The sequence below is a fragment of the Elaeis guineensis genome, chromosome 2 (assembly GCF_000442705.2).
Source record: "Elaeis guineensis isolate ETL-2024a chromosome 2, EG11, whole genome shotgun sequence".
Lineage (NCBI taxonomy): Eukaryota > Viridiplantae > Streptophyta > Magnoliopsida > Arecales > Arecaceae > Elaeis > Elaeis guineensis.
The window spans coordinates 100611069-100683157 of NC_025994.2; the positions used below are offsets into that span (position 1 = coordinate 100611069).

Genomic DNA, 72089 nt, shown 5'->3' on the forward strand with positions numbered 1-72089 from the left:
ATTCGAAGCTTTCTGAGAATGGCAGGATATTACAGATGATTTGTAGAAGGATTCTCCCGCATTGCTGCACCTTTGACTCGTCTTACTCAAAAAGGAGTTAAATTTGAGTGGATCGAAGATTATGAACAGAGTTTTCAAGAATTAAAAAACGATTAGTTTCAGCCCTATCCTTACTATACCAACAGGAGATGAAGGATTCACAATATATAGTGATGCATCTAAAAAGGGACTCGGCTGTGTATTGATGCAACATGGTAAGGTAGTGGCCTATGCCTCAAAATAATTGAAACCATATGAACAGAATTATCCAACACATGATTTGGAATTAGCTGCAGTGATTTTTGTCCTAAAAATTTGGAGACATCACTTATACGATGCACAGTGTGAAGTGTTTACTGATCATAAGAGTTTGAAGTATATTTTTTACATAGAAAGAATTAAAATGAGATAGAGAAGGTGGTTAGAACTATTAAGGATTATGATTTAACAATCCATTATCATCTGAGAAAAGCTAATGTTGTTGCTGATGCCCTTAGTAGAAATCTGTGGAAAATTTGACGGTTTTAATTACACATCAAAGCCAATTATTGAAGGATATAAGAAAACTAGAATTAGACATCCGAATATATGACTCAAAGTACGGTTAGCCAACATGAGGGTTCAGCCAACACTCATTGAAAGAATTTCAGTTGCCCAGAATGATGATCCACAACTAATGAAAATAAGAAATTCAGTGGAAGCTGGTGTTCAATCTGAATTCAAGATACATGAAGATGGTTCGTTGAGGTTCGAAAATAGGATTTGCGTACCCAATGATTCAGCACTCAAGCATGAAATACTTCAGGAGGCACATCAGACCGGTTATACAGTTCATCCGGAAGGTACTAAGATGTATAGAGACTTAAAGGAAATGTACTGATGGAATAATATGAAGAGAGAGATCGCTCAATTCGTGGCTCAATGTTTGGTGTGTCAACAAGTTAAAGCTGAACATCAGAGACCTGCGGGACTACTTCAACCTCTTGATATTCCAGTATGAAGTGGGAACATATCACTACGGATTTTGTAACTGGACTACCGAAGACTCCAAGTAAAAATGATGCAGCCTGGGTGATTGTGGATCGATTGACAAAGTCTGCACACTTTCTACCAATTAGAGTTGGATTTACTTTGGAAAGACTAGCAAAGTTGTATATGAAAGAAATTGTAAGGCTACATGAAATTTCAGTGACCATCGTATCGGATCGAGACACCAGATTTGTATCACAATTTTGGAAGAGCTTACACAAGGCATTAGGAAAAAATTGAACTTCAGTACAGCTTTTCATCCACAGACTGATGGTCAGTCAGAGAGAACTATTCAGATCTTAGAAGATATGTTGAGAACCTGTATTTTGGATATGAAAAGTTCATGGAATGAGCATCCACCTTTGATTGAGTTTGCTTACAATAACAGTTATCAGGCTAGCATTGGTATGGCACCTTATGAAGCTTTATATGGTAGAAGATGTCGATCACCGATTCACTGGGATAATGTTGGTGAGCTGAGAATATTGGGTCCCGAACTTGTTCAACAAGCAGTCGAGAAGATTCAATTAATTAAAGAATAACTTCGGACAGCACAAAGCAGACAGAAAAGTTATGCAGACAATAGGAGATGAAAATTAGAATTTCAAGTTGGAGACTATGTATTTCTCAAAGTATCTCCTTCAAAGGAATCTCAAGATTTGGCATTCATGGCAAATTGAATCCTAGATATGTGGGTCCGTTTGAGATTTTAGAAAGAATTAGTGAGGTGGCTTATCGACTTGTCTTACCCCCTTCACTTGCAGGAGTACATAATGTTTTTCATGTTTCTATGTTAAAGAAATATTTACCAGACCCAAGTCACATCGTGAAACTTGAACCAGTACAAGCCAGAAAAGATCTAACATATGAAGAATATCCAATACGGATCGTGGACCGTAAAGAACAGGTGCTGAGACGTCGCAACATTCCTTATGTCAAGGTACAGTGGAGTCAACATTTAGAAAGAGAAGCTACTTGGGAGCTAGAGGAAGAAATGAAGCAAAAATATCCCCAGCTCTTCGAGACTACAGGTATGAAAAATTTCAAGGACGAAATTTATTTTTAGGGGTGAAGAATGTCATAGCCCAAGCCTAAGCCCATAACGTCAAGACCCAAGCCCAAAAAAAAATAGAGGAAAATCGGGAAGAAGACTCCCGAAAGGAGTCTTCTTCTCCGACAAAACCCGAGCAATTTGGGAGTCCTAGGACCTCTCGAAGTCCTAGGACCCTCTATAAGAAGACCCCCCTTTCCCTAGAAACCGAACATCGACCTCCTCCCTCTCTCTTTCTCCCTATTTTTCCCGATCGGAGCCACGGACACCGTTTGGTTTCTCGTCGTGATTGCTCGCCAGTGGGGTCACCGGAGGCCGAGGTAAGTCTTCCTCCCCTTCCTCTTTTCCTTCCCTTTCCTCCCATACCCTTGAGCGTGACGGCTGGCGACAAGTGTCGTCGATTTTCGGTCAGGAAAGAGACCCCAGTTTTGAGCCTCTTTTTCCTTGGATTTTTTGGTGCCGACGATCGCAATCGACCGCCGGCCATGCTCCTCCGTAACCGGGGAAGCAGCCTCCCTCTGCCGCCGGCCTCCGCTGCGGCGTCCGCGGCCTGAAGGGCCCGACAAAAGGAGGGGACGCCGGTCCCCTGTTTCGGCATGGAAAGAGCCGAGAAGAAAAAGAAGAAAAAGAAAAGAAAAAGAAAAGAAAAAGAAGAAAAAGAAAAGAAAAAGAAGAAGAAAAAAGGGGAAGAAAGGAGAGAGAGAAACTTTCTCTCTCTGCTCTCTCTCTCTCTCTTTTAGATTTTTAAGATTTATGGAATAAATAATAATAATAATAATAATAATAATAATAATAAATAAATATAATTAGGGTGTCCATGGATTAGTCTGAAAATCCTGGATGCTGTTGTCAAGTTGATCCTAGTGGGGACATTAGATTTTAATAATTTTAATTATTTTTAATTCGATAAATTTTGATTAAAAATATGATATTTGACGTATCAGATTCAGAGAAAGATTTTCGAGATTTCTAGAATTCCTAGTTTGGATTTGCTTTTGAGGTAAGTAGTGTTTACTTTTACTGAATTTATCTGGTAAATTATGAATTCTGAATTAAATAAATTTATACATGCTTGTGATTGAAATTATTTATTGAAATTATTTATGATTAAAGTTAATTATTGAAATTATTTATGATTAAAGTTAATTGTAGAAATTATTTATGATTGAAGTTATTTGTTGAACAACTATTATGATGATATGTGATCACAAAGAATGACATGATTGATTTGACTTGAATATCATTTATTTATATTATTTCTAAAAATAATATATGAATTGGAAGACAATATGAAATTGACAACCTGACTGTGTTGAGGACCCGCCAATGGGGGCATATACGTTAGCAATTGACTGTCCTGAGGATTTATGTCGCCAGCGAGACCAGCGACATATCGCCAGAGAGACCAGCGACAAACCGTCAGCGAGACCAGCGGTTCCAAAGGACTTAGCTGCCAGATGATTCGTAGCCCACCGCAAGCAGATACGCGGTATTATGACCCTGCCACAGGGATAATGTGGTCATAGTCATGGTTGGTAAGAAGAACTTAAGAAATTGATGAATTTAAGATGAAAAGCATAAATTGAAATTATGATGAATTGAATTTTGTATATGATTGATAGTATGATTATGATTTCATGAAATTACATATTGATTTTGTTATTTTCAGTAAATCGATATGTATAGTATTATTTGCCTGGTTTATTCAGTTAAAGGTATACACTGCTTACTGGACTGTTTAGCTCATGATGAGTTTTATGTTTTTCTTACAGATCTAGAAAATTAGCTTGCTGCGGGATTTCGGTTGGGAGAGCGATTAGAGATGGAGTTAGCTCATTAATTTAGGATTTTCTCGAAATTGATTCAAGACTTTTAATTTTTTTAGTGTTGACTTTGTCAGACAGTTAATTTCTTTTGAACGCTGAGTTTTAATTTGTTATTTGAACTAAGGTTTGATTTATTAAAAGTTGAAAAAAAAATTATTTAACTTTGTGTGAAGATATCATGATGAGATGCCTTGCATGCTTATGGAAAAAATATTCTATGAGTATGCGGCGGTTGTCATGACCCTCGATTCAAATCTCGGGTCGGGGGCGTGACACTTAAGATCACACAGAAACTTCCAACCCTGTCTCTCATTTTTCTCCCCAAAAGAAAAACCTTCATCTCTCAGAAAATTGAAATCATGTTCCTTCCTTTAGCAACAACACGATGAGAGAAAGGTACCTTGGAAGAAGAAATTGAAGATAGAGGAGCTGAGTCTTGGGAAACCATCTTTCTTCTTTCTTCTTGGCCTTCATCATCTCCACGGCTTGCACGCCTCCTTTGAGGCAGCTTCAGTTTCGGAAGCATTGGAGCAAATCCAAGAAAACAGGATTCTAGGAACCTAAGAGAGGGTTACCAATATTGCCCCACATGGAAAAGGAGTACAAAGTTTTATGAAGAACAGAGGAGACCGAGGTTGTCCTTTTCAAGACGATCCTTCAGTTCCTCTCGTGTCAAATGAGTGGCATGAGTAACTAATTCCCATCTTGCACGTTGTTTTATCTCCTCCATGTAGGCGAAAGTGAGGTCAAGTTTGGAGGCACACTACTGAGCATTCAAGCCTCCTATGCAATTTAAGAAGACTAGCGGACATCATAGAGGACTGAAGTTTTTACCTCTGATCTACTCTGGCCATCTTGCTTGGTGGCCCTTCAATGAGGAGTGATGTTGACGTGAAGCTGGCATGTTGCCAATCTCTGCTCCAATTTGTGTCATCCATTTTCTTTTGTGCCAGCAGAATTGTGTCACTGCTTCGGAGGGCTTTCCTTGCTTTTGGGTTTTGTTTCATCTCTGTAATCTTCTAGTTAAAGTTTTGAGGATTAGATAAAATCCTTCTCTCATTGATTTTACCAGTTGTAATCCACAGTCCCTTTGGACTTCTAGAAATTCTGCCTCTCAATAAATTGGTAGGTGGCTGCTTTTCTAGCCTATGAATTCATCAAAAAAAAAAAACAGTTTGGGGGCGCACCTCTGAAGCTCTAGCACGAATAGAGAGGAGTCTGTGGTGCTCGAGCAAACGGACATCTAGCAGTCTTGGAACGGGAACCAAACTAGGGGCGTACAGCACTCACCCTCCACCCTTTCCATGCTAGGACTTCTCCTACATGTAACTTATTTTTGATGGCTACCCACGATATTCTGACCTTCTCGGACACTGCAGACTTCCAAATTGCGTTATAAACCCGGCAACGGATACCACCACTATTAGCGAACTTTTAGTATTAGTTTATACAGTACATCCCATATCAGCAAGTTTTCCATGCCAGTACAGCAGCTGCCTCACCAGAACATAATATGGCTATGCTATCGCAAGGTACCGTCTATGATAACAAGAAACTAACAATGGTAATCTTGTGCTAATAAGGAAAGAATAGGCCGTGGATAATCGAGCACATCTCGATCCACACAGTACATAAGTATAGTGAAAACAAGATCGTTTTGTAGAGGAAAGAAAACTAGAACAAATGTAGAATGCAAAATAGAGGAGATAATTAAGCAATAAAAATAAAATTAAAAAAAAGAGTATACCAGATTTACATGGTTCAGTCTGATTGTTGGCCTACGTCCATGGGCAAACCTCTTCAACATTCTTCTATTAATAATTCACGAAACAACGAAGTACAAAATTGAAGAAAAAAGAAGAAGAAGAAGAAAAATAAAAGGCTCACACAGACTCTTTTTATAAAGAAAAATACTCTTATTTTTCTCTCAAAAAAGGAATCTCACGTCTCTTATTTTTTTTCTTTCTTGAACCCTCCCTTTTGATTGCTGTTTTCACTACTCTTAGGCTGTTAAACCTTCTCCCGAGTCCTCCCTTTAAATAGAGCTCGTCATCAGGTGAAACCAGATCTAAACTGTGTCAAAATCAGACTTCTATTCGCTATAGAATTGAAGAAAGAAGATCAGCTGTCGGATCAGCATCGCACGGCCCAAAATCACCCAAAAAACAAACAGGATCAGGCCTAAATCAAGTAGAAAATGTTATCAGTCGTCCGATCATCACTGGAAGAAAGGAGAACCGTTCAATCGCACGTCTGATCCACCAAAATTTGCATGGACCGCATGAAATACAGGTGAAACAGGAGTCGGTCCATCGTGGACCACGAGAAATGCCCTGAAAATGGGCACTCGATCCACGTGCCCCACCATAGACCATGAGACCATGATAGATCATGTACACCATGCCCGCGGTGTTTTCGCATGCGCGCTCTGCACGTGGGCCTAGGCTACCATTCTGGGTCTAGGCTGGTCGGACAGGGCTTCATCTTAATAATTCTCCTACTTGAAGACGTATGCCGAACTCATAAGAATGTCATCCCTGAAGGCCTTGCCAACCTCCCACTCCTCATGTAGCTCCAAGATCGAGAGAAGCTTTGCTCCAATTGAACTTCTCCCGAGCCATCGGCTTTGTCAACACATTTGCTGGATTTATATCTGTATGAATTTTCAGTAATGAGACTAGACCACCATCAATCACATCTCTCACAAAGTGATAGCAAATGTCAATATGCTTCGTCCGAGAGTGAAACGTCAAATTTTTCACTAAGTGTAACATATTTTGACTATCATAATTCACCCTCATCATATGTTGCTTCATCTTGAAGTCTTCAATAAGCTTCTTGAGCCAGATAGGTTCTTTGCATGCATGTGCCACTATAATATACTCTGTCTCTATCATTGATAATGCCACCACTGACTAAAGCTTAGACTCTCAGCTAATAGCATCGCCGCCTATGAAGAACACATAGTCTGTGGTAGATCTCCTCTTGTCTCGATCACTTGTAAAATCAAAATCAACATACCCAATGCACTCCAAACCTGCTGAACCATAACAGAGTGAATGATCAATAGTCCCCCTCAGATACTGGAGGATCCACTTTACTGCTGTCCAATGGTCGCTACCTAGATTTGCCATATACCGGCTCACAACTCCTACCGCTTGTGCAATATCAAATTTTGTGCAAACCATGGCAAACATAAGGCTCCCTACTGCTGATGAATATGGTACTCGGGCCATGTCAGCCTTTTTTGCTTCTATATTGGGTGATTGATCTACTGACAATTTTAACTAAATAGAAAATGGGGTAGACACTGGCTTTGCATTCTGCATATTCAAGCACCGTAGAACTTTCTTCACATATCCCTTCTATGAAAGTCAAATCTTCCTATCCTTTCTCTCCCGTAGCACCTTCATCTCGAGTATTTGGTTTATAACTTCTAAGTCTTTCATCTCGAACTCCCCAACCAATTGAGCCTTCAGATCTGATATCTGACTCTTGCTTTCCCTGTGACCATCATATCATCGATATATAACAATAAGATACAGAAGCTTCCATCGTCATAATTGCAAAAATATGCATAATAATCTGTCTCCAGTTGATCAAAACTCAAACTCATAATGAAGAAATTAAATTACTTGTACCAACACCTCGACGTCTGTTTGAGACCGTACAATGATTTGTTCAGCCAACAGATCAACTCCTCTTTGCTTTTTTCAACAAAAACTTTAGGTTGCGCCATATAAATCTCCTCCTCCAAGTCACCATGCAAGAAAGCCATCTTTACATCCATCTACTCGAGTTTCAAATCTATGATTGCTGCGATCGCCAAGACAACCCGAATAGTAATAAGATGAACCACTGGTGAAAAGATTTTATTAAAATCAATTCCTGACTTTTGAGCATAACCCTTCACCATCAAATGTGCTTGGAACCTCTTCACATTTTCATCTGTATCCTTCTTCACTTTATAGACCCACCGACATCCGATCGGACTCCTCTCGTTCAGTAGAACTACAAGCTCCCATATCTTATTCTTTCGAAGTGGCTCCATCTTCTCCTCCATAACACAATGCCACTTTTCGGCATTGGACTCATATGCCTCTCTATATGAAGTTGTCTCATCCTCCTTTGTCAAAGCAACATAAGCACAAATATGGTTAGTAGAAGGAATGAAATAAGCAACATAGTCATCATACCTAGTAGAAGGTTTAATAACCCTCCTAGGCCACCCAAACTCCATTGGTGGCTCTTCCAGTGAGATAGCATCCTCAGAGGATTGCGGAGACTCTGCACCTGGTTCATCATCAACTACCTAATCGTTCTCCTATATTTGCTCTGCTTGCACCTCGTCACCTGCATCAAAGAACTCAACAGAAGTAATGACTTCATCATCTTGCTTTTTCTTGATGCCTTGAAAAGATTCTTCATTGAAAATAACATCTCGACTAACAATGATCTTGTAGGTAGTAGGATCCCACAATCGATATCCCTTTACTCCTCTAGCATAGCCAAGAAAGATGCACCTTCGAAGGTTCCTATCCAATTTTATCCTCTTTTCTTTTGGAATCCACATATATATATTACATCCGAAGACACAGAGATAGAAATAATTTACTAACTTGCCACTCCAAAGTTCTTCTAAAATTTTCAACCTAAGAGATTTTGTCGGTGCTCTATTGATCAAGTAACAAGCCATGCATGCAGCCTCTATCCAAAATCTCTTGTCAAGTTTTGCAGTGCTCATCATACTATGGATCCTTTCCAGAAGTATTCTATTAAATTTTTTTGCCACATCATTTTACTATGGTGTCCCAAGAACCGTAAACTATCATCAAATTTTATGCTCACTACAAAACTCATCAAACTCTTTGGAGTAATATTCTCCTCTATTATCATAACATAGGCATTTAATTTTTAAATCTTTTTTCATTTTTCACCAAAGCCTTGAATTTCTTGAAGGTTTCAAAAATATCGAATTTTCACTTCAGAATATATATCCAAACTTTTTGAGAAAAGTCATCAAAAGAGATAAAGTAGGAATATCCACCCAATGATCTATCAGACGACTCTCAAGTATCTGAGTGGATTAGCTCAAAAAATTTCTTACTCCGCTACTATGATAAAGAGAGAGATCTTTCTTTGTTTACCATAGATGCAGTCTTTACAAAATTTCAGTGACGCTGACTTGAATCCTGGAAGAAGCTCCTTATTTGATAATAATTGTAGTCCATGCTTGCTCATATGTCCCAAATATCGATGCCAAATCATTGAAGATACCAACTTGGAACTTGCTACTGCCGCCTCTCTCACCTGAGTCTCATCCATCAATTTATAAAAATCACCTATTTGTACTCTCTTTATCACCACCAAATATTCTTTGGATACCTTCAATTGATCTTTCTCTCAAATAAACTTTAAGCCTTGCTTACAAAACTTTTAAGTGACAGTAGACTCTTGTGTAGTGTAGGAACATACATACATTAGAAATCGTCCAAACTATACCATCAAACATTATGATCCAAACATATCCCACTCCAATCATAGGATAAGTGGTATTGTTATCCAAATAGATAACTCCTCCATCCAATGATTTGTATGTATGAAATTACTCCCTGAAAGGAGTCATGTGAAAAGATGTCTCCGAATCCAAAATTTAATAACATGCGAGATCAGATCCTTTCAATACCGTCAATGCATCTCCATCATCTGAAGTAGTCGAATCAGTTTCACTTTCTACTATATTGTCTTGAAAGTTTTTTGATTCAGATTTTGTATCAACTCTTTTAGCCCGATAATCTTTCTTTATATGCCCTATTTTTCATAATTTTAATATTATATCTTCTTCTTGCCCTTGGATTTAGAGCTTGTCTTCTTTCGATCACCATGTTCTCTTTCGAAGGATCTACGCCATGCTACTATGGCCTCTCCCGAAGAGCTTTTTTGACTAGATTTTCACCTCATCTTTTCTGTAAACAATGATACAACAACTGACTCTATCTTAAGGAATTCAACGTGACTCAAGTTCATGATAAGATTATCTCAAGACTCTAACATAGAACAAAGTATAATACTGGCCTTCTCTTCATCATCAATTCTTACATCTAGAGCCGCAAGCTTGCTCACAATGGAATTGAATATACCCAAGTGCTCTTGAACTGATGCCCCATCCTTCATCTTCAGATTATATAATTACCATCTTAAATAGATTTTATTTATCAAAGACTTACCTTTATAGAGGTTCTTCAATTTTTTTCAAACCCCTTTCGCAGTAGTCTCGATCTCTATATTGAACAATACCAAATCATCCAATGCCAAATAGAGATTTGTCATTGCCAGCTTGTCTTTCTCTTCATATTGTGCATCCATCATCTCTTGCGGTTTGCGTTCTTTTTTTTGCAAAGTAATTTCACAACCATCCTTGATTAATACTGCCTGCATCTTCATCTTTCAAAGTGCAAAGTTTGATCCATCAAATCTCGGTATCTCGTATTTTGTTATTGTCATCTTGCCTGCCATTGTCTCATATCAAACCAACTACAAAAGAATCTCTTGTGCTCTAACACCAAAGTTAAAGAACAAGTTGTGGATAATCGAGCACACCTCGATCTATACAGCACACAAGTACAGTGAAAACAAGATCATTTTATAGAAAAAAGATAACTAGAATAAACATAAAATGTAAAATAGGAGAGATAATTAAGCAATAAAAATAAGAGAAAAGAAAGCACACCAGATTTACGTGGTTCGATCTGATTGTTGGCCTACATCCACGGGCAAGACCTCCTCAACGTTCTTTTATTAAAAATCTACAGCACAACGAAGTATAAAATTGGAGAAAAAGAAAGAAGAAGAAAAATAAAAAGGTTCACACATACTCTCTTTTACAAAGAAAAACACTCTTATTTTTCCCTCAAAAAAGGAATCTCAAGTGTCTCTTATTTTTTCTCTCTTGAACCCCTTCTTTTGATTACTATTTTCACTGTTCTCAGGCTGCAAAATCTTCTCCTAAGTCCTCCCTTTAAATAGAGCTCGTCACCAGGTGAAATCAGATTCAAACCGTGTCAAAATCGGACTCCTATTCGCTGTAGAATCGAAGAAAGAAGATCAGCCCTTGGATCTGCATTGCACAGTCCAAAATCATCCAAAAAATGATCAGGATTAGGCCTAAATCAATCGAAAAATGTTATCAGCCATTTGATCATCACCAAGAGAAAGGACAACTATTCGATCGCGCGTCCGGTCCATCAAAATTTGCATGGATTGCGAGAAATGCATGTGAAACAGGTGTCGGTCCATTGTGGATCACGAGAAACGCCCTGAAAACTAGCCCTCGGTCCACGCACCCCATCGTGGACCGTGAGACTGCGGTAGACCATGTACACCGCGCCTGTGAGAGGGAACTGGGCCTGGGCCGGTGTTTTTGCACGCATGCTGCCCGCATGGGCCTGGGCTGCCGTTTTGGGTCTGGGCTGGTCGGACATAGCTTCATCCTAATAAATAATAATAATAATCCTGTATACATATCCATCTCGAATATAATATAACAAAAGGGGTCCCAAATCTATCATCCATTAATAAATAATTATTGTATAGAGCATCTAAATCCTAATGCTGCTGCACCATGTCCTTTATGTGGGGAAGGCAATGAGAATGTGGATCACCTAAGAACACAATGTAGATACACTGAAGATTTCTACTCTTGGGAAAGCTCAGCTGGTCGAAGGCCACAGCACTCCTGGACAACTATCTTCAACAAATTTGGAAAGACGCTGAGCTGGTTTGCTGATTGCAACGGCATGTTGGAGCATGCATTTGGAACGAGCAGAATAGTCGAGTCTTCATATTTGAAGCCCTCTCCATGGCGGAAACAAAAAAGACAGTTTTGTTTCTTCTGGCTAATTAGACATCGGCTGCAAGAGGGAAAATATTCTGAAATTCTGGAACCGTATGATACATTAATTCAATGTAGAATACCCAAGCTCAAAGATAGTTTGTTTTAAATCGCTTCTATATTTCTACTAATCTAGCTTACCGCTCACTCTTCAGAGTAACATCCTTCACCACATCTCCTATCTCATGTAAACCACTCCGAGACACCCCAGTACATAAACAATGTTTTTAATTAATATAATATCTGGGGGAAATCCTTTTCCCCGCTTACAACAATCTCTACTAACTAGGTCAATCAGCCTTTGTTTTGTTTCTTAATATAATCATTTGTTGACCTTACTTATTTAGTGAGGAGCTAATAGTACAAGTCTAATTAGTTGAAAACTTTCCTATGCCTCCAGGAGGATCAAAAAGCTTTTAGTTTGGGAGACCGGCCATTAAGATTAAGACAACAGGCAATAGATGCTCAGGGAAATTCTTTGTGCATGGCAGGCGGTGCAGAAAATCAGATGTCGAGCGCACTATTTTATCCGATTGATCCAGATAGTCATTGCTTTCCAATGCATATTTAATGTCTACAGTTTTACTTTTTTATTTAAAATTTTGAATGACGACCTATATCCATATTATGATATTTTGCATCGAAAAAGTCATAATTTTTGTCCATAGGATGTCATAATATAACGTAAGATATCATCATATATACATGATATGTCATAATTTTTTTCAAAGAATAGGAGCATTTTTTTTTCATTCAAAATTTTTAAATAAAAAAGTAAAGCTGCAGCACTAAATACTTGCTGGAAAGTGATTGGATAAAAATACCACTTCCATATTATGATATCCTGAGCCATATTATGATATTGTGGGCTATATTATGACATTCTGTATATAAAAAATTATAATTTTATATAAGATGTCATAATATATATAAAATATAATAATTTTTTAGGTCATATTATGACATCTTGCATATAGAAAATCATAATATGCCGCAGGATATCAAAATTTTTTTCCAAAGACAAGAATATTTTTATCATGTAAATTTTTTTTTAAAAAAAGTGACACTATAGGTATTAAATATATATTGGAAAGCGGCAGCTATGTAGACCAATTATATAAAGTAGTATGCTCTACATTGAATTTTCTACATCGCCGGTGGTGCACAAAGAATTTCTTTATATTTCTTGGGTATGTCATGCCCAAAATCTGGTACTTAATACCAGTATGCTATCGAGAGAAACCATCTACAATAACATAAAGCCAACATTCATAGGATGTAAACAAATAAAATATAATATAAGGATCCAAATCTAACATTTTTTTAAATAATTAAATGAATACCGATTCAAAGTAATTTAAATATCAAAACCTATAATCTTAAATTAAGAAAGTTGTTAACAATAAATTCATACTCAATTTAAGAACTAAAATTTCTCTGCTACAGAATCTCCAAGTTTGTTAGTATAAAATCTAAGTCTGAATCATCATTCATTGACCTTATTTATCTGGAAAGAAAAAAAATAAAAAGGTATGAGCTACACTGCTCGATAAGTAAAGCTTACAATTTATTACTAGATCAAACATAAGTTATTCTTCTGAATACTACATCATTTAAAAAATAATAAATATTACAAAATTAAGCATCTCATAATATAATATAAAAAGACAAGTCATGAAGCCAATTATGTATTCATAAATCATAAATATTTCATAAAATAGATTGATAAAAAAATAAATATAAATTATTCTTGCCCATGCATTCTTATTATAGTTTAAAATATTACTCATAAATATCTATGATATGATCGCTTTATACTCATGATAAGGCCCATGTTCTTAATCAATAGACTTCATATTTTGTATGTCAAATTTATATCTACTGGCAGGACCTGTTTTTATATGGATACTAGCTTCGGATATCGATCTTATGTAAGAGCCTTTAAAATATTTATAATTTTTTGAAAACATACATATAAATAGATAAAAAATATTAAGTCGCATGATAAAATTCATACTTCATAAATATGCTATTTTTGTTGAAAATTATTTATGAAACTATATTTTATAATAAAATATAATTTTTTATATCACATGTATTGATCTTTTATTTCAAGAAGAGTAAGATATCATCAATTATAAATCATATATATAAAAAATATGATAATTTAAAAATCAATAAAGATTGTAAGATCTACTTCATGTCCATCTTAGACTTTCAAACTTCACTAGGTGAATCTACTAATCTTATTTAAGACATTAAAAGCATAATTAATTTCTATTTGATGAATTTAATAAAATTAAATAATAAAAAGATGAGCCTATTGATCAAATGATCGAACCGACAGGCTACTTAGGCACAAGAGCGGTTTAACATCTCGTTACAGAGGTCAAATTAGGTCCGTAGGATGGGAAAACGGGATCCGACGTTAGGATCCATGAGTCTACTTAGAGAAAAAGAGAGAAGAGAAGGGAACATTAGAGAGAGAATGACAGGGACATGCCTTCTCTCTTTTCTTTCTTTTTCTTTTCTTGGCAACGCAGGGGAAGAAGGGGTGGTCGATGGCTGTGGTCATGGTAGTCCAGCAAAGTGGTAGCAGATGGTGGTGGTGGGCAATGGAGAGTGGCCAATGGCAGCAAGCAGCCAGCAAAGATCAGCCAAAAAAATATGGCCAAAGTGGCTTTCTTTGGCTTCCATCTTTTTCGAGTCCTAGCCTGCTCGCTAGCGGCTGGGGCTCTGGCTCCAGTTAAGGACTGATGCGGAGGAGAGGTCGAGGGCTTCAACGATGAGCGTTAGCGGTGGACATGATTGGAAAAAAAAGGAAAATAAAAGAAATGAGGCCGGTTATTCATGAAATAGGAATGGCCTTTTTTCTAGTGATTCTTTGTCGGAATCTGAGCAATGATGGTTTAAAAAAAAAAGGAGGGGAAAGGTTAGTGATGAAGAATAGAGAGGAGGTGGGGCCTCTCGTCTTGTCTTCAGTGAGTTTTTGTGGCGAGCACAGTGAACCCAATGGCGGCTTCTAAGATGAAGAAGGGGAGGAAAGAGCCGGCGGTGGTCGGTGATCATCAATGTTTCAAGGAGTGGAGGATTTAGGGACGAGAGGGGTCTTTAAATAAGAGTTGAGATTAACCTCCGGCAGCATTAATTGAGTTCGACCCCATCGAGAGTCTTCGAGGAAGAAGACTCTCATCAGGAGTGTCATCCAGACGGACCAGGCCTATTAGACGATGAGCCAGTCCGGTGGACTGGGCCATGCGGTGAGTGGCCTGCACAACACACCGCGCCCAACGCGCATTAATGTCTCTTTCTTCGGATGGGACATGGGCCTATTAGATGATGAGCCAGTCCGATGGACTGGGCCATGACAGGGTGAATGGGCATTTAATGAAAAGAATTAGATTGTACGTGATTAAAGAAGGAAATTATGTGTTTCTTAGTTCTCAATTTCAATTTCATATGTCGTTTGTTTCTTCTTTCAAAGAAGTGGGAGGGAGGAAAAGGCCTCCTCCCCCTCTAATTAACGTTATCTGCAATGAAGAAAACATCCATGGTATGATCAACTCAGGTGACTGGTCCATGAACTTCATAAACATATGTATGTGACTATGTGGTTTGATTGTTGATGTGATTCAGTAACACAGAAATTGTGAAATAGATGCCTTGAAGATAAATAGATTAGAAGAATATTTCGTAACATTGTCTTTAGCAAGAGGCACATCAGGTAGTTGACAGCTTACTCATGTATCTAACATATCTTTATAACTAATGAGTTGGAAACTCATTTATGCGACTAAATAGAGACTACAGCACTACTGAACATTACAACCCCTCATATGAACATCCATCTTAAGGATGATGACACCTATAAGCTCTACTTTAACCCGTTACATATCATCGACATGCTCAGCAGAGATTCATATGCGCGCCCTTTAGAGCTTGACTTTACTGATAGAAATCCTGAGATTGATCAAGTGGATCTTTGGATTCAGCGGATGGCAATTGATTACCAATTTGGCTCTGATCTCCGGTAAGAAGTTGAAGAGCCTTGGGAAGTGGCGGCATGCTCACCTCAAGGACTCCCTCTAGGATCTGCACCACCAGTCCCATTGTTGGCCTATGACCTTCAGAGTCTTGAATGCACCAGCAAGCAACTCTACAGACTCTGGTTAGCTCTTCAATGTCCGCAGCACCATTCAATCTATGGTCCAATAAGCTAAATATGTCGCCTTCAGTGATCTTTTTTGCAGCCCAGGAAGGATAAAAGATTTCATTCCCATCCTCAGAGTGCGCTGCGTTTCGCTTGCCTGATATCAACTCAAAGAGCATCATCCCAAAACTGTAGACATCCACTTTGGAGGTGATTGGTAGGCCTGAGATCCACTCAGGCGCGAGATAGCCAATGGTTCCCCTCATGGTTGTCAATACCCTGCTGAAGTCACGACCGATGAGCTTTGCCATGCCAAAGTCTGCAACTTTTGCGCAGAAATCCTTGTCTAGAAGTATGTTGTCTGGCTTTATGTCGCAGTGTACGATGCACTCCCTGCACTTCTCATGGAGGTAGGCTAATCCTCTCGCAATCCCAAGAATAATTTGATACCTCGTCTTCCAGTCGAGAACTGTGGAATTGATTTGAAAGAGATGGGAGTCCAAGGAACCTCCTAACATGTACTCATAAACCAGAAGCCTTTTGCTGCCCTCGGAGCAGAAGCCGCGAAGGCGAACCAGATTGACATGTTGAATAGCAGCCAATGTGCTCACTTCGGTTCGGAATTGCTTCTCACCTTGTCTCAAGCCTTCAAGCTTCTTCACAGCTACATCGGTTGAGTCAACTAATGTCCCTTTAAAAACAGAGCCAAAGCCACCACTGCCCAACATCTCAGAGAAGTTCTTGGTCGCACGCTGCAGATCGCTGTAAGTAAACACAATCACAGAACCCTCAACTTGTTTTGACATCCTAATTCGTTTCCTCCTTTGAAATGTCCAAATTAGTCCTACAAGAACGCACAAGATCCCAAGAACTCCACCGATGACGCTAAGAGTTAGATCAATTACAAATTTATGTGAGCTACTTGAACCGGGGAAGTCAGAGGCAGCGAGCCGGAGATGAAGAGTACCAGCTCCACTATCACCAACGTAGAGTTGTTGAAGGTTCCGAAGGTCCTCAGTCCAAATTAAGCATCCACTCACATAAGCATACGCGTTACAAGAGCAGTTGTTCAAGCAAGCTTGTTCGCAGTCTTCGGCACTCCCAACATTCAAGTTCTGTGGACTGGCAGGCAATCTCGTATTGGTCATCTCAAGGAATCTATCCTCTTCTCCACCAGCCGAGCTTTGATTACTGCATCGCAAACTGGTTTTCCGCACGCACCCTGAGCTCCAAACTTTGAGCTCCCATTCTTCCATTGAAGCTGGTTCGAAACCAGGGGAGCAGCTGCAAATATTATCCGTGCTTTTCTGATCGCAGATACCAAAAATGCCACATAGAGAGTAGACATCACATTGGGCCACAGGTTGAGTAAAGACTGTCTGCCACTCCTGGGAGCTGTTCAGCCAATACCATTGCTTTAATTGCCCAGATGAATCAATCACACACCGAGTGATGAAAGAACTGTCGAGGATGGTATACATGGCATACTTCCGCTGCTTGTTGTCGGTGAAGGTGAAGTTGAAGGGACTACTTGCACTGGTCGTAGGGACCGCAGTGAAGTACTGGCCATTCCAAAGCCCACTGCTCCAATAAACTTCAGAACCATTCCACAGCAATACAAACTGATTGGATCCATCGGGATCCATACTTTCAGCGAAAAGCCCGGGGGCAGGGTTCTCGGGATTCTCCCATGAAGTGATGCTCTGATACTCACCTGTGACCTTGTTAACTCCAAGCCATCCTCCTGGCATCCATGTGTCAGTTGGGTGATCAAAACTCTGCCAAATTGTAGTGTTTGACCCATTTCTTATCACAAGATTTCCGGTGTCGAGAAGAACTGCAACTGTCGAATCCGATGTTGATGGAGTTGAATTGGATGACCAAACTGGGATTGTGGAACTGTTGAGGAGGACTAGGTTGCCATCTTCTGAGATTTTGAACTCGGCAGAGGAGGTGTTGGAGATGGGTGTTGCTCTGTTCGCCACCCAGAATACAGTTTGGCCTGGAATTGTTTTGTACCAGATGCCTATGTAGTAGTTATGCGAGTTACCTGGTTTGAAGAACCCAAGCTCAAAGTTGCCTCCTTTGGACACTATGGTCTGGTTTCCAGAGATGGACTGGCCTGAAGAGATGCTATCAGTTGCTACATAGTGTTGGATGTTGAGAGAAGAGAAGAGAAAGAAGAGAAGAAATATGGAAAGAGAGGAACATGGCCTCATCTCAGTATCCATGGGGGCAGAAGCATGGAAAAGAAACCAGCCTGCTTATGTAAAGGCATTCAAATTTCAAATTATTAAATAGGACGATTAAATTTCTTTTCCTAATTGGGGCCCGTTGATTCTTTGTCTAGTATGAATTTTTTTACATATGTTTGGTAGAAATATCAGTTGCTGAATATCTTTTTTCTCCCTTTTTTTTATTTCCTTCCTCTCCTTTGAATGTTTACTCTTTGTTAAAGAATCAGTTTGTGCAATTATCATTTTACCCTCCAACCAAACCCTTCTCTCTTGATGGATTACCTAGACGTCAGAGCATTTAAGTCATTTGGAATGTCACGGTTCATGAGAAGTCCAAGTAATGTTGCAAAAGTTAGTGTAATATTGTCAAGCAAGTTGAATTATCAATATCTAGAAGCTTATGGAGAATTACTACCTCTTCAACTCCGTTTCGAAACTTCCACAGAGAACAAGTCCGCTTTGTCCTCCACTCAAGACAAAATAGCCAGCCTTCAAGTGAAGGGTACTTTTTTACCCAAAAAAAAACAAAACAGAGAAGGGTAGCCAGTCTTGTTCAAAAATCCAATGGATTGCCTTACGTTTCCAACAAGTACGAGTCAAGTGAAAAAAGCCACTTTAAATTAAACAATACTTGCATCACACACACACACACACAAAAAATCAACTGATTTAGTTGCTTTGCTGCTGAATCTAGCAATAATTAGATCTAGTCTTAATAACAAGTGTATTAAGTTTAGTCTGTATGTTAAAATTTATCCTAATTTAGAAAAATCTTTAGACTCGATATTAATTACTTTGACTACTACAGATATCTAGAAGGATCATTAGATTCGATATAGATCATTTTGATTATTTTAAGTATCTAGGAGGATCATCAAACTCAATATAAATCATTTTGACCGCTATAAATATCCAAAAAAATTATTGAATTTGATATAGATTGGCTACTATAGATATCTAAGATGATTAGTGGACTTTCAATGTAGATCATTTTATCACTATAAATATCTAGAAAAATCATTGAATTGATATGGAACATCTGGATTATTATGAGTACTGAGGAAGATCACCACACTCAATATGAATTATTTTGGCCATTATAAATATTCAAGAGGATCACCAGACATGATATAAACCACTTTATCACTACAGATAGGATTGGACAGAGTTAAGAAGTAAAATCCACCACATTATGAAGGTGAATCATACATCAAACTTTATGAGCCCATAATTTGATTATATAACATCCAATTGAGATGATCCTTTTTTTTTTTTAAATAGAATATTTTTTCGAGATCTATAACTTTAAGTCAACCACCTAAGAAGTTGAATCGGAATGAGATTTTATTATTTGGTTCTCTAAATGGACTAGTCAAACTAAAACTTTTCTTTTAGAAAAAGATTTTGATTGGACGTTACCTTCTAATCCATGAAGAATTAGATGGAGCTACAATAGGCAAAATTGATATAAAAAATTGAGATCTATCTCTGATAGAATGTTAGTATTCTTTATAATTATTTTAATTAGTCTTGTTTATTTCATAATATCTAATTTTATTTGAAATAGGAGAGGAAATCTATTCAAATTATGAAAGGAAGGATCTCCCTAGCATAATAGGTTCTATGTATCTCAATTTATGAGATATACAGAATCAATAAAAGAAAAGGATATTTAAATCCTACTTTCCTAATTTTTTGACCTTTTCTATTTTTTTTTGAGATATTCGAGTTAAACGGATTGTAAAAATTTTTTCTTTTCCTGATTGGATGATATCTTGACTGCTTATATAAATGAGTTATAGTCACCTTCTATTTGGACAAGATATCAAATTATGCACATATATTAAACATATGTGAGTGACCTAAAACTAAACTAAATTAACTAAAATTTCTCATTGTTTACAAAATATGTTTTCGAGTCCTAATACCTAATCTTTGAGTCATGTTTTGAACTAGCCTCAGCATTCATGGTGCTCGGACCAGTTCAAACAGACTCCCAACAAATCAACTTAAGATACTATTTTTTTTCATTGATCTATTCGTACGTGTTTAGATAGCATATTTTTTCTTGAGGGGGATATTTTATCCATCGGATAAAGCATACGGGATGGAAGTGAGGAGAAGTGCAGCAACGGAACAAGAATGGTGATTATGTTCCGGCCAGGCTTGCCTTCGTTAGGCTCAACAACAATGGGTGAGAAAATTTTGGAGACAACCAAGAATGTGAGATGGCTCCATGCTCCAGCATGAGTTGGTTTTACTGGATAGAAATGAAAATTTGCATAGGGTATCATCTAGATTCGATACTAGATCATGTACAGAAAGAAGATAGAGTTGGTTGATGAGTCGAGCACGGTAAAATTTTTCTTATATACATAGAGTTATAGTCACGTCTGGTTGGACAAATTATCAAGATATGGATATATAGTAATCACATGAGAGTGACGTAAAACTAAACTAAAGATAAATCAAATATTTTTTTTTTTTTTGGCTTGTAGCGGTTGTCTTTTAGCTAAGATCTTGCCGGATTCGTCCTATGAAGGCTATGTTTTGTTTAAAAAACAAGGATATTTGGGTTCACATTTAGACATGATCCTTAGACTTCTGAAATAGAGAGGCACCAAAAATTTAATTTATATGTGGCATACAAGCCGTCATCAACCATTGCCAAGTAGAAATGGAATGCCAACGACTCCATGGATGATGGATCCCCACCTGCCTCCCACTGGAAGAGCACCTACGTCCAAGTCCACATGACGCCTTCTTACCTCAGTTCGTATACCCACCGTCAACCATCAAAAAGGGCGGTTTCATTTAGTCATAGTCATATTAAGTGACGTATCAATTGCACTTCAGGTGACGGCAACTTGTGCTTGGTTGGTGCAGAAATTAAGAGGTTCCTCGCATCTGGTCAAGAAGAGATGGCGATTATGGAGACCTCCGTCACCATCGCTCCGGGCATCTACTGTAAAGGTCTATTTCATCGACCCTGATAGAAGAAATATTGTACAGGAATCGGATCCATTGGTCTGCTCAATCTATACATTTTTAAAAACTGTCTTAATCTTAGCATAAATTACAGTATGTTAATAAGTTAGTCTGCAAAAAAGAAAAAAAAAATAGTGATTAGGGAGGCAAAAAGCCATCCAAATTTTTTTGAATATAGAGAAAAAGCTATTTACGTAATTATAGAAAGGGGGGAAGGATTGGAGAATGTTACAACACAGTACTTACATCTTCCTCAAAACAAAACTCCCATCCAAAAGAGAAACTCCAATCCTACTAAATAAAATAACATAATTATAAAAAAAAAATTTATAAAGATCTTTTTCTCCTCTTACAGTGTTCGAGCAAGAAGCGTATTGGATTAATATGAGCACTATGTAACTGCTCAAACTACAAATAGAACATACTCCTTTTTTTTTCCGAAAAGGTGCTTTGGAAATACGTGCTGTTGAAATGTCACGCTCTCAGATTTGAAGCCGGAGCTGCATCTAATGTGAGAAACTAAAATAGAACAAAACTATTATTAACTTTTAATAATAAAATTACTGTTAATATATTAAAATAATATTTTCATTTTTTAAATAGAAAAAATGCTGTTTGCATTTTTTAAATAAATGATATGGATAAAAAGCAAGAAACTACTGTACCAAAAGATAACTCCAGCAGCCAAGTGAAAAGATAACTTGGTTAGCATGCAAAAGTAGGCAACAACTAGAAAGGAATCAGTCTTTTTGTAACGGCCCAGGTTTTGGGCCTGTAAACCTTGACTGTCCAATAAAAAAAAAAAAAATCTAGAAAGAGGAAGACTCCTAATCGGAGTCTTCTTCCTTTCTGTTTCGATGAAATCGGACTCGAAGAGTTCGACTAGGATAGAAAATCTTCACTATAAAGACCCACCTTCCTCCTTTAGGATCTTACAACAAAATTTCGAAGAAATTTGAGAGATTTGAGGGATTTTTCTCAAAGGAAGCACCATGAGCGGTTGATCGGAAGAGAAGGACCGTCGGAGCTGTTGTTGGCCGCCGGAATAAGATACGTTCCTTTTCCCTTCTTTTCGAATTGATCTTCCGACCATCGGTGTGCTTGAAAGCTGGCGAGATGCCAATTCGGACTCAAACAGGGACACCCCTGTTTACGTTATTCTCTCCTTCCGCCGCCGGCAGCAAGGAGGGGTGGGGCTGCCACTGGGACGGTAGCCTCGCCATCGTTGAGGTTGCCGGGGAGGGTGGCCGGAGATGGCCTACCTGGCCGGATGAGGGAGAGGCACTCGGAAAAGAGCTCGGGTCCCCTGTTTTTGATCGTGGGGAAGAGGAGAAGAAACCTCTTTTCTCTTCTCTAAATAAAAATTAAATTATATATATATATAAATATATATATAATAAATAAATAAAAATAAAAAAAATATTTAAAAAAAAGGGGGACATAGGTAAGAGTTCCAATAAACCTCAATATATATATATTTTTTTAAAAATTTATTTGATTAAATTGATTTGTTTGATAGGAGAACAGTCCAACGACCAGGGGGACAACGAGTAGGATTTTGATTTTCAGACTATAAGACTGTGAATTTGATTTATCATTGATCGAGGTAAGAATCATTATACATGATCATCATTACATGTATATACTATTTTACTGTTAGTTTTGCATCGTTGGATTTGAGATCGATGAATTTATCATATGTGAAACTCTGTTATTTATTTATGTGATTGCGAGCATGAATATGTTTTTGAGTACACTGCAAAATTTGAATTGATTAATATTATACGTCCATGAAAAAAATAAAAAAAAAAATGGTTTGGACTGACCATGTCATGTGGAATAGCCAGTCAGGAGCTTATGCCTAGGACAGCCCCTACAAGCTTATGTGTGGAAGAATTTGATCCGAGAAAGATCATGAATAATTTGATCCGAGAAAGATCATAAATAGTTCGATCCGAGGAAGATCACAGAAATCGATCCGAATAAAAGATCGTCGCATGATCCTAGTTAGTCCAAAGCCAAAAAAGAATAAAAGATTGTCAATTGAAGATGTGAAAAGATGAAACATATAACATGTAATTTAATAATGAGTGAAGATTTTACTTGATGCTATGTGATGATCTATATTATTAAATACATATTTATGATAATATTTCAGTTATTATACATATATGAGTCTTCACAAATTGTATTGATTTCAAAAATATTATTTTTATCTACTGGCTTGATGTACATGTGCAATGATTCTTACTGAGCTGGAGAAGCTCATATTTTTTTTTTTTTTTTTTTTCAGACTTACAGGATGCTTAGTTTGGATGGTTTGAACGAGAGCAAATAAGAATCGAAACCTTTAGTAGTTCAGTTAGTTTAAATTTTCTGATACCAATGAATATTTGAATAATTGTATTGAACAAAGTTTACATTTGATTTGAGGTTGTGACTCGATTGATTGATTTGGTATTTACTTAGTTATTTAAATTTTGAAATATTAAATTATTTAGATTTTACTTGATCCTTAGGATGCTGCTTTAGAATTGTATGACCGTATTACGTATCCAACTCAGATGTTTGATTTGAGACGTGATATTTTTTTTTCAAATGCACCATCATGTCGTAGCCACTGCATCATCTCACTCTAATTGGACTCATTTCTAACCGTTTTATGCCTCCAAACCATCCACAAAGAAGCGAGACAGCCCAAAGTTTTTAGCTTTGAAGTGCGTCTCTGGTGAAACAAAATATACTGTCAGTTAGACATAGCCTTATCATCATCTCTCTCCAGATAAGAAAGGATCCAGCTTCAATTCCAAGGTAGCGGTATCTCTATTATATTTCTTGAAAAATCATACTTTTTATTTTTAATTTCTCAATGACTAATTAGTAGTATTTAGAAAATTAGGAACGAAAGGGTCTGTAGCTTAATTTTTAGATTTTAAAGGACAACAGTCTATATTGCTAACCAATGATTTAGTTCAGATGGTACTAGTAGCTGGAGGTTGGAGGGTTTGATTATGATTGATGCCACCCTCAAGCAATTGATGAAAATTATGAAACTGTGGATTAGCCTCTCTCTCTCTCTCTCTCTCTCTCTCTCTCTCTCTATATATATATATATATATATATATATATATATATATATATAGATGTGGATAGATTGATACATGTCCATTAGTCGTTGGATCATCATGAACGTATTTATTTCACATTTGTACGTGCTCGCTGGATGCCATGCTTGCATTAAATACTACCAGAGGATAGAGGCAACGAAAGTTTGACTGTACCCTTCTCCCTGAATGAGCTGAGGGCGACGGAGAAATTTCGATAAAAATGAAAATTTGCATACGGTGTCATCTAATTTCGATACTAGCTCATATACAGAAAGAAGATAGAGTTGGTTGACGAGTCTAGCACGGTAAAATTTATCTTATATAGATGGGTTATAGTCATGTCTAGTTGGACAAGTTATCAAGATATGGACATATAGTAATCACATGGGAGTGACGTAAAACTAAACTAAAGATAAATCAAAGATTCTTTTTTTTTTTTTTTTTGGCTTGTAGCGGTTGTCTTTTAGCTAATATCTTGCGGGATTCGTCCCTTGAAGGCTATGTTTTGTTTAAGAAACATGGATATTTGGGTTCACATTTAGACAAGATCTTTAGACTTCTGAAATAGAGAGGCACCAAAAATTTAATTTATATGTGGAGTACAAGCCGTCATCAACCATTGCCAAGTAGAAATGGAATACCAACAACTCCATGGATGATGGATCCCCACCTGCCTCGCACTGGAAGAGCACCTACGTCCAAGTCCACATGACGCCTTCTTACCTCAGTTCTTATGCCCATCGTCAACCATCCAAAAGGGCGGTTTCATCTAGTCATATTAAGTGACGTATCAATTGCACTTCAGGGGACGGCAACTTGTGCTTGGTTGGTGCAGAAATTAAGAGGTTCCTCCCATCAGGTCAGGAAGAGATGGCGATTATGGAGACCTCCGTCACCAGCTCCCAACGCTCAGGGCATGTACTGTAAAGGTCTATTTCGTTGACCCTGATAGAAGGAATATTGTACAGGAATCGGATCCATTGGTCTTCTCAATCTACACATTTTTAAAAACTATCCTAATCTTAGCATAAATTACAGTCTGTGAATAAGTTAGTCTGCAAAAAAAAAAAAAAAAAAAAAAAAAAGGATTAGGGAGGCAAAAAGCCATCCAATTTTTTTAATATAGGGAAAAAGCTATTTACGTAATTATAGGAGGCAAAGGATTGGAGAATGTTACGACACGGTACCTATATCTTCCTCAAATAACATAATTATAGAAAAAAAATTTATTAAGATCTTTTTCTCCTCTCATCAGATTTAATCAAAGAGAATATTGGATTAATATAAGCACTATTTAACTACTTAAATTACAAATATAGCAAAAAATTTAATCTAATTTTATTGAATTATCGAAATAGGCTCTTCATGTTATATTCATCATGTGTCCCATAAAAACATATAATTTTGTGTATCTCAATTTTTTTATACTGTACTCACATTAGATTGATATTATCATCTATTTTATATTAAAAAAATATATTATTTTATTTATTTTTAAAAATATATTTTTTTGTTTACCAAAAATATTTTTTATTTTTGAAAACTGCGAAGAGAAGAAGAGCTACGTGGCATGTAAAGCAGATGTTTTTAGTTGATTGCAGCTGTTATGATATTTTTTTTTTATTGACTTATAGTCCACAATGTTTATTGTAGATTAAGTCTATTCACCGAAGAGAAAGCATTAGCCTTCTGCTGACCAATTGACAACGGACGTCAAAATGCGCTCCCTTCCAAGTGCCCTTTGCTCGTAGTCGTAGTGGGGCTGGCGTAGTGCTTTGGAAATATGTACTGTTCGATGTCACATTCTCAGATTTGAAGCCGGAGCTGCATCTGATGCAAGCAACTAAAATAGAACAAAACTATTATTAACTTCTAATAGTAAAATTAGTGTTAATATATTAAAATAATATTTTCATTTTTTAAATGGAAAAAATGGTGTTTGCGTTCTTTAAATAAAATGATACGGATAAAAAGCAAGAGACTACCGTACCAAAAGATAATTCCAGCAGCCCAGTGAAAAGATACTTGGTTATCCTTGGTTAGCATGCAAAAGTAGGCAACAACCGGAAGTACTTTACCTAAATAATTTTTTAAAAAAAATTATTTACAAAAATAATTTAATTTTTAATTTATTTATTAAAATAATATAAACTACAAAATAGCATTTTATGATGGCCAACGTTACCATCCTTTTCCACGTGGACGATGAAAAAAAATAAAAATAAAACTATCAATTCAAATAGTATTTTTTAAAACACCATTTGAAATGATGTTTTAAAAAATACTATTTTAAATAGCAAGTTCAATTATTAATTCTTCAAAAAAAATAAAAAAATAAAAACTATAATTTTAATTTTTTTAAAAATAAAAATTATAATTTTGATTTAAATAAAAATCATCATTTCAAATTAGTATCCCATTTAAAATTATCTTTTTAAAAAATATCTTAAAAAATTGATATAAAAAAAATTAAAAATATCATAAAAAAATTAAAAAAAAATAAAAATTATAATTTAAAATTTTAAAAAAATAAAAATTTTAATTTTAATTCAAATAAAAATCATCATTTCAAATCACAATCCCCTTTTCAAATTAATTTTTTCAAAAAAATACCATAAAAGAAGAAAAAAATAAGAAAAAAAGAGAAAAAAATAAAAATTATAATTTTATATTTAAAAAATAAAAATTTTAATTTTAAATCAAATAAAAATATCATTTAAAATTATTTTCTCCATTTAAAATTAATTTTTTTTAAAAAATATCCCAAAAAAATCTTTAAAAATTAAAAAAATAAAAATATCATAAAAAAATGAAAAAGAAATGAGAAAATAATAAAAATAATAATTTTAAATTTAAAAAAATAAAAATTTTAATTTTAATTCAAATAAAAAATATCATTTCAAATAACTTTCTGCATTTCAAATTAATTTTTAAAAAAAAATATATGTCAAAAAAAATATATCTTAAAAAATTAAAAAAATAAAAAATATCATAAAAAAATAAAAAAAATGAGAAAATAATAAAAAATAATAATTTTAAATTTAAAAAAATAAAATTTTTAATTTTAATTCAAATAAAAAACATCATTTCAAATTATTTTCTCCATTTCAAATTAATGTTTTCAAAAAATATTCCAAACAAAGAAAAAAATACCTAAGAAAATATCATAAAAACAGGAAAAAAATGGTAAAAATAGGAAAAAATTAAAATTATAAAAAAATTTAAATTTAATATGAATTCAAAAAAATAAAAAATGCCATAAAAAAGTGAAAAAATGGGAAAAAAAAGTAAAAATTGTAAATTAAAATTTTTAAAAAGATAAAAATTTTAACTTTAATTGAAATAAAAAATATCATTTCAAATTACCATCCCTATTTCAAAATATTTTTTAAAAAATATCTGAAAAAAATTTATTGTAAAAAATTAAGTTTTAAAATTATTTTTTAAAATTATTTTTTTACACTAATTTTTTTCAGATATTTTTTTAAAAAAAATATTTTAAAATAGGGATAGTAATTTGAAATGATATTTTTTATTTGAATTAAAGTTAAAATTTTTATTTTTTTTAAATTTCAATTTATAATTTTTATTTTTACCCTTTTTTCACTTTTTTATGGTATTTTTTATTTTTTTATTTTTTGAATTAAAATTAAAATTAAAATTTTTTATTATTTAAAATTTTAATTTTAATTTTTTTCCATTTTTATCATTTTTTTCTATTTTTATGATATTTTATTTTAAGTATTTTTTTCTTTGTTTGGAATATTTTTTAAAAAAATTAATTTGAAATGGAGAAAGTAATTTTAAATGATGTTTTTTATTTGAAATAAAATTAAAAATTTTATTTTTTTAAAATTTAAAATTATAATTTTTATTCTTTTTTCATTTTTTATGGTATTTTTTATTTTTTTTAATTTTTTAAGATATATTTTTTTGACTTATTTTTTTAACAAAATTAATTTGAAATGAGAATAATAATTTGAAATGATATTTTTTATTTGAATTAAAATTAAAATTTTTATTTTTTTAAATTTAAAATTATAATTTTTATTTTTTTGTCATTTATTTCTCATTTTTTATGGTATTTTTTAATTTTTAAGATTTTTTAGAAATATTTTTTTTAAAAAATTAATTTTAAATGGAGAAAATAATTTGAAATGATATTTTTTATTTAAATTAAAATTAAAATTTTTATTTTTTTAAATTTAAAATTAAAATTTTAATTTTTTTTTCATTTTTTCTTTTTTTATGATATTTTTTTAAAAAATTAATTTGATAAGGGGATTGTAATTTGAAATGATGATTTTTATTTGAATTAAAATTAAAATTTTTATTTTTAAAAAATTTAAAATTATAATTTTTATTTTTTTTAATTCTTTTTAATGATATTTTTTATTTTTTTACATCAATTTTTTTCAGATATTTTTTGAAAAGATAATTTTAAATGAAAATACTAATTTGAAATGATGATTTTTATTTGAATCAAAATTATAATTTTTATTTTTTTATTTTTTTGAAAATTAATAATTGAACTCATCATTTAAAATGATATTTTTTAAAACGTCATTTCAAATGACATTTTGAAAAATACGATTTAAATTGATAATTTTATTTTTATTTTTATTTGTTTTGTCATCCACATGAAAAAGAGTGGTGACGTGGCCATCATAGAATGCTATTCAAAATGATATTTTATGTGATTTTCATTATTTTGATAAATAATTTAAAAATTAAATTATTTTTATAAATAATTTTTTTTAAAAATTATTTAGATAAAATACTCCAACAATCAGGAAGGAATCAGCCTTTTTCTCCAAATGCACCACCATGTTGCAGCCACTGCATCATCTCACTCTGGTTGGACTCATTTCTTACTGTTTTATGCCTCCAAACCATCCCCGAAGAAGCGAGACAGCCCAAAGTTTTTAGCGTTGAACTTTCGTGTCTGTGGTGAAACAAAATATACTTTGTCAGTTGGACATAGCCTTATCATCATCTCCCTCCAGATGAGAGAGGGTCCAGCTTCAATTCCAAGGTGGCGGTATCTCTTTTATATTTCTTGAAAAATCATACTTTTTATTTTTAATTTGTCAATGACTAATTAGTGGTATTTAGGAAATTAGGAACCAAAGGGCCTGTAGCTTAATTTTTAGATTTTAAAGGACAACAATCTATACTGCTAACGAATGATTTAGTTCAGATGGTACTAGTAGGCGCAGGAGGTTGGAGGGTTTGATTATGATTGAAGCCACCCTCAAGCAATTGATGAAAATTATGAAACTGTGGATTAGCCTCTCTCTCTCTCTCTCTCTCTCTATATATATATATATATATATTTATTGATTGATCGATATGCATTCAAGATAGTCGTTGGATCATCATGAACATATTTATTGCACATTCGTACTTGCTCGCCGGATGCCTTGCTTGCATTAAATACTACTAAAGGATAGAGGCAACAAGGGGTTTCCCCATAACCTTCTCCTTGAATGAGCTGAGGGCGACGGAGAAAAAGAGAGAGGAAAACCAGACAGTACCTCTGTTTGTCTGCATTACCGCCCATCTTTTAGACATATCGATCTTAGCACATTTGATGATCGATAAAAAAAAGCCTAAGCTTCGCCACTATTACTTGCATGATTATTGGCGTGTGGAAGTTGCAGAATGATGGAAGCATTCAAGTTGTATCTTTCGCATGAAAAAATTATCAATTTTCTTTCGAAATGTGGTGTCATTTGATGATTGAATAGGAAAGTTCATGACGAAACACTCCAAACTACTTCACTCATCCACCTGCATAAATTCCGAAGCAATCATTGTGCCATCTAACAATGGATTTGTGCGAAGAAAGGCAGTTCCTTCTTTTACCTGAAAGATACTAATCTTATCCAACAATCCCTGCTACGCATGTTGATCAAGAGCTCTATTCATCATGCAGTGCCCTAGCCCACGCAATGTGCCTAGCTAGACATAAAGGTGAATGTTGCATGCAACATAGAAGACATAATATTCTCGTAGATATAAAAACTGCGCCCTAGTGGCTGGTATGAAGAGGAGAGATAGCAATGAACCTATGAATGGTCCTAGATATATCATCGACTGAAGGAGTCCTCTTTGGGATTTTTATCACGACTGTCGGATAGAGACTGGACCAAATTTGTCTAAGAAATAGAGGCTAAATGGGCCTTAACACAACGCAACCAGCTTTTAGCTTCGGCTCGGGGACTTGACTTCCAAGCCGGGGAAAGTCCTCCATAGCATGGCAGCCTTGTGTCTAAAATTCAAAAAAGCACTGCTACTAACCCGCCAAATGGGCCTAATGCAACCCAACGAGCTTTCACCTTTAATTCAGTGACTTCCTCATGTCCGGGCGAGTCCTCTATACAATGGCGACCTCTTGTCTAAAATTTCCAAAAAGCACTGCTACTAGCCCACCGTTGATCATTGCTCAGTGTTTTTTCTGTTTTATTATTATTTTTTTAAGGTGGTATATTCATACAATCCTGTTATGAACGGATCTCAAAAGATCAAAAAATAAAATATCACGAAAGGCAGACAGCATAAAGAACATATCAATCCACATCATATCCCCAAAGTTCTCTACGATGAAGGAGGCAACCTAGTCGTTGTAGTGTTAACCTCCCTACAAACATGCCTGATACAAATGGAGGAGGCCCCCCATCTCTGATGTGGCATAGATATCATTGCTTAGTTCATCTTAGATGTGTCAAGTGAAGATTGGCATCAATTGAGCCCTGCCTTCGTTCAGCCAATCACCAGCCTCCATATCCCCTCATGAACTGAGTAGTGATTAATAGCAGGTGATTAATAGTATTTTTCATTTTGAATACCTTCTTGTTCCTCGACCTAGAATTCTGTACCGTGCAAGCCATTTGGAATTGATGATTGTCAAATGAGAAATTATATTATACACTGTATGCACCATATGATTGTGCACTCAGCCCATCACAGCTGCTCAATTCTATAGGATGTATTGAGATGGGCATTTGATGAATGTAGCCTCCAGAAATAAGAGGCTGTGATTGATTGTGTACACGGCTACATAGTATATGCAGTATAGGTATAATTTCCACCAGCATTGAGAGCTACATGCACTGGTATAAATCATGCACCGCATAGAATTCATGCTCCTTGTTCCCCCATAGCAACCACCTATGTAGACATGCTCCATTCTGGGGCAAGGAGAAAAGGATCGCTAAAGAGCGAGAGAGAAATTTGTGAGGAGAAAAATGAAGATAGATTTGATGTCAACATATCGATCCCCAAATTGTAGACATGCTCGATGCTGGGGCAATAACACCTCATCTTGTTGCTCCCCAAATTGCTAGGACCTAAGGGTGGGTTGGGGCCATTGATGGAAGGTAATAACTCGTCTAGACACCAACGTACATCCTCTATTTTAAGGGCTCAAGGAGAGCATCCTCCGCGGACGCTACCAATAGCAAACGGTTGTCCTTCAAGAAACTTTTCGATGTGGTACAAGAGAAATCACATCGAGAGCATTCCTTTACTTCTTGCCGGCAGCACAGACCCTAGGGAGGATCACATTGATCTCACTTATCAGTTGATCAAATTCTTCAGGAGATGTTTGATCAAGAGGAGCTGGGGCATGAAATAAGAAAAAGAATAGATAATTTTTATTTTAATTATTTGATTGAAAGAAGTTTTATTTTAATTTTAATTTTGAGATAAATTAAAAATGACCCGATCTTTCTGGAATCCAATTTTATCTCTCTCTTAAAAATTTAAATTTTTATTTCAATTTTGAGTCCGTTTACAAACCAAACATTCCGGTGGATATGAATATTTCAAGTTTTATTTCAATATATTTTGATTTCGATTATAAATTAAATATTTTTTAATTAAATAATTAAAAATAATATATCACTTTCATGATCTTATTTATGAAGATTTTTTTTTCAGATAAACATCTTTCTTTTAAACTGTATGCCTATCGAGTTCTTCACATATTTTCAGATTGTGACCATGTGAAGATTGTACGACATACACAGGCACACAGACACAGACACACACGCACATGCATGCACATAAATGGGCATGTGCACATATATATATATATATATATATATATATACAAATACAAATACACATATATATAAAAATATATATATATGTATGTATATACATTTTAGTTCAGAATATAATCATCCAAATATAGAGCCAATAATGGACCAGCCTTCGGGCCTAAACCACATTCGTTGTTAGTCGGGCTGCAAGCTGGGCCTGTTCATAATATTTAGTTTAATGTCCCGCTTTTGTTGGAAGAGAGAGATTCCTGGTCGGGTGCATATGGCTCCCGCCAAACTCTCCCTCACGTTGAGTTTGAATTAGTCCCGATGACCGGCAAGTGGGAACTTGTTCAAACTCAAGGTGAGGACTTGTATGTATACCGTAGCTCCAATAGAGGTTTATATGACATTTTCTAATTTTTTTGGTAAGATGGATTAATCATGCAAATCTAATATAAATATAATTAAAAAAATCAAAAAACAACACATCATGAAATGATAAAAGGATATTATGAGCATCCGTCCACAGCACTTTGCCTGAGTGCTTGATAACAAAGGAGACTATCAAATCCGCTGTACTATTCATCTTTCGATAGATATATCGGATGTCTAGGGAAGCAAACTCTCTCAATGCTCTCTATGCATTGTGCAATAGTAGATGGACTGGAGCTGTTCCGGCCTGCCCCTACAATTAGCTTACAACAGTGGCAAAATCTCCTTCGATAACGATGCAATCCACTCTCAGGCCCATCTTTCCTATATAATATTTACTCAAGCTGCTCGAAACTCCATTTCAGAAACAGTGACATCCAAATATAGTTTCTAATAAGAATCCATTAGTATGTCGGTCCCTATTTTCACCCTGTCTGGACTCTTCATCCATCCCACGCGCAGAGCTCTTCATATCTCCATGTCTTTGTGGTTTTATCTGTTACTTTTCATACATTTTTATCGAAGTTTTTGAGAAAAGAATGATACAACGTTTGGGCGATCCATCATAAGAGAAGCTTTGAAATTAAGGATGCCGGGAACATGGGGGCATACTATTTCCCTTTTTTTCCTAGCAAATATAATAATCCCATGTTATAGAATAATTCTTTATGTTTGAGAAATTTTGCTTTATTTCTATTCACAGGAGGTTTTTGATAATTCTCTAGAATCAGGAGAAGCAAAAAAAAATATATATATGTATATTATTGTTGGGGGATACCCACCGACCGACCGACCGACTATCGGAGGGCCCGACCGGCTGGCGGCCCGACCGACCGACCGACTATCGGAGGACCCGACCGGCTGGCGGCCCGACCGACCGACCGACTATCGGAGGACCCGACCGGCTGGCAGCCCGACCGACTAACCAACGGCCCGACGGACGACTCTGACAGGGCGATCGTAGGTCGGGCGACAGGCCGACGGACGCCATCAGTGGCTAACTACGGCCATTCCACGGTCCGTTCCCGACCGACTAAACCCAGAGGTCTGGTAGCCGACCCACATGAAGCTCGCCGACCGACGGAGGAGTCCGACGCCACTCTGCTGGCCACCGACCTGGGGTCGGCCGACTCCACCAACCGCCGTACGGCCGCCAGACGTTGTCAGCTCTGACACGGACATGCGGCACAGTTACCTAGGGGCATTGTCCCGCCGAGAGCCGGGTCAACCCTGGTGATTAGACGGCTACACGGCGACATGACGTTTTCACGGCGGCTCTGACAGCCTACAGTGAGTTGACAGTTCCTCACTTGTCCGCGCCATTAATGATGGCGCCATACCGTGCTCCACTATATATACCGGGGAAGGCAACAGTGCAAGGGGTCGATCCGCCCGTCTTTCCCACATACGCAGGCTCGCTCCTCTCTCTCTCTCTCTCTCTCTCTTTCTCAGAGCTCTCTGTCTGTATTTCACTGTTGCCCAGTCACCTCTCTGACTTGACCGTCGGAGGGTCCCCGCCGGAGCCGCCTCCGGTCAGTGCGGACTTCCTTTTGCAGGTGCACGCTTCCCGGCGATCGGGCGACGAGGCGATTGGCCGCAACAGATTGGCGCGCCAGGTAGGGGGCAGTATGACAAAGACAAGAGCTCAACGATCGAGAATCACTGGGTCGGCAAGGCGCTCTTCCCGCCGGAAAGAAGCCTCCCCGCCCCCACCGGCGGCGGAGCCTAGCTCTCCGCGCCCCGCAGTGACCACGGAGGCCCAGATTGCGGCCATCGTACGGCAGATGACCGTACTGACCGACGCAGTCAAAAGCCTCCAGCAACAACCGGCGGCCCGACCTATGCCTTCCAGGAGTAGCCGCCGACGGCCGCGCCGACCCCTGTCGCCTCCATGCGAGCGCTCCCACGGAGAGGAGGAAGGGCAACTGCGGCGCGACGACCGACGGTCCCAGCGGCCCTCTCCTTCCCCGATGGAACGGGCGAGGAAGGAAAAGCGGCCGCGCACACCGTCGGCCTCTCATTCAGAATCCTCCGGAGGCTCCACCCCTGGGGTCTCCCAGCATCGACGAGCGGACGACTACGAGCGACGGTTCGAGGAGATCGACCGCCGACTCGCCCAACTGCAGATGGACGGCCAGAAGTCTTCGAACGACGTCGACTTCCAGACCGCCCAGCCTCTCTCTCGACTGGTCCTCGATGAGCCGATTCCCAGTCGGTTCAAAATGCCGAACGTGGAGCCATACGACGGCTCCACCGACCCAGTCGACCACCTCGAGAGCTATAAAGCTCTCATGACGATTCAAGGGGCAACCGACGCTCTTTTTTGCATCGGCTTCCCCGCCACACTTCGCAAGGCTGCCAGGGCTTGGTACTCCGGTCTTCGATCGGGCAGTATCCATTCCTTCGCGCAGCTCGAGCACTCGTTCGTGGCCCATTTCAGCACCAGCCGAAAGCCGCCGCGAACGTCGGATAGCCTTTTCTCCCTCAAGCAGGGGGAAAACGAGACGCTCCGACACTTCGTGGCGCGATTCAACGCGGCCACGCTCGAGGTCCGGGACCTCAACGAAGACATGGCGGTTTCAGCCATGAAGCGGGGCCTGAGGTCGTCCCGGTTTACTTATTCTCTGGACAAGACCCTCCCCCGAACATACGCCGAGCTACTGGAGCGCGCATACAAGTATATGCGCGTGGACGAAAGAGCGTCCGACCGACGCTTGGTCGAGCCCAGGGGTCCGAAGGAGAAGCGAAGAAAAGGTCGGGAGCCCGCCGAACCAAGCAGGCCCCCGGCCAATAGTCGGCTTTCTCCATCCCGACAGATCCAAAAATCACCCCACCGACAGACTCCGAGACCGGTGCGTCCCAGGTATGACTCCTACACTCCTCTCTCCGCTCCCCGTGCGCAGATCTTGATGGAGATCGAAGGGGAAGAATACCTGCGACGGCCTCCGCCTCTGAAGGCAAAGGGCCTCGACCATCGGAAGTACTGTCGGTTCCATCGGAGCCACGGCCACGACACCGAGCGATGCATCCAGTTGAAGGATGAGATCGAAAATCTCATCCGCCGGGGGTATCTCGGCAAATTTTGAAAGGGTCCGCCGACCCGACCGGCTGTCGATCGACGCCCCCAGCCGACTGAAGAGGCGCCGACTAACCAGCCGACGGCTGGAGTCATCAACATGATCTCCAAGCGGCTGGGACCGGGGACGCCTACAGAGGGGGAGCCGACGAAAAAGCCACGACCGGACGACGTAATCACCTTCTCAGAAGACGACGTTCGGGGCGTCCAGACTCCCCACGACGACGCTGTTGTTGTGTCGGCGACAATAGCCAATTATGATGTAAAACGAATTTTTGTTGATAATGGAAGTTCGACAAATGTTTTGTTTTACTCGACCTTCTCCCGAATGCGACTACCGACTGATCGACTTAGGATGGTCTCCACGCCCTTGATCGGCTTTGCCGGAGACACCGTCACGACAGAAGGAGAAATCACCCTGCCCGTGACGGTCGGTACCGAACCACGGCAAAGAACGGTCTCCCTCATTTTCGCGGTCGTCCAAGTTCCTTCGGCCTACAACGCCATACTCGGGCGACCCGGATTGAACGCCCTCAGGGCGATCGTCTCGACGTACCATCTCCTTGTTCGATTCTCGACCAAAAATGGAGTCGGAGAGATGCGCGGAGATCAACAGCTCGCCCGACGATGCTTCCAAATCTCCGTCCAAAGCGACGAGACAAAGGATCCCCTGACAATCGACAAGCTGGATCAACGGGAGGAGGAAGAGCGGGGTTCGCCGGCCGAGCAGCTCGAGGCGATCCCGATAGGAGAAAATCCCGACAGAAAAGTTTGGGTCGGGTCTCAATTGCCCGACACCGAACGCCACCAACTGGCGGAGCTGCTGACGGCCAACGCCGACATATTCGCATGGTCGGCAGCAGATATGTCGGGCATCCCTCCAGAAACAATTACTCACCGACTCAACATCGACCCGACAATGAAGCCGGTGAGGCAGAAGAAAAGGTCCTTCGCCCCAGAAAGGCAGAAGGCCATTGACGAAGAAGTGGACAAGCTGCTCGAAGCAGGCTTCATTCGGGAATCCACGTATCCCGATTGGCTCGCCAATGTCGTCATGGTCAAGAAAGCCAACGGGAAATGGAGGATCTGCATCGACTATACCGACCTCAACCGAGCATGCCCGAAGGATAGCTTTCCACTCCCGAAGATCGACCAGCTGGTGGATGCGACGTCCGGATTTCGACTGCTCAGCTTCATGGACGCCTTCGCCGGGTACAATCAGATCCGGATGGCGCCTGAAGACGAGGAGCACACCGCGTTCGTGACCCCCAAGGGCCTCTACTGTTATCGGGTGATGCCCTTTGGATTGAAGAATGCCGGCGCCACCTACCAGCGACTCGTCAATAAGGTCTTCAAAGACCAGATCGGGCGTAACATGGAGGTGTACGTGGACGACATGCTGGTAAAGAGCACGCAGATCCCGGACCATGTTCGAGATCTCGAGGAGACCTTCCGCACCCTTCGACGACACCGAATGAAGCTCAACCCGACCAAGTGCGCCTTCGGGGTGACCTCGGGGAAGTTCCTCGGATTCTTCGTTTCTCAGAGAGGGATCGAGGCCAACCCTGAGAAGATAAAGGCGATCCTCGACATGCGTCATCCGAACACCAAGAAGGAGGTCCAACAGCTGAACGGAAGAATCGTCGCTCTTAGCCGATTCATTTCCCGATCAGCTGAAAGGTGCCTCCCGTTCTTCAAGACCTTGCGCCAGGCGAACGGTTTCTCTTGGTCGGATGAGTGCGAACAGGCCTTTAAAGACCTGAAAAGGTACCTGGCTTCCCCGCCGCTGCTCGTAAAGCCGCAGGTCGGGGAGACCTTGTATCTCTACTTGGCCACATCTTCTGAGGCGATCAGTTCGGTGCTCGTTCGGGAAAACGAGTGCCGAACCCATCAGCCCATCTACTACACCAGCAAAGTGCTCCACGGCGCCGAAGCCAGATACTCGGAGACGGAAAAGATGGTTTTCGCCCTGACCGTCTCCGCGCAACGGCTCCGACCATACTTCCAGGCCCACGCCATCGTGGTACTCACCAACCAGCCCCTGAGGGCCGTACTGCACCGACCCGACACATCCGGATGACTCGCTAAGTGGGCGATGAAGCTTAGCGAGTTCGACATTCAGTACCGACCGAGGCCTGCCTTGAAGGCTCAGGTCTTGGCCGACTTCATCGCTGAATGCCCGACGACCGACCGAAGGTCGGGAGCTGAAGGCCCGGGACGAGATTCGGTCTCTGAGCCAGACCCGATCTCCACCTGGGTACTTCACATCGACGGAGCCTCCAACGCTCAGGGAAGCGGGGCCGGGCTCCTGCTCACGAGTTCGGATGGGGTAGTCACCGAATACGCCCTCCGGTTCGACTTCAAGGCCTCCAACAATCAAGCCGAATACGAGGCACTCCTCGCGGGCTTGAGGATGGCGAAGGAACTGGGCGTCGACAGCCTCCGGGCATTCTCCGACTCTCAGCTGATCGTGGGGCAGGTCAAGGGCGACTTCGAGGTGCGAGATCCGACCATGATCAAGTATCTTCAGAAGGTAAAGGATCTCGTGGCCCACCTCGAGCATTTCGAGATCTCCCACATCCCCAGGACGGAGAACGCCCGTGCCGACGCTCTCTCCAGATTGGCAACGTCGGCCTATGATTCTTTGGGTCGGACGTTTGTCGAAAACCTCCAACAGCCGAGCATCGATCGGGTCGAAGAAGTACAGCAGCTAACGTCTGAACCAAGTTGGATGGACCCGATCGTTCGGTACCTGTCCGACGGGACCAGTCCCGAAGATCCCGCGGAGGCCAAGCGACTCCGATGGTCGGCGTCCCAATATGTGATCATGGATGGCCGACTCTACAAGAGGTCGTTCTCCCTCCCTCTGCTCAGGTGCTTGGGACCGACCGACGCTGACTACGCCCTCCGAGAGGTTCACGAAGGAATTTGTGGGAATCACTTGGGGGGCAAGTCCTTAGCCTTCAAGGTCTTACGACAGGGCTACTACTGGCCGACCATGAGGAAGGATGCGGCAGAGTTGGTCCGAAGGTGCGAGCCATGCCAGAAGTATGCCAATATTCAGCACCAACCGGCCAGCCAAATCACTCCCATTGTCGCTCCATGGCCCTTCGCTCAGTGGGGAGTCGATATTCTCGGCCCCTTCCCACCGGCGTCGGGCCAAAGGAAGTTCATCGTTGTCGCCATCGACTACTTCACGAAGTGGGTCGAGGCCGAGCCCTTGGCGCAGATCACCGAGCGGAAGATGGAGGACTTCGTCCAAAAGTCCATCATCTTCAGGTTCGGATTGCCGCACACCATCATCACCGACAACGGACGGCAATTCGACAACCGAGACTTCAAAGGCTTCTGCGCCAGGTTCCACATCTGTCACCGACTAACTTCAGTCGGGCACCCACAATCCAATGGCGAGGTTGAGGTGACGAACCGAACCCTGCTCCATGGACTCAAGACCCGACTGAACGAAGCCAAAGGTCTCTGGGTCGACGAGCTGGGCTCCGTCCTGTGGGCTTACCGAACGACCCCCCGCGTCCCGACCGGAGAGTCGCCGTTCAGTTTGGCCTACGGGACAGAAGCTATGATCCCGCTCGAGATTGGCCTGCCATCTTCAAGGGTCGAGCAGTACCGCGAGCCGGACAACTCCGAAAGCCGGAGGGCCGACCTAGACCTTCTCCCCGAACTGCGAGATGAGGCTCAAATCCGAATGGCCTCATACCGACAGAGGGTCGCCCGGTATTACAACGCCAAGGTCAGACCAAAGCTCTTTAAGCCTGGCGACCTAGTCTTGAGGAAGGCAGAAGTGTCGAAGCCCTTGGACCAAGGGAAGCTGACTCCCAACTGGGAAGGACCCTACAAGGTTGCTGACACCTTCGGGCCGAGGGCCTACCGGCTGGAGACCCTTGAGGGGAAGCCCATTCCCCGGACTTGGAACGCCGACAACTTGAAGCTGTATTACCAGTGAATTCTGTAATTCAATCGTCGGAATACAAGTTCAGTTTGAAAAATCGGAGTTCTAACTCTTCGACTACTGATCGGCGCTCAGCCCCGACGCATCGACGCGGACCTGGCACCGACGACACATCGGCCCCTTACACGGACCGATGCATCTACGATGACGGGAGTTCATACTCCTTCTACGGTCGAATTTTCGGGCAGAATCCATCGGCCGACTGGCCGATCGGGCCCCGACCGAAGAAAGGCTAAAAGCCCACGCGGCTATTGCCGCGACTTCCGACCAGGCTACGGCCGGTCGAGGGATATTCGGCTTACCACCGTCTATCATATGACGCGACCTTAGTCGCACCCACTACTCGCCGACCGACCTACGGCCGGCTGAACGACACTCGGCTTGCCACCGTCTGTCAAAGGACATAAAACCCGATGCAAGAGCATGGGGACCCGACTTACTATCGTGCCCCCGACACTGCGCCGGACGATGATCGACTAAGTGCATCTACGGAGGTCCGGCTGTCGAACCTTGGCAGGTTCGGTCGGCTTCCGACTCAACAGATGGACCCGACTGGCAACTTCGACTACCCGAAGCCGACCTAAAGTCGGGACCCATTCCGCTTTCAGGGCTATGCAAGTTGTCGGAGTCCTACCGACTCACGTGAGTTAGTGGCTTACTTAAGTTAGCAACTAAAGTTCGACATCGCAGCAATGGTCGGTATTACAAACAAGAAGGAAAAGAAGAAAATTTCATTTGTTGATAAAAGGAAATTACAGAGTCGGGACGAAGCCCGATTACATGTATTTTCAAAAAAGACAAAAATAAAGATGGTCGGCAGGGCCGATCACCCGTCCTGATCGATCTCTTCGACCGACGGAGGATCGGGGATGATCGGCGTCTCGGCCATAAGCGACGCTTGGTCGGCCGCCGAGGGATGGGCTTCGGTCGACAAAGGAACTTCGGTCGGCACCTGCTCCGGGACGGCTTCCTCCACCACGATGACGCCTCCCGACGGCTGGTCGGCCATCTCTTCCGTTCCTTCTTCTTCGACTCCTTCCTCGACGAACGGCGGGACGACGCGGCTGACGTCCACCTCCGGGTACAAGGCATGGACGGCGTCCCGACCATCCTCGAACCCGACCCGGTATGAGGCGAAGCCCGATTCGAGCATCTCCTCCCGGTATCGGTCGGAGGACCGGAAGTCCTCCACCGCCCGTTCGGCCGACTCTCTCGCCGACACTGCCTCGTCCTCAGCTCGGGCGAGCTCCTCCCTCGCCGACTCCGCCTCGGCCTTCGCCATTTCGGCGTCGATCTGGGCGATGGACAGCTCCTCTTCGACTTCCGCGAGCTTCTCCAGGCTGGCCTGGAGTTGCTCGCGTTCCCCTTTGAGTTCGGCGGTTGCACCATCCCGTTCGCGTCGAAGGCGGCGTACGGCCCGACCTTTGTGCCTGGCCTCCTTTTTGGCCGACTGCAGTTCGGACCCAAGCCGGGAGACCTCGTCGACTAACTTGGCCTCCCGGTCGGCCGACTGCAGGAGTTGTTCGGCCAACATCGCCCTCTCTGCTTCGGCCGCCGCCGACCTCTCCTTGAAGGCTGCCCGAACGTTGCCGAACCTTCGGTACCCGGCCTCAAGTTCGGACATTGTGAAAATCAGCTGCCGATCAAAAAGCTTCGTCAGAATTGCATGATAAGCAAAAATTCCCAAGGAAAATCTCTAAGGAAGAGAGGACCCGAAGCTTACCTCGACCATCGTCGGGTAGAACCGAGACAACATCTCGGACACCTGCCGAGTTCGCAGCAACCCCACATCGGTTGGGAGGAGGATTCCTTGGCACAACCTCCTCGCGAGATCGTGGTCGGCCAACGCCGACGAACCCTCGGGGTAGTAGTTGCTTGGAGGCATCGACCGGCCCCCCGATCCATCCTCCTCCGCGGGCTCCATCGGGGCTTTCCCCCGATCAGCTGCCCCGACCGACGGGACTGGCAGCGACGGGACGCTGGAGTTTGATCCGGCGCCCCCGGTTGCGCCGACGGACTCTGCCGGAGGATGTTCGGTTTCCCGAACGTCATCCGGCTCCACCCGCACAGGCGAAGGCACCGATACTCCTTCGGCCGCCTCTTCAGTCGGCCCCTCTTCGACTTGGACCGTCGGAGCTGCAAGAGCTATGACCGGCTCTGACCGGTCGGTTGCCGACGACTCGACGATCGACGGGGCTGGGGTTGGCTTCTTTACAGGATGCGAAGGGCCGGCCCCCGATGCAGGCCTCTTCCTCTTGGCGAACTGCCGAATCTCGGCATCAGTCGGCCTCATCCTCGGCGGTGTCCCTGCAAAACCGACCAGTGTCAAAGGCCGGACCAGAACTACCCTAAAGCCGAACAAAAAGAAAAGCTGGGGGATCGGGCGATACCTATTCGGGGGACCAGACTCAAGCCGGCGTCATAGAGAGCTTGTTCGGTAACAAGCTCCCTCTGCTTCGGTACCGACATGTCCTTCAGTCGGTGGAAGTCCTCCCGGTCGTCCGCATCCACCCGACTGTTTTCGTTGGCCTCGGTTCGGGGTGTACCCCAACGAGAAGGAAAGCCCCAAGAGGAGGAAGAGGAAACAAAGAAAAACTGGTTTTTCCATCCATGAATGGACGATGGAAGACCGGTTATGAAGGCAAGACCCTTCCGGGGGTTGAAGAGCCACCACCCTCGGGCTTTAGGGTGGGGTCGGAGCACAAAGAAGGCCCGGAAGAGGGAAACGCGGGGGTTGGTCGGCAAGAGCTGACACAACAGCGCGAAAGAAATGATTAGCCGGACAGAGTTCGGCGCCAGTTGCGCCGGACAGAGTCCGTAGTAATCAAGCAGATTCCGGACGAACTCCGGAATTGGAAGTCGAAGACCCGCACGAAGGTCCTCAACATACAGCGCCAGGTCGCCAGGCGGAGGGTTGTTGACCCGACCGCCGGCCCCTGGAGCAAAGAGCCGAAACTGCTCCGGGATGCGATAGTGCTCCCGAAGCTGATCGACATTCGGCCCCGAAAGCGAGGAAGCCTCATCTTCCGGAGCCGATCGGGAGTCGTCGGTCGGGTTCCCCGACCGAGCTCCCTGGGTCGGTTTCCTGGTCATTATGCAGGAACCGAAAGAGCAGAAAGGGAAGAAGAAGGAGAAGAGGGGACCACGAACCCGATGGACCCTCCGGAAGTAGAGAAGAGCTCTGCCCGCGACGACCGAGAAATCGCCCGGACAGAGTTTCCCCCAGCAAATGGCGAGTGTGGGTCCTGGGTCCGGGAGGTCCTATATATATAGGGCCGACCGACGGCCGAGATGCTCCCGCGCCGACCAAAGACCTCCAGATGCGCGACGCGTGGCGCCCGCCGGTTGGCTGAGGATTCGGCACGCTTCGTCCCGGGACGCCCGCACCGCCCTCATTAAATGCCGGAGCGGACGCCGGCCAACCACCATGACACGCGGCGCGCGGGGGTTGGCTCCGCAGTCAGCCGCCCGCGCCGGTCCGCGTTCCCGAGGGGACGCCTCACCCGCGATCGGCGCCGAATATCCGATCGACTGACGCCGTATCATCCGGCGCCCGATCTTCTGACACCGACGTGACGACTGACGACGACAAGACGTGGCGTCTGACACCTGACGCCGGCGCGACTTCTGGCATCGACTAGACGTTCGGATCACTTGGGATTCGTGAGGTGTCTGACAACGGATCAGCCGGCGGTACGGTCGGATCTGCACATGCGACAAATCCACTCCCAGTCGTCCGGTCTTGCTACCCGAATGAAGGCATCGGCCAGCTCTCCACCCGACTTAGGAGTGGAGGGGGGCAACTGTTGGGGGATACCCACCGACCGACTATCGGAGGGCCCGACCGGCTGGCGGCCCGACCGACCGACCGACTATCGGAGGGCCCGACCGGCTGGCGGCCCGACCGACCGACCGACTATCGGAGGACCCGACCGGCTGGCAGCCCGATCGACTAACCAACGGCCCGACGGACGACTCTGACAGGCCGATCGTAGGTCGGGCGACAGGCCGACGGACGCCATCAGCGGCTAACTACGGCCATTCCACGGTCCGTTCCCGACCGACTAAACCCAGAGGTCTGGTAGCCGACCCACATGAAGCTCGCCGACCGACGGAGGAGTCCGACGCCACTCTGCTGGCCACCGACCTGGGGTCGGCCGACTCCACCAACCGCCGTACGGCCGCCAGACGTTGTCAGCTCTGACACGGACATGCGGCACAGTTACCTAGGGGCATTGTCCCGCCGAGAGCCGGGTCAACCCTGGTGATTAGACGGCTACACGGCGACATGACGTTTTCACGGCGGCTCTGACAGCCTACAGTGAGTTGACAGTTCCTCACTTGTCCGCGCCATTAATGATGGCGCCATACCGTGCTCCACTATATATACCGGGGAAGGCAACAGTGCAAGGGGTCGATCCGCCCGTCTTTTCCACATACGCAGGCTCGCTCCTCTCTCTCTCTCTCTCTTTCTCAGAGCTCTCTGTCTGCATTTCACTGTTGCCCAGTCACCTCTCTGACTTGACCGTCGGAGGGTCCCCGTCGGAGCCGCCTCCGGTCAGTGCGGACTTCCTTTTGCAGGTGCACGCTTCCCGGCGATCGGGCGACGAGGCGATTGGCCGCAACAATTGTATTGATGCCAAACAATCTGATCTATTATATATATTAAAATGAAGCAATTATTGTCGAATGAACTATGTGGTCTTTTGAAAAAGCAGAAGAAACCAAACGATCGCGAGCCGATCTCCCTCATCCCCATCTATCCCAGGCGAAGCCTCTTCTCCGTCGGCGTCGGAGCTATTGCTGGTGTAGGAGCTATTCAAATTGATCAATTTTTTATAATATTTATTTATTAAAAAAAAATGATCTCTATAGATAATCGTTGAAAAGACACCCGAGCCAAGTCTGTTCCCCCGGAATTGTCCTTAATTACTGTGTTATCATGTGATGCATTCCGTGATTATGTATTACTTTATTCGGGTGTATAAGAGAAATGTTAAACTCTGGAAGGACGTGCTTCGTCCCCAGCTCATTCCAAAGTGGATGTAGACTTCTTTTTTTCTTTTTCTTTTTTTTTTGGTACATAAGGTGGGCGGGGGAGGGGGGGGGATCCCAAAAATAAAAAAACCTAAAAACGAAACAAAGATACTCCGGCCAAGTCTGCCCAAGACCAGCAAACAAGTGGTGTAGGGAAGAGAGTAGAGAGACCAGAAGGACCCATCAGAGGGACGACCAGCCAAGCTGTTGACCGGTTGGTTTGCCTCGTGGGAAACATGAGATACCCGGAACGAGTCCAAAGAAGCCGCGCAGAGAATGATATCAGCCAGCAAAGGGTGACAGGAGGGAAGGACTTCAGTCTGCCTGAAGCTCCGGAGATGTTTCGAGATCCAGTTGACTACCGTTGAAGAGTTGCCTTCCAACTCTTCAAATCCAACACCAGATAGATATAGAATCATTCATGTGTCATATGCAAGTTGGGCCAAGGTCCAGCTATTGAATGGTCTATCCACTACTGTATGATCCACGCACAGCTTTTATGTGATCTACAAATGCCGATTGCTAAGCATTTAACCCCCCTTCAGATGTTGAAAAAACCCTCCATCATCCGTCTGATTCCCTCACATAGATCAACGGGAGCGCATATCATATAAAGCAGACCATTTCAAACCTCATCTTCACCTTAACAAGATCGCATGCACTGATGTTCACATAGAAATTGAGAGGCCTTATGCGGAGAAGCAATCCAAAAAAGGAATTGTACTTCAAAAGTTAAATCTCTATAAGACCTATCTTTACCAGCCATAAAAACCTCTGCGCACCTAACCAAACCTAATCATTTAATTTCTTATTCACTGAAACAAGAGTAATCGGTAACCGTTGAGATCTAAAATTTATGATTATCAAAAAAAAGAAAAAAAAGTCTATAGGAAGGCGCTAAATCTGAAGATGTTAACATCCAGGTTTTATTATTCTCGGGCATGCTGTATAAATCTGAAAGAGCTAAACATGTTTTTCCTAATGATCTTCATTTTGACCAGTGTTGCTGCACTTATTTTGGATTGCTAATTAGCCGGCAACTATTTTTTTTGAATAATCATCCTCCAATGCTAACCAATTGCCGCTAATTTTGATGCTCATCTCTCCACTAAGTCATTATCCTCGAAGAAAATATAATATAATAGATAAATAAAATATAATATTATTTTAAAAAAAAATCACATCCCATGCATCCAATGGGATTCTAAGGTAGTATAATATATGATGAGAAGGACCATATTACCTTTTGACAAGTGACATTCTAAGTGTTTAATATTATTTATTATAATTTAATAAAAAAATTTATATTAATCATTAGAAAAAAATATTTATTAATTATTTTTAATATTAAATTAATTAATTAGTTTCAATTATTATTCTATTTAGTTTTAACAAAATATATAATTTTTCTTTCATATACTTTTTTTTTTTTTTGGTTATCCTATGCATCGTATAGATTTTAATATTCATTTATATTCAAGACAAGCCTGATAATCTTTAAAAATTTTATCGTAATGGAAATAGATCATTACAAATTATATTCAAGACCACAGCATTAAAATTATAGTTTGAATATTATTTGGAGTTACATTTATAGGTCCAAAACTATTCAGAAGTCCCTCAATTCTTCTTTTTTTCCTTCTAAGGAAAATGGAGAAAGCAGGTCACTTCCCCTACCATCAAGGCTAAGCAAATTATTTGTTAGTCTGCAATGCAATTATTAGATAATAATTTAGATCAACAGGCAAAGCCTCTACTCATGGATTTCCAACTTTGACAAACGTTGCATGATCTGGGCTGTCCTTTCCATAACCTTGATTTTGACGGTTTGACTGTGGACCTTTAGGGTTTAAAAGTTCAACATTTATGAAAAATATGTTCTTAAGATTAGTAGAGTGGAAGGACCATGTGTGGTACTCGAAAAAAGAGAGCCGTGCGTAGAACGGTGACTATCTTCTACATCACGTCGTCAAAAAAAGAAAAAAAAAACTATTTGGTACATCACATGCCCTTCCAGGAAACGGAAACTTTTGACTTTTCTGCATGTCATCTATTGTTTAATAGTGTTGGTGTCTTTGTTATTAAATCATTTTGGTGCCTTCGGTGCGAGATTTGGTAGGAAAAGGGTGAATGGTGGAAATAGCCTCCCTTGTTCTTCATCTACTGTGCTATTTTATTCTTCTTTCTCCACAGAAGATGCAACATTTCTTGCCTCCCTTATAGTCAAGAGGATGGAACAATATTTTCTGTTGTCCATCTATCTAGCTTTTCTTCTCCTTCAGAAGCCATCTATCTAGAGAAGCTGATAGCTTTCTATTAACTATTTGTTGAAATGAGCTGTAGATCCCTCTGATTAGGAATGCAATCATCTAATTAGAAGGAAATATGTTTGTATAATTCCTAAATTGAATCCCTCTGATTAGGAATGCAATCGTCTAATTAGAGAAAAATATATTTGTATAATTTCTAAATTGAATCCCTCTGATTAGGAATACAATCGTCTAATTAAAGGAAAATATATTTGTATAATTCCTAAATTGAGCCCATGAAAATTAATAAAAAGGATCCGTTTGGTCCTAGAGAAGTATCCCTTCTTCCTCTGAAATCTTCGTCTTCATCCTCTTTTCTATTCTTCTTCTGTTTATACTTCTGTTTGTCAACATGGTATCAGAGCCTATTTAGGGAACAGAGTGCTCTGTTCCGCCTCTTCAATCGTCGATCGTTCACAACTCAAATCTCTTCTCTCAAACAGAGTGGGATCTGTTCCCCCTTCAAACCATCGCCGCTGCTCTCTCTGTGGATCCCTACAAACCTTGAAAGTCATTCTCCGTTTCCGTTAAATCTCTCACTCTCTCTCTCTCTCGCATCCCTTCAAATCATCGGCGCCTCTTCCCCGGAACCGTCATCTTCATCACCTCCTCTGCTATGATCGCTGCCTCCACTGCAGCAGCCATCGTCGCCGCCGCCGCTGCTTGAGCCTTCTCCACTATGATCGCCGCCTCCACTGCTGCGGCCATCGTCGCCGCCACCACTGCTGTCGCTGCTTCTGCCATCGCCACTGCAATCGCCACCGCTGTCGCTGCTACCGCCGCTGCCATCGACGCCACCACCGTTTTCACCCAAGAACCACGGGGTTGAAAATGGTTCTCATCCCTTATTAGGTATTTTTTAAATATCAAAAAAAAAAAGAAAAAAAAAAGGAGAACCTCTACTGCTGTCACATGTGTCTCTAATTGTAGATGCTGTTTTTTCTGGAGCAACAATGGAGCGTCCTGTTTTGGAGTTTCTGAATATTATCAAGGCACCTTTCATGGAAGTAGAGATTCGATATTTTTTCGTCATCTGAGTTTATCTCAGATCGTTGGTGAGAAAACTTCAAATTCCTCCCTCAAGATTGTTCTTGTTTACTTGATCATTTAAGTTTTTTTTCTTATGGGTGATAAAACTCCTTTAACCATGGAGGATTTAGAAAAGTTAATGGTTAGAATGATGGAATCTCGTATCTCGGGTAGTGAGTTTTCAAAGATCACCCTAGAAACTAATCCGGTCAAATTGGATGGGCCGGGTACCTACTTAAGTTGGATGTGACATGTTCGTCTAATTTTGGATTCTCACAATCTTGAGGGGTTTATAAGTGGTACTGCAAAAAGGTCAGAAGGAGATGGGATAGCTGTTAGACAGTGGAATTCTAATAACTCTCGGGTAGTAGCATGGCTCCTTGCCTCTATGGTACCAAGTGTTGCTCATACGGTTGAGGCACTAACGAATGCTTATGAGTTATGGCAGGCTGTAGCCACAACTTATTCTTATAAAGGCAATAATATGCATGCCCATAAGATCCAGCGAGAGCTTCAAGGACTTAATCAGGGTTCCCGATCTGTAACAGAGTATGTTGGAGAATTAAAAAGGTTGTGGAATGATTTTGATTTTTATAGTCCCTTTACCCCTACTCATCCTGGTGATGTTGATGTGTTTCGCAAATGGATAGAGCGATAGCGACTTGTGGATTTTTTGGATGGACTAAACCTAGAGTTTGAGTATCGACGCTCTTCTATTCTTAGTACACAGAAGTGGCCAACTCTTGATGAAACTATTTCTTTGGTTCTTAGTGAAGAAACTCGATTAACCACTATGTCTTCTTCTACGAACACAGCTATACGATCTGCACTTGTGGTACAGCCTAATACTCTTGGAAGCTCTTCTCCTAATTCTGCTCAAGAAACTCAGCCTCGACCTCATGGAGTTAAAATTTGTGACCACTGTCATAAGCCGGGCCACATCAAAGCTTACTACTATGAGCTACATGGTCGTCCAAATAGAGGCCGTGGTCGTGGAGGTGGTCGTTTTGGTAGAGGCCGAGGTCAGTATAATCAGGCTCATTTTTCTTCTATGGGAGATTTATCAGTTGAAGAAATATAATTTTTGAAAAAATTCAGATCTGGTGTAAATATTTTTGAAAGCAGCACTTCCATAGAAGATTCTTCAAATCAACCAGCCAGTTCTCAGGGTAATTTTGCCCAAATAGGTATCAGTGATCAAATTCATGCTCTTAACTGTAGTAATTTTTCTCCATGGGTTGTTGATTCTGGAGCATCCAATCATATGACTGGATCTTTTAGGGATTTTGTGTCTTATATTCCCTGTTCTGGTCGTGATAAAGTTCGTCTTGCTGATGGCTCCTTTACCCCTATTTCTGAAAATTGATCTATCAAATGCACTTCCGAATTACCCTTATCATCTGTTCTACATGTCCTAAGATTTTCTATAAATCTCCTATCCATTAGTACTATTACAAATGATCTTGATTGTGCCGTAACTTTTTTCAAAACACATTGTGTCTTTCAGGAACCAAAGACAGGGAGGAAACTTGGGACTGGCATAATGTGTAATGGGCTCTACTATTTGGAGGGAGGAGTGTCTGAAGGCTACTCAGAAACCAGTTTGACTATTTTATCTTCACAAAAGGAAGATCTGTTGCTCCAACACTGCAGGCTTGGTCATCTTTCATTTACTCTCTTAGCTCGTATATTTCCAACTATTTTTGAAACATATAAAGAGAAGCTTGTATGTGATGCCTGTGAACTAGCTAAACACACTAGAAGTACTTATCCAAACTCAGGCCGACGTAGTAAAGCAATGTTTGAGGTAGTTCATTCTGATGTATGGGGATCCTGTGGGACCACCGCTATTTCTGATCATCGGTGGTTCATCACTTTTATTGATTATTTTAGTCGTTGCACTTGGGTTTATCTATTGAAAAATAAGAATGAAGTATTTCAGTCATTTAGAGATTTTCATAAAATAATTGGTACTCAATATGGAGCAACTCTTAAGATTTTTCGCTCTGACAATGGGACAGAATATCTTAATAAAGAATTTGAGGAGTATATACATAATAATGAAATTATACATCAAACGACATGTGTTGACACACCGGCTCAAAATGGAGTTGCTGAAAGAAAGAATAGACACCTTCTTGAAGTGACAAGATGTTTGATGTTTTCTATGAATGTTCCTAAGTTCTTATGGGGAGAAGCAGTGTTAACTGCAGCATATCTGATTAACCAAATGCCACTTCGAACTTTAGACTACAAGACTCCTCTTGAATGCCTGCAAGGAACTAATTCTTTTATAATTTTCCTCAAGGTATTTGGTTGTGTTTGTTTTGTTCGGGATCATCGATCTTCGGTTGGCAAGCTTGACACTCGTGCCCTCAAGTGCATTTTTGTAGGATATTCAGCTACTCAAAAAGGATACAAATGTTGGTGTCCGACTGAGCGAAAGATATTTATCAGCATTGATGTAACATTTCGGGAGTCTGAACCATTCTATATATCTTCTGTGTCCTCTTCCTCTCCCGTTATCTCTGGAACTGGTCGAGAGGGGGAGTCCTCTGGAGGGAATCCTATTACTGTGGATGTTACTGTGGATGTTGGTACAAATGGTGCATCTGACACTCAAGGAGAAGCATCTGATACTCAAGGAGAAGCATCTAAAACTGCATCTGAGACTTTCCCACAGCTTGTTTTATCTGATTCATCTCCTCTCTCAGAGTCTATTACGCATTCTCCAGTCTCCAGGTCTTCCTCTCCTGTCCCAACGGTTTCATCTTCTACGACTAATGATAATTCTCCTGTACCTCCCATCCATTTTACATTAGATAATGATGATCTAAATGTTCCTATTGCTTTACGGAAACCTACTCGTCATGCTGGTATTCCTACTCGACTTAAGGATGGAGTAGGGTACAAACATGACATCACTAACTTTGTATCCTATGAGTCTCTCTCTCCATCTTATCAGAGTTTTATAGCTTCTTTGTCCTCTGTCTCCATACTCGAGAACTGGAAGGTTGCTAAGGAAAATTCCAAATGGAAAACCACCATGCTTGAAGAAATGCAAGCACTAGAAAAAAATAATACATGAAAACTTGTACCTTTGCCAGCTAGTAAACAAACTGTGGGATGCAAATGGATTTTTATAGTTAAACAGATACCTGAGGGTACTGTTGAATGGTACAAAGCTCGCTTGGTAGCAAAAGGATATACACAGACTTATGGCATCGACTATGATGAAACTTTTGCACCTGTTGCAAAAATGAACTCTGTTAGAATCCTTATGTCATGTGCTGCTAATTTCGGATGGGTTCTGTTCCAGCTCGATGTAAAGAATGCTTTTCTTCATGGAGAACTTCAGGAGGAAGTATATATGGATGTTCCTCCAGGATTTGCTACTGCTCAAACAGTGGGCAAAGTATGCCAGTTACGACGATCTCTTTATGGTTTAAAGCAGTCACCTCGTGCTTAGTTCGATTGCTTTCGGCAAGCAATCATTCAGATGGGGTATAAACAGAGCAATGCAGATCGGACACTCTTCTTTCGGCACAACAAGGGTAAGATTGCTGTTTTGATTGTCTATGTTGATGATATTGTGGTCACAGGAGATGATTCTGAGGAGATAGCTCATTTGAAGGCTCAGCTGGCACAGGCATTTGAGGTGAAGGATCTTGGACATCTTCGATATTTTCTTGGGATAGAAGTTGCTCGTTTTTCAAAAAAAAAATTTCTCTCCCAAAGAAAATATATTCTAGATCTTCTTACAGAAGTCGGTATGTTGGGATGTCGACCTATTGCTACTCCTATTGAACAAAATCATCGACTAGTAGCTGATACCGGTGTCCCTATTGATCGAGAACGTTATCAATGATTGGTAGGACGTTTGATTTATCTATCTCATACACGGCCTGATATTGCATTCGTCGTTAGTGTGGTAAGTCAGTTTATGCATGATCCACGTTCAGTTCATATGGATGCTGTGACATGGATACTTCGTTACCTCAAAAGCTATCCTGATCGTGGGTTACTTTATTCTAATCATGGCAACCTACGGGTGGAGTGTTATACAGATGCTGATTGGACTGGATCACTTGATGACCGTTGCTCTACCTCAGGTTACTGTACTTTTGTTGGAGGTAATCTAGTCACTTGACGAAGCAAGAAACATAATGTAGTTGCTCGATCTACTGCTGAAGCAGAGTATCGAGCTATGGCACATGGCTTGTGCGAAATTTTATGGTTGCGGATCTTGTTATTGGATCTAGGCCTTTATCAGTCATCGCCCCTTATGCTATATTGCGACAACAAGGCAGCAATCAATATTGCTAATAATCCAGTACAGCATGATCGGACGAAGCACATCGAGATCGATCGACATTTTATCAAGGAAAAACTTGATGCCAGAATCATTTGTATGCCTTATGTGCGATCTGCTAGTCAACTAGCAGACATTTTGACCAAAGGTCTTAGTGTGCCTTCTTTTTCATTTATTCGTGACAAGATGGGTCTTTATGATATCTATAACTCATCTTGAGGGGGAGTGTTGAAATGAGTTGTAGATCCCTCTGATTAGGAATGCAATCATCTAATTAGAGGAAAATATGTTTGTATAATTCCTAAATTGAATCCCTCTGATGAGGAATGCAATCGTCTAATTAGAGGGAAATATATTTGTATAATTCCTAAATTGAGCTCATGAAAATTAATAAAAAGGGCCCGTTTGGTCCTAGAGAAGTATCCCTTCTTCTTTTGAAATCTTCGCCTTCACCCTCTTTTCTATTCTTCTTCTATTTATACTTCTGTTTGTCAACACTATTTTGTTCCATCATCTCTCCTTCAACACATCATTCTCCCTCCTTTCAGCCTATTGTTTCCATCAAAGCATGGATCACTGGAGCAAGTCATGGTTCCTGCCACTTTTTTTCCTCATTCATTTCTCCTTCGGTTCCCGTTTCTCCAAAGCAGCTGATACCCTCTATCCAGGTCAGTCTCTCTCTGGGAACCAGACCATCGTCTCTCAAGGTGGCATCTTCGAACTGGGTTTCTTCACACCAGGTAACATCTCTAAAAATTTCTACATAGGCATATGGTATAAACAAATCCCAGTTAGAGCGGTAGTTTGGATAGCAAACAGAGACCATCCAATATCTGATACCGGTGCATCAGAACTTAAAATCTCAGACGATGGCAATCTAGTCCTTACCCAATCTAAAATCCAAGTCTGGTCATCAAATATAACCACTACCACCTCGAGTTCCACGCTTGCGGTGCTTCTTGACACTGGCAACTTGGTTTTAAGGAACAGTTCGAACTCCTCTGCTGCGTTGTGGCAGAGTTTTGATCACCCAACTGATACATGGCTGCCTAACCAGAAGCTTGGTCTGAACAGAATCACTGGAAAAAACCAGCTCGTTACTTCATGGAGAAACTTAGAGGATCCTTCAACTGGCCTTTTCTCCCGAGGCATAGACCCAAAGGGAACTGACCAATATTTTCTATGGCGAAATGGTACCGAATATTGGACTACTGGGCTTTGGAATGGCAAGATATTTGCCAACATTCCTGATCTGGGTTCAGGCGATTACCTGAGCTATGTCCATGTTTCTAATGAAAGGGAGAACTATTTCACATACACCTTTAGAGATACCTCTACTATATCAAGACTCGTCATGGATGTAACAGGGCAAGAAAAGATCCTGAAGTGGATCGAGAGTTCTCAGGAATGGTTATGGGTTTGTCTATTACCCAGTGATCCATGCTCGGTTCCATCTCTGTGTGGGGCTTTCGGCAGCTGCAGTTTAGAAACAGTGCCTTTCTGTAGTTGTTTAGAAGGTTTCAGACCACAATCCTCAACAGATTGGAATTTGAGTGATTGGAGTGGTGGCTGTGTAAGGAGAACCCCTCTGCAGTGTTTCAATAGCTCTGTGAACACAGAAAACGATGGGTTTTTGGCGATACCGGATGTGCAATTACGGACCAATCCACATAATTTGGAGGTTGGGACCGCAGAAGAATGTGAATCAGCTTGCTTAAAAAGTTGTTTTTGCACTGCTTACTCATACAGCAGTACGTGTTCGATATGGTATGGGGATATCTATGATCTTAAGAAACTTTCTAATGGTTCAAGCAATAGAGACTCTAGAGTCCTTTATCTTCGCCTTGCAGCATCTGATCTTCCAAGCAAACACAGCCAAACAGTTCATAGAAGCATAATAATCATTATTGGAGCAGTTGCTGGATCTGCTTTTTGTTTACTTGCTGCTGTTGCACTGATATGGAAATTTCAATCTACGCATCCAATTGGTTTATCAGAAGAGATCAAGGGTTCATTGGTGCTATTTAGGTACAAGAATTTGGTGAAGGCGACCAACAACTTCTCCGAAAAGCTAGGAGCTGGCAGTTTCGGAACTGTCTATAAAGGAACATTGCGCGATTCAACTTTAGTAGCAGTGAAGAGACTTGGAAGAACTGGACAAGGAGAGAAGCAGTTCCGAGCTGAAGTGAGCACAATTGGGCAGGTCAGGCATGTTAATCTTGTTGGCCTTCGTGGATTCTGTTTCGAAGGTTCTGAAAGATTGCTAGTTTATGATTACATGCCAAATGGTTCATTGGGCTCTCAATTGTTTCGGGAAAAATCCAAGATTTTGGACTGGACTACAAGATTTCAGATTGCACTTGGGACAGCTAGGGGATTGGCTTACCTTCATGGGCAGTGCAGAGACTGCATAATACACTGCGACATCAAGCCTGAGAACATACTTCTAGACTCAGAATTCTCCCCTAAAGTAGCCGACTTTGGCATGGCAAAGCTAATTGGCAGGGAATTCAGCAGAGTTCTGACAACTATGAGAGGAACCCTGGGATACCTTGCACCTGAATGGATTTCTGGATTGGCCATCACCCCAAAGGCTGATGTTTATAGCTATGGTATGATGCTTCTTGAAATTATATCAGGCAGGAGAAATGCAGAGGTATCTGAGGATGGAGATATTGCTTTTTTCCCTCTTTGGGCTGCCAGCAAAGTTAAGGAAGACGAAATTCTTAGTTTATTAGATTACAGATTAGAGGGTAAAGCTAATGTGGATGAACTGAGGAGAGCTTGTAGGGTTGCTGTTTGGTGTATCCAAGGTGAAGAGAGTCACAGGCCAACAATGAGTTTGGTTGTTCAAGTCCTAGAAGGAGTTTCAGAGGTCAATATGCCACCAATTCCAAAGCAACTTTATAGCCTTGTGGAGAATCAAGAGGATATGCTTTCTTCAACAGCAACTTTTGGTGGGCAGACTTAATGCCCCACCAGTTAAGTAAATCCATTAAGATCTGCTGCCACATGTAAGCTTTAGTTTTGAGCTGCTCTGTAGTATTCGCAGCTATTTGTCTTAAATTTAAAAAATAAAAAATAAAAGAATAAAACAAAGATAGTTGCTTAGATAACTTTTTGAGCTTTCTCAATGAAGTATTTGATCAAATTTTGTCTTAAAAATTAGTTAGAATAGATAGGCCAGATTAATATCTTCAGTTGTGGTTTTATTTTATCATCTGTGTGAAAAAGTCTGACCTCTATGAACGAAATCATGGTATCATGAACTCACCAAGATTTTGCACCAGCACTTATCAAATGCTATTTCTTCTGAACTTCTGGTGCTTTCAACATCAAATTGGTGGTTACACTTTAGGAATCTTCATTACTGATTGCTGGTAGATATATCATCCTTCCTCTTTTTTAGATAGAATAAATTCGTTATATATGTTGGTAGATACATCATCATTGGAGGTAAAAAGACTGCTACGAAGAGCGCATAATAGCTGTCAGGACTAGAACTAGGTTCAACATTCTGATCATTCTCTTTTGCATTCATTTCAATCTGTAGTGATATGAACTGATCAGCGTTTTGCCTATCTTGTATTGACACAAATGATTCTGGTCTTCTAGCATGTTAACTTAGAGCGACTAATTTTCGGTGAAGAGAAATCTTCAGGTGTCTAATACCTGAATTAGCATCACCTTAAAACCATTTTTGCAATCACAGGGATGGTGCTTTTGAAGGTAACTAGCCTCATCTAACCTTAGTAAGATTAGATTTTCTTCTGTATGTGGGCTTCTAACAAAGTTGATAGCAAATGAATCTAAGCTTATTAGATCACATAGAGAAAGATTAAGGTTTTGAAAAAGCAATTTAAGTTTTATTATCCATATGTCATGAATGATATCGCCATGCAGATTGGCTAATGGTACTTGGGAGTAAGTAATATGTGCATACACTAGAATAGAACATGGAACGACAAGGAAGCAGTACAAAGTAAGATGCTCCATATAAGGTATCTGAAAAGTAAAGGAACACAAAACTGTCTAATAAGAGTCATTCTTGGATTCATAAAATTGACTATATAGATGTAATAAGTCAAGCATTTTTAGCTTTTAGCTTTCTTGTAACAGGGAACAAATGCATCAAGCAGAAAACAAATTCCATCAAGTTTTTCTGAAATGCTCTGAAGGAATTGTTTCGTTCAGTTGTCTACAATAGTTACAAACAATTATTCTCCTTTAAAAGGAAAAATATCACAATCTCAATTTTTTCATGTCTCATTTCCCAGATATTTTAAAGTCTTCAGGTCAAGGGTCATCTGTTCCAACAACATTATATTTTCCCAACAAAGGTAAGTTTTCAGCTGAATTGCTTCAAATGCCTCATCATTTCCATAGTCATCTAGTCTTGTCAAATGTCTCGGTCTAACACAAAACCCTAACCCAAGGTTAGGGGTTAGTAGCCACCTAATTTGACCACAACAATTATAAAATGCCTGAAAAATTATGTGATGATCACATGGTCATGAATTTTATTTATTATTGTTTGATGATAGTCAACCATGGATTCAAGGATCCTGAATCAATACTTAACCTAACATGCACCTATGACAATGCAATTGTGGGCAGCACCCCCATGTAAATGTGTAAAACATAGCCACGAACCGAAGCTGCTATCCTCTGAAGGAAAGACACAAGCACCGACCAACAGTCACCGCTGATGAGGCATGAACAGCTACAGGCTTCTCCAATTGCACCAAAGAAGCTCAAGGCACCATCTTCCTTTCCACCACCCTAGGGCTCCGGTGAAGTTTGCCAAACAAATTTTTCCTTGCTCTTCTTATCCACCAATGGAGCAACCGTATCAGATTGGAAAGTGAGCAGGTTCCCAAGTCATTAGCTATTATTATATTAATGTCAATGGATCCAGAACTTGACAGTTTCAATCTATCCATGTAGTTGGTTGTTTAATTATGACCAATAATTATCATTTTGGCTTCATCATAGGCTTCCACTTCAATTGCTGAATTCAAAATTTAAGTAGATTGACTGTTGGTGCTTTATTTCTAGGTTCACCGCCACCACCAAGGGTTGGTTCTCTCTCCATGCCTTTTCTTCTTCTCCTTCTTCTTCTTCTCCTCCTCTCAATAACCGCCTCTCTGCTGTTGATGATACTCTCTTTTGGGGCCAATTCCTCATAAAAAACCATAGTCTCCATGAAAGGCTTCTGTTTGCGCATATAGACGTGTGTGTAGTCCACATCAGCTATACAATAGATGCATCTTGGATACTTATATAGGATTAAAGAATCTAAATAATATTTTTTTGGGATAAAGTCTTAGGTCGTCATAAATGATATCAATGCATACCTGGCCTATAGCCTATGTGGACTGAGGGACACTACAACATGAGTCCATTGACATTTATAACAATCAAAGATCTCATCTAAAAAAAACTAACCAGAAGACCATTATATAGCCAACATGGGACTAAACACATGTGATATGGACACATGAATCCTCACACACTCCCCCCATTTAAGCCCTGGTGAGGACCATGAGCCAGATTTCTTCACATCCGTGAGTCCTAGAAATTCTATATAGGCATCTGGTATAAAACGAGGCCTGAAAGATCAGTAACTTGGGTAGAGAGAGACCAGTCTTAAGCTCTTCACTCTCAGATTTAAAGTTCTCCCAAGATGGAGATTTTGTCCTCCTGAATGAGTCATAAAACATAATCTGGTCATCAAATTTAAACTCCATTGCTTCAGACTTAGCAACTGCATTGCTGCTTGACTCTGGAAATTTTGTTCCGATGAAACCTGTCAGACTCCACTTCCATATTTTGGTAGAGCTTTGGTTACCCTACTGGCATATGGTTCCCTGGAGGACAAATTGGTTGGAACAAACTTACCAGAGAGAGTACATAACATTATAGCAAATGATGATGGTCCGATCATAATTTCTTATATGGTCGGTCCGACCATAGAAGTTTTATCCAACAAACACAAGATAAATCAGAGTCAAAACCCCTTTCTACGCCACTAATAGAAAGTTTCTACCCAAACGACATGAACAAACAAATGAAGTTCGAGTAATTAACGTGTCAAGCACGGTGAATGATCGACATCTAGTTGTTATGAAGGATTAATACCCTGTCCACGTCGAAACTTCATATGGAAAAAATCAATAGGTGCTTCCGCCAGTCATACCATTATACTTGGTCAAAGAATCAGTTTATGGAATGATCATTAATTTACCCATCAACCAAGCCTTCTCTCTCGTGATGGACGGCCTAGACATGGGAGGATTTAAGTCATTTATAATTTTGGGAATCATGAGAAGATTCACTGATGGAAAATTAACCCAAACAACATGCAAGAACAAAGGAAAGAAGTCCAAGGATAGTGCAAAACCGTGCCTCTCACTGATGGAAAATTAACCCAAATGACATGCAAAAACAATGGAAAGAAGTCCAAATAATGTTAGAAAAGGATAGTGCAAAACCGTCAAGCACGGTGATTCATCAACATCTAGTTGTTATGAAGGATTAATACCCTCTTCAAGTCTATGTCGAAGCTTCCTATGGAAAAAAAATCAATAGCTGCTTTCACTGGTCATACCATTGCACTTGGTCAAAGGATCAGTATGCAATGATCATTTTACCCTCCAACCAAGGCACCCTTCTCTCTCCTGATGGGTGGCTTATACATGGGAGGATTTAAATCATTTATAATTTTAGGAATCATGAGAAGATTCACTGACGGAAAGTTAACCCAAATGACATGCAAGAACAAATGAATGGTCCAAATCATGTTGGAAAAAGATAGTGCAAAACCAGTAATTTTTGTCAAAAAAAATAAAAATTCTTGCCCAGTCTAGCAACCCGAGGTGGGGGGGGGTGGCTGCAAGAGGGAAAATATTCTGAAATTCTGGAACCGTATGATACATTAATTCAATGTAGAATACCCAAGCTCAAAGATAGTTTGTTTTAAATCGCTTCTATATTTCTACTAATCTAGCTTACCGCTCACTCTTCAGAGTAACATCCTTCACCACATCTCCTATCTCATGTAAACCACTCCGAGACACCCCAGTACATAAACAATGTTTTTAATTAATATAATATCTGGGGGAAATCCTTTTCCCCGCTTACAACAATCTCTACTAACTAGGTCAATCAGCCTTTGTTTTGTTTCTTAGTATAATCATTTGTTGACCTTACTTATTTAGTGAGGAGCTAATAGTACAAGTCTAATTAGTTGAAAACTTTCCTATGCCTCCAGGGGGATCAAAAAGCATTTAGTACAACAGGCAATAGATGCTCAGGGAAATTCTTTGCGCATGGCAGGCGGTGCAGAAAATCAGATGTGGAGCGCACTATTTTATCCGATTGATCCAGATAGTCATTGCTTTCCAACGCATATTTAATATTTACAGTTTTACTTTTTTTTAAAAATTTTGAATGACGAAAATATTTTTGTTCTTTAAAAAAATTATGACATCCTATATCCATATTATGATATTTTGCATCGAAAAAGTCATAATTTTTGTCCATAGGATGTCATAATATAACGTAAGATATCATCATATATACATGATATGTCATAATTTTTTTCAAAGAATAGGAGCATTTTTTTTTCATTCAAAATTTTTAAATAAAAAAGTAAAGCTGCAGCACTAAATACTTGCTGGAAAGTGATTGGATAAAAATACCACTTCCATATTATGATATCCTGAGCCATATTATGATATTGTGGGCTATATTATGACATTCTGTATATAAAAAATTATAATTTTATATAAGATGTCATAATATATATAAAATATAATAATTTTTTAGGTCATATTATGACATCTTGCATATAGAAAATCATAATATGCCGCAGGATATCAAAATTTTTTTCCAAAGACAAGAATATTTTTATCATGTAAATTTTTTTTTAAAAAAAGTGACACTATAGGTATTAAATATATATTGGAAAGCGGCAGCTATGTAGACCAATTATATAAAGTAGTATGCTCTACATTGAATTTTCTACATCGCCGGTGGTGCACAAAGAATTTCTTTATATTTCTTGGGTATGTCATGCCCAAAATCTGGTACTTAATACCAGTATGCTATCGAGAGAAACCATCTACAATAACATAAAGCCAACATTCATAGGATGTAAACAAATAAAATATAATATAAGGATCCAAATCTAACATTTTTTTAAATAATTAAATGAATACCGATTCAAAGTAATTTAAATATCAAAACCTATAATCTTAAATTAAGAAAGTTGTTAACAATAAATTCATACTCAATTTAAGAACTAAAATTTCTCTGCTACAGAATCTCCAAGTTTGTTAGTATAAAATCTAAGTCTGAATCATCATTCATTGACCTTATTTATCTGGAAAGAAAAAAAATAAAAAGGTATGAGCTACACTGCTCGATAAGTAAAGCTTACAATTTATTACTAGATCAAACATAAGTTATTCTTCTGAATACTACATCATTTAAAAAATAATAAATATTACAAAATTAAGCATCTCATAATATAATATAAAAAGACAAGTCATGAAGCCAATTATGTATTCATAAATCATAAATATTTCATAAAATAGATTGATAAAAAAATAAATATAAATTATTCTTGCCCATGCATTCTTATTATAGTTTAAAATATTACTCATAAATATCTATGATATGATCGCTTTATACTCATGATAAGGCCCATGTTCTTAATCAATAGACTTCATATTTTGTATGTCAAATTTATATCTACTGGCAGGACCTGTTTTTATATGGATACTAGCTTCGGATATCGATCTTATGTAAGAGCCTTTAAAATATTTATAATTTTTTGAAAACATACATATAAATAGATAAAAAATATTAAGTCGCATGATAAAATTCATACTTCATAAATATGCTATTTTTGTTGAAAATTATTTATGAAACTATATTTTATAATAAAATATAATTTTTTATATCACATGTATTGATCTTTTATTTCAAGAAGAGTAAGATATCATCAATTATAAATCATATATATAAAAAATATGATAATTTAAAAATCAATAAAGATTGTAAGATCTACTTCATGTCCATCTTAGACTTTCAAACTTCACTAGGTGAATCTACTAATCTTATTTAAGACATTAAAAGCATAATTAATTTCTATTTGATGAATTTAATAAAATTAAATAATAAAAAGATGAGCCTATTGATCAAATGATCGAACCGACAGGCTACTTAGGCACAAGAGCGGTTTAACATCTCGTTACAGAGGTCAAATTAGGTCCGTAGGATGGGAAAACGGGATCCGACGTTAGGATCCATGAGTCTACTTAGAGAAAAAGAGAGAAGAGAAGGGAACATTAGAGAGAGAATGACAGGGACATGCCTTCTCTCTTTTCTTTCTTTCTTTCTTTCTTTTTCTTTTCTTGGCAACGCAGGGGAAGAAGGGGTGGTCGATGGCTGTGGTCATGGTAGTCCAGCAAAGTGGTAGCAGATGGTGGTGGTGGGCAATGGAGAGTGGCCAATGGCAGCAAGCAGCCAGCAAAGATCAGCCAAAAAAATATGGCCAAAGTGGCTTTCTTTGGCTTCCATCTTTTTCGAGTCCTAGCCTGCTCGCTAGCGGCTGGGGCTCTGGCTCCAGTTAAGGACTGATGCGGAGGAGAGGTCGAGGGCTTCAACGATGAGCGTTAGCGGTGGACATGATTGGAAAAAAAAGGAAAATAAAAGAAATGAGGCCGGTTATTCATGAAATAGGAATGGCCTTTTTTCTAGTGATTCTTTGTCGGAATCTGAGCAATGATGGTTTAAAAAAAAAAGGAGGGGAAAGGTTAGTGATGAAGAATAGAGAGGAGGTGGGGCCTCTCGTCTTGTCTTCAGTGAGTTTTTGTGGCGAGCACAGTGAACCCAATGGCGGCTTCTAAGATGAAGAAGGGGAGGAAAGAGCCGGCGGTGGTCGGTGATCATCAATGTTTCAAGGAGTGGAGGATTTAGGGACGAGAGGGGTCTTTAAATAAGAGTTGAGATTAACCTCCGGCAGCATTAATTGAGTTCGACCCCATCGAGAGTCTTCGAGGAAGAAGACTCTCATCAGGAGTGTCATCCAGACGGACCAGGCCTATTAGACGATGAGCCAGTCCGGTGGACTGGGCCATGCGGTGAGTGGCCTGCACAACACACCGCGCCCAACGCGCATTAATGTCTCTTTCTTCGGATGGGACATGGGCCTATTAGATGATGAGCCAGTCCGATGGACTGGGCCATGACAGGGTGAATGGGCATTTAATGAAAAGAATTAGATTGTACGTGATTAAAGAAGGAAATTATGTGTTTCTTAGTTCTCAATTTCAATTTCATATGTCGTTTGTTTCTTCTTTCAAAGAAGTGGGAGGGAGGAAAAGGCCTCCTCCCCCTCTAATTAACGTTATCTGCAATGAAGAAAACATCCATGGTATGATCAACTCAGGTGACTGGTCCATCAACTTCATAAACATATGTATGTGACTATGTGGTTTGATTGTTGATGTGATTCAGTAACACAGAAATTGTGAAATAGATGCCTTGAAGATAAATAGATTAGAAGAATATTTCGTAACATTGTCTTTAGCAAGAGGCACATCAGGTAGTTGACAGCTTACTCATGTATCTAACATATCTTTATAACTAATGAGTTGGAAACTCATTTATGCGACTAAATAGAGACTACAGCACTACTGAACATTACAACCCCTCATATGAACATCCATCTTAAGGATGATGACACCTATAAGCTCTACTTTAACCCGTTACATATCATCGACATGCTCAGCAGAGATTCATATGCGCGCCCTTTAGAGCTTGACTTTACTGATAGAAATCCTGAGATTGATCAAGTGGATCTTTGGATTCAGCGGATGGCAATTGATTACCAATTTGGCTCTGATCTCCGGTAAGAAGTTGAAGAGCCTTGGGAAGTGGCGGCATGCTCACCTCAAGGACTCCCTCTAGGATCTGCACCACCAGTCCCATTGTTGGCCTATGACCTTCAGAGTCTTGAATGCACCAGCAAGCAACTCTACAGACTCTGGTTAGCTCTTCAATGTCCGCAGCACCATTCAATCTATGGTCCAATAAGCTAAATATGTCGCCTTCAGTGATCTTTTTTGCAGCCCAGGAAGGATAAAAGATTTCATTCCCATCCTCAGAGTGCGCTGCGTTTCGCTTGCCTGATATCAACTCAAAGAGCATCATCCCAAAACTGTAGACATCCACTTTGGAGGTGATTGGTAGGCCTGAGATCCACTCAGGCGCGAGATAGCCAATGGTTCCCCTCATGGTTGTCAATACCCTGCTGAAGTCACGACCGATGAGCTTTGCCATGCCAAAGTCTGCAACTTTTGCGCAGAAATCCTTGTCTAGAAGTATGTTGTCTGGCTTTATGTCGCAGTGTACGATGCACTCCCTGCACTTCTCATGGAGGTAGGCTAATCCTCTCGCAATCCCAAGAATAATTTGATACCTCGTCTTCCAGTCGAGAACTGTGGAATTGATTTGAAAGAGATGGGAGTCCAAGGAACCTCCTAACATGTACTCATAAACCAGAAGCCTTTTGCTGCCCTCGGAGCAGAAGCCGCGAAGGCGAACCAGATTGACATGTTGAATAGCAGCCAATGTGCTCACTTCGGTTCGGAATTGCTTCTCACCTTGTCTCAAGCCTTCAAGCTTCTTCACAGCTACATCGGTTGAGTCAACTAATGTCCCTTTAAAAACAGAGCCAAAGCCACCACTGCCCAACATCTCAGAGAAGTTCTTGGTCGCACGCTGCAGATCGCTGTAAGTAAACACAATCACAGAACCCTCAACTTGTTTTGACATCCTAATTCGTTTCCTCCTTTGAAATGTCCAAATTAGTCCTACAAGAACGCACAAGATCCCAAGAACTCCACCGATGACGCTAAGAGTTAGATCAATTACAAATTTATGTGAGCTACTTGAACCGGGGAAGTCAGAGGCAGCGAGCCGGAGATGAAGAGTACCAGCTCCACTATCACCAACATAGAGTTGTTGAAGGTTCCGAAGGTCCCCAGTCCAAATTAAGCATCCACTCACATAAGCATACGCGTTACAAGAGCAGTTGTTCAAGCAAGCTTGTTCGCAGTCTTCGGCACTCCCAACATTCAAGTTCTGTGGACTGGCAGGCAATCTCGTATTGGTCATCTCAAGGAATCTATCCTCTTCTCCACCAGCCGAGCTTTGATTACTGCATCGCAAACTGGTTTTCCGCACGCACCCTGAGCTCCAAACTTTGAGCTCCCATTCTTCCATTGAAGCTGGTTCGAAACCAGGGGAGCAGCTGCAAATATTATCCGTGCTTTTCTGATCGCAGATACCAAAAATGCCACATAGAGAGTAGACATCACATTGGGCCACAGGTTGAGTAAAGACTGTCTGCCACTCCTGGGAGCTGTTCAGCCAATACCATTGCTTTAATTGCCCAGAGGAATCAATCACACACCGAGTGATGAAAGAACTGTCGAGGATGGTATACATGGCATACTTCCGCTGCTTGTTGTCGGTGAAGGTGAAGTTGAAGGGACTACTTGCACTGGTCGTAGGGACCGCAGTGAAGTACTGGCCATTCCAAAGCCCACTGCTCCAATAAACTTCAGAACCATTCCACAGCAATACAAACTGATTGGATCCATCGGGATCCATACTTTCAGCGAAAAGCCCGGGGGCAGGGTTCTCGGGATTCTCCCATGAAGTGATGCTCTGATACTCACCTGTGACCTTGTTAACTCCAAGCCATCCTCCTGGCATCCATGTGTCAGTTGGGTGATCAAAACTCTGCCAAATTGTAGTGTTTGACCCATTTCTTATCACAAGATTTCCGGTGTCGAGAAGAACTGCAACTGTCGAATCCGATGTTGATGGAGTTGAATTGGATGACCAAACTGGGATTGTGGAACTGTTGAGGAGGACTAGGTTGCCATCTTCTGAGATTTTGAACTCGGCAGAGGAGGTGTTGGAGATGGGTGTTGCTCTGTTCGCCACCCAGAATACAGTTTGGCCTGGAATTGTTTTGTACCAGATGCCTATGTAGTAGTTATGCGAGTTACCTGGTTTGAAGAACCCAAGCTCAAAGTTGCCTCCTTTGGACACTATGGTCTGGTTTCCAGAGATGGACTGGCCTGAAGAGATGCTATCAGTTGCTACATAGTGTTGGATGTTGAGAGAAGAGAAGAGAAAGAAGAGAAGAAATATGGAAAGAGAGGAACATGGCCTCATCTCAGTATCCATGGGGGCAGAAGCATGGAAAAGAAACCAGCCTGCTTATGTAAAGGCATTCAAATTTCAAATTATTAAATAGGACGATTAAATTTCTTTTCCTAATTGGGGCCCGTTGATTCTTTGTCTAGTATGAATTTTTTTACATATGTTTGGTAGAAATATCAGTTGCTGAATATCTTTTTTCTCCTTTTTTTTTATTTCCTTCCTCTCCTTTGAATGTTTACTCTTTGTTAAAGAATCAGTTTGTGCAATTATCATTTTACCCTCCAACCAAACCCTTCTCTCTTGATGGATTACCTAGACGTCAGAGCATTTAAGTCATTTGGAATGTCACGGTTCATGAGAAGTCCAAGTAATGTTGCAAAAGTTAGTGTAATATTGTCAAGCAAGTTGAATTATCAATATCTAGAAGCTTATGGAGAATTACTACCTCTTCAACTCCGTTTCGAAACTTCCACAGAGAACAAGTCCGCTTTGTCCTCCACTCAAGACAAAATAGCCAGCCTTCAAGTGAAGGGTACTTTTTTACCCAAAAAAAAACAAAACAGAGAAGGGTAGCCAGTCTTGTTCAAAAATCCAATGGATTGCCTTACGTTTCCAACAAGTACGAGTCAAGTGAAAAAAGCCACTTTAAATTAAACAATACTTGCATCACACACACACACACACACACACACAAAATCAACTGATTTAGTTGCTTTGCTGCTGAATCTAGCAATAATTAGATCTAGTCTTAATAACAAGTGTATTAAGTTTAGTCTGTATGTTAAAATTTATCCTAATTTAGAAAAATCTTTAGACTCGATATTAATTACTTTGACTACTACAGATATCTAGAAGGATCATTAGATTCGATATAGATCATTTTGATTATTTTAAGTATCTAGGAGAATCATCAAACTCAATATAAATCATTTTGACCGCTATAAATATCCAAAAGAATTATTGAATTTGATATAGATTGGCTATTATAGATATCTAAGATGATTAGCGGACTTTCAATGTAGATCATTTTATCACTATAAACATCTAGAAAAATCATTGAATTGATATGGAACATCTAGATTATTATGAGTACTGAGGAAGATCACCACACTCAATATGAATTATTTTGGCCATTACAAATATTCAAAAGGATCACCAGACATGATATAAACCACTTTATCACTACAGATAGGATTGGACAGAGTTAAGAAGTAAAATCCACCACATTATGAAGGTGAATCATACAACAAACTTTATGAGCCCATAATTTGATTATATAACATCCAATTGAGATGATCTTTTTTTTTTTAAATAGAATATTTTTTTGAGATCTATAACTTTAAGTCAACCACCTAAGAAGTTGAATCGGAATGAGATTTTATTATTTGGTTCTCTAAATGGACTAGTCAAACTAAAACTTTTCTTTTAGAAAAAGATTTTGATTGGACGTTATCTTCTAATCCATGAAGAATTAGATGGAGCTACAATAGGCAAAATTGATATAAAAAATTGAGATCTATTTCTGACAGAATGTTAGTATTCTTTATAATTATTTTAATTAGTCTTGTTTATTTCATAATATCTAATTCTATTTGAAATAGGAGAGGAAATCTATTCAAATTATGAAAGGAAGGATCTCCCTAGCATAATAGGTTCTATGTATCTCAATTTATGAGATATACAGAATCAATAAAAGAAAAGGATATTTAAATCCTACTTTCCTAATTTTTTGACCTTTTCTATTTTTTTTTTAGATATTCGAGTTAAACGGATTGTAAGAATTTTTTCTTTTCCTGATTGGATGATATCTTGACTGCTTATATAAATGAGTTATAGTCACCTTCTATTTGGACAAGATATCAAATTATGCACATATATTAAACATATGTGAGTGACCTAAAACTAAACTAAATTAACTAAAATTTCTCATTGTTTACAAAATATGTTTTCGAGTCCTAATACCTAATCTTTGAGTCATGTTTTGAACTAGCCTCAGCACTCATGGTGCTCGGACCAGTTCAAACAGACTACCAACAAATCAACTTAAGATACTATTTGTTGCGGCCAATCGCCTCGTCGCCTGATTGCCGGAGAACGAGCGCCTGCAAAAAGAGAAGTCCACACTGACCGGAGGCGGCTCCGGCGGGGGACCCTCCGACGGTCAAGTCAGAGAGGTGGTTGGGGCAACAGTGAAATGAAGACAGAGAGCTCAATCGAGAGAGAGAGAGAGAGGAGCAAGCCTGTGGTTTCGAAGTCGAAAAGTGGCCCCCTAGCACTGTTGCCTTCCCCGATATATATAGTGGAGCGTGGTATGGCGCCGTCATTAATGGCGCAGACAATTGAGGAGTTGTCAACTCACTGTAGACTGTCAGAGTCGTCGTAAAAGTGTCATATCGCCGTGGGGCTGTCAAGTCACTAGGGTTGACAATGCCCTAGGCGGGATAATGCCCCTAGGTGGCAGTGCCGCATGTTGCTGTCAGGACTGACACGCTCTGGTGGCTGTACGGCGATCGGAGGAGTCGACCGACCTTAGGTCGGTGGCCAGCTGAGTGGCATCGGGTGGAGATTCGGGCCCCTTTGTTGGTCAGCGAGCGTTACGTGAGTCGGCCATCAGACTTTCAGGTTCAGTCGGTCGGGAAAAGTATGCCCGCCCGATACATCCTCAGTCGGTTAAGGGCCGTGAATTGGCCGGTGATGGCGTTCGTCGGTCGGTCACTCCGGCTGTCGGTCGGTCGGTCGGTCGGTCCCTCCGGCCGTCGGTCGGTCGGTCGGTGGGTCCGGCTGTCGGTCGGTCGGTCGGTGGGTATTCTCCAATACTATTTTTTTTCATTGATCTATTCGTACGTGTTTAGATAGCATATTTTTTTCATGAGGGGGATATTTTATCCATCGGATAAAGCATACGGGATGGAAGTGAGGAGAAGTGCAGCAACGGAACAAGAATGGTGATTATGTTCAGGCCAGGCTTGCCTTCGTTAGGCTCAACAACAATGGGTGAGAAAATTTTGGAGACAACCAAGAATGTGAGATGGCTCCATGCTCCAGCATGAGTTAGTTTTACTTGATAGAAATGAAAATTTGCATAGGGTATCATCTAGATTCGATACTAGATCATGTACAGAAAGAAGATAGAGTTGGTTGATGAGTCGAGCACGGTAAATTTTTTCTTATATACATAGAGTTATAGTCACGTCTGGTTGGACAAATTATCAAGATATGGATATATAGTAATCACATGAGAGTGACGTAAAACTAAACTAAAGATAAATCAAATATTTTTTTTTTTGGCTTGTAGCGGTTGTCTTTTAGCTAAGATCTTGCCGGATTCGTCCTATGAAGTGTCACGCCCCGAACCCAACATCCGGATCGGATACGTGATGGCCGTACACTCCTTAGAGCAAGCCCTAAAGAATATGCAAGGCCAAAATAAATCATCACAATCTTAACATCCATAACAATTAATTTCAAATATAATTCATAAAACCTTGCATAATTACAATTTAAATTTCTTCAATTCTCTGATCAGATACTATGACACTCTATTTATCCTTCTGCTCACTCGTAAATCCAAATCATAGCCAATCATAAGCATCCTGTAACTCTGAGAAGAAAAAGAAAGATGAAGGGGTGTGAGCTTTACAGCCCAGTAAGAATTCCCATATCACACTGATATAGTAATATAATCTGAAAATAAGAATAAGCAATAAAATATAAAATCTTATGTTCAATGTCCAGAATAATGCAAACATTCATAAATTTTCTGTCTTGTTAAAATAGATGCATCATCATATGTTAACAGGTGAAACACTTTTATTCAACAATTATTTCATGTCTTATCTTTCATTTCTCCTTTCATAATCACATGATTCTTAACAGTTTCTTTCCGGCTCTGGACTATCCAAGTCTATACCTCAGTCATCATCCGGATCGAATCCACTTTAAAAAGTCTTTCAAGACTGTCCCAGGATGAGCTCCTGGCCGGCTGTCCCACGTACCAAAGCCCGTGAGAGGCTGTCCCAGGCATAAGCTCCTGGCGGGCTGTCCCAAGCATGAGCTCCTGGCCGGCTGATCCACCTGTAAGCCAGTGGGGGCTGTCCCAGGCATAAGCTCCTGGCGGGCTGTTCCACATGACAAGACTAGTCCATACCATATATCTCTTCTTTTTTCATTTAATCATTATGTATTGATTTCATCAAATCAATTCCGACTTGCATTATGATCAACTCAGATATGTCATATCTATATAATCATGCCATCAATCTCTGATACATATATATTGACATAACATACTCATGCTCAAAATTAAATAACAGTATCTCAGATATAATAAATTCATCGATCTCAAATCCGACGATGCAAAACCAATAATGCAAGACCAACAGTAAAATAGCATATACATAATAGTGATCATGTACAGGAATTCTTACCTTTATCGGTGACTGATCCAAGCATAGAAATCAATGTTCTTCTTTGATTTATGAATTTCTTTAACAAAATATTCCACTCGATATCATTTGCAGACAATCATCTCTTCATAATCCTGATCAAATATAAAGATCATATATGGAGAAAATTACTGATAATCGATCCTAATAATACAGATCGAGGATCTCTCTTAGGATTAACCAAAATTAGGACTTGTCTATATATCTGGATCCTCCACTGATCCATAAGACTTCTAGAGAGAGAAAATTCATGAAGAGAGAGAAAATTTTAGAGAGAAAAAGTAGAGAGAGAAAGTGGAGAGAGAATCTTCGTATCCTTTCGATGAGGCAATCATGGTCAAGATCATCAGAGATCCTATCAGGGTGAATCAAGTGTTACAAATTTCGAATAGGATCGGACTGGGATCATATCTACTACACGAATTTCGGAGCAATCTCAGATCATCTTATTTTTATTTTAAATTTATCCTATGATCTGTGATACAATCAGAGAGAGAGTAGAAAGATTCTAGAGAGATAAAATCCACAAAAAGAGAGAAAGATCTAGAGAGAGAAAATAGAGAGAGAATCTAGAGAGAGAAACTGGAGAGAGAAAGTAGAGAGAGAAGAGAGAGAAAACTTTTCTCTCTTCTTCTTCTTTTTATTTTATTTTATTTTATTTTATTATTTTTTTTTCTTTTCTTTTCTTTTTCTTTTTCCTTTTTCTTTTCTTTTCTTTTTTTTTTCCCTTTTTCTTTTCTTTTCTTTTCTTCTTCTTCTTCCTTCTTTTCTTTTCTTCCCGCGGCCACCCATGGCTGAAATAGGGGAAGACTGTGAGGTCCTCCCCCCACTTGGTGGCTCGGGCTCCGGCGGCTTGGCCGGAGATCCGACAACAGGTGGAGGCGACGGTGGGCAATGGACGGCCGGCGGCAAGGTTCGGCCGACAAAAATCAAAGAAAGATTCAGAAAACAGGAGATTCTTTCGCTACTGATTTTCGGCAAAGACGGTGGCCGGCGGCGAGGCTTTGGGCCAGGGGAGAAAGGGAAGAGGGAGAGGAAGAAGGGGAGGGGCTTACCTTGCTCCGGCGGTTGAGAAGAGCTCCGGCGAACCCCTTTTTCCCATCTAAGAACCCGCGGATCCTCTTGGAAAAATCCCTCAAATTTCTAAAAAAATCTTTCCAAAACCAATTGTAGAGACATAAGGGAGGGAAAGAAGATTTTATAGAGGTGATTTCCTACCCCTAATCGGACTCTATCGATCCGATTTTGCCGGAGATGGGAAGGAAGAAGACTCCGGCTAGGAGTCTTCCTCCTCTGTTTTTTTTTTTTTTTTTTTTTTTTAATCTGGGTTATTACATGAAGGCTATGTTTTGTTTAAAAAACAAGGATATTTGGGTTCACATTTAGACATGATCCTTAGACTTCTGAAATAGAGAGGCACCAAAAATTTAATTTATATGTGGCATACAAGCCGTCATCAACCATTGCCAAGTAGAAATGGAATGCCAACGACTCCATGGATGATGGATCCCCACCTGCCACCCACTGGAAGAGCACCTACGTCCAAGTCCACATGACGCCTTCTTACCTCAGTTCGTATACCCACCGTCAACCATCAAAAAGGGCGGTTTCATTTAGTCATAGTCATATTAAGTGACGTATCAATTGCACTTCAGGTGACGGCAACTTGTGCTTGGTTGGTGCAGAAATTAAGAGGTTCCTCGCATCTGGTCAAGAAGAGATGGCGATTATGGAGACCTCCGTCACCATCTCCCAACGCTCCGGGCATCTACTGTAAAGGTCTATTTCATCGACCCTGATAGAAGAAATATTGTACAGGAATCGGATCCATTGGTCTGCTCAATCTATACATTTTTAAAAACTGT

General features: G+C 40.5%; 3 protein-coding genes across 3 annotated transcripts; 1 reads left to right on the forward strand and 2 right to left on the reverse strand.

Annotated features, from left to right (window-relative positions):
- Positions 1-15483: 15483 nt before the first annotated feature.
- On the reverse strand, positions 15484-18240 carry LOC140855748 (G-type lectin S-receptor-like serine/threonine-protein kinase At2g19130). Its single transcript, XM_073252371.1, has one exon. The coding sequence runs from the start codon at positions 18215-18217 to the stop codon at positions 15782-15784; it is 2436 nt and encodes an 811-aa protein (XP_073108472.1). The 5' UTR covers positions 18218-18240; the 3' UTR covers positions 15484-15781.
- Positions 18241-53070: 34830 nt separating this feature from the next.
- LOC105036556 (G-type lectin S-receptor-like serine/threonine-protein kinase At2g19130) lies at positions 53071-55693 on the forward strand. The gene has a single exon (XM_010912312.4). The coding sequence runs from the start codon at positions 53100-53102 to the stop codon at positions 55500-55502; it is 2403 nt and encodes an 800-aa protein (XP_010910614.1). The 5' UTR covers positions 53071-53099; the 3' UTR covers positions 55503-55693.
- Positions 55694-63069: 7376 nt separating this feature from the next.
- On the reverse strand, positions 63070-65826 carry LOC140855749 (G-type lectin S-receptor-like serine/threonine-protein kinase At2g19130). The gene has a single exon (XM_073252372.1). The coding sequence runs from the start codon at positions 65801-65803 to the stop codon at positions 63368-63370; it is 2436 nt and encodes an 811-aa protein (XP_073108473.1). The 5' UTR covers positions 65804-65826; the 3' UTR covers positions 63070-63367.
- Between the last annotated feature and the right edge of the window lie 6263 nt (positions 65827-72089).

Excerpts from the sequence above, each read along its gene's own strand:
- LOC140855748 (XM_073252371.1), bottom strand. The coding sequence starts at position 18,217 with ATGGATACTGAGATGAGGCCATGTTCCTCTCTTTCCATATTTCTTCTC.
- LOC105036556 (XM_010912312.4), top strand. The coding sequence starts at position 53,100 with ATGGATCACTGGAGCAAGTCATGGTTCCTGCCACTTTTTTTCCTCATT.
- LOC140855749 (XM_073252372.1), bottom strand. The coding sequence starts at position 65,803 with ATGGATACTGAGATGAGGCCATGTTCCTCTCTTTCCATATTTCTTCTC.